The sequence below is a fragment of a genome, unplaced genomic scaffold (assembly GCF_019419815.1).
Source record: "Pyrus x bretschneideri cultivar Hongxiangsu unplaced genomic scaffold, Pyrus_bretschneideri_v1 Contig7, whole genome shotgun sequence".
Taxonomy (NCBI): domain Eukaryota; kingdom Viridiplantae; phylum Streptophyta; class Magnoliopsida; order Rosales; family Rosaceae; genus Pyrus; species Pyrus x bretschneideri.
This window is the reverse complement of record NW_025999809.1, coordinates 7,475,704-7,545,981: the sequence shown is the minus strand read 5'-3', so window position 1 is coordinate 7,545,981 and position 70,278 is coordinate 7,475,704. Positions and strand designations below refer to the sequence as shown.

At 37.1% G+C, this 70,278-nt stretch overlaps 6 protein-coding genes and 1 pseudogene across 8 annotated transcripts; 4 read left to right on the top strand and 3 right to left on the bottom strand.

The window, feature by feature from the left end:
- Nucleotides 1-5,533: 5,533 nt before the first annotated feature.
- LOC103936184 lies at nt 5,534-10,541 on the bottom strand (annotated as a pseudogene).
- Nucleotides 10,542-12,752: 2,211 nt separating this feature from the next.
- On the top strand, nt 12,753-16,399 carry LOC103936186 (cold-responsive protein kinase 1). Of its 2 annotated transcripts, none has more exons than XM_009346028.3 (7): nt 12,753-13,007; nt 13,573-13,715; nt 13,877-13,989; nt 14,119-14,329; nt 14,485-14,722; nt 15,283-15,433; nt 15,802-16,399. In XM_009346028.3, exons 2-7 carry the CDS (start codon nt 13,643-13,645, stop codon nt 16,240-16,242), a joined length of 1,227 nt encoding a protein of 408 aa, XP_009344303.2. In that variant the 5' UTR covers nt 12,753-13,007; nt 13,573-13,642; the 3' UTR covers nt 16,243-16,399. The 2 variants fall into 2 exon arrangements, with proteins under 2 accessions (XP_009344303.2, XP_009344302.2); XM_009346027.3 differs by having other exon boundaries at nt 12,754-13,007; nt 13,874-13,989.
- Nucleotides 16,400-19,097: 2,698 nt separating this feature from the next.
- On the top strand, nt 19,098-26,374 carry LOC103936190. The gene is made up of 9 exons (XM_048573835.1): nt 19,098-20,204; nt 21,511-21,640; nt 23,157-23,644; nt 23,878-23,958; nt 24,085-24,189; nt 24,545-24,658; nt 24,785-24,868; nt 25,287-25,358; nt 25,721-26,374. The coding sequence occupies exons 1-9, from the start codon at nt 19,884-19,886 to the stop codon at nt 25,985-25,987; spliced, it is 1,662 nt and encodes a 553-aa protein (XP_048429792.1). The 5' UTR covers nt 19,098-19,883; the 3' UTR covers nt 25,988-26,374.
- Nucleotides 26,375-26,575: 201 nt separating this feature from the next.
- LOC103936189 (release factor glutamine methyltransferase) lies at nt 26,576-28,328 on the bottom strand. The gene is made up of 3 exons (XM_009346033.3): nt 27,549-28,328; nt 27,119-27,364; nt 26,576-26,837 (listed from the first exon to the last, which is right to left on the bottom strand). Exons 1-3 carry the CDS (start codon nt 28,242-28,244, stop codon nt 26,706-26,708), a joined length of 1,074 nt encoding a protein of 357 aa, XP_009344308.2. The 5' UTR covers nt 28,245-28,328; the 3' UTR covers nt 26,576-26,705.
- A 706-nt stretch (nt 28,329-29,034) lies between these two features.
- LOC103936188 (heat stress transcription factor A-1b) lies at nt 29,035-33,257 on the bottom strand. The gene is made up of 3 exons (XM_009346032.3): nt 32,806-33,257; nt 29,859-31,181; nt 29,035-29,406 (listed from the first exon to the last, which is right to left on the bottom strand). The coding sequence occupies exons 1-2, from the start codon at nt 33,052-33,054 to the stop codon at nt 29,904-29,906; spliced, it is 1,527 nt and encodes a 508-aa protein (XP_009344307.2). The 5' UTR covers nt 33,055-33,257; the 3' UTR covers nt 29,035-29,406; nt 29,859-29,903.
- Nucleotides 33,258-35,014: 1,757 nt separating this feature from the next.
- LOC103936187 (translation initiation factor IF-2, chloroplastic) lies at nt 35,015-41,692 on the top strand. Its single transcript, XM_048574102.1, has 12 exons — nt 35,015-37,180; nt 37,333-37,365; nt 37,589-37,702; nt 37,859-38,008; nt 38,147-38,245; nt 38,335-38,397; nt 38,476-38,631; nt 38,751-38,816; nt 39,651-39,887; nt 40,006-40,281; nt 40,406-40,594; nt 41,191-41,692. The coding sequence occupies exons 1-12, from the start codon at nt 35,627-35,629 to the stop codon at nt 41,356-41,358; spliced, it is 3,105 nt and encodes a 1,034-aa protein (XP_048430059.1). The 5' UTR covers nt 35,015-35,626; the 3' UTR covers nt 41,359-41,692.
- Nucleotides 41,693-42,171: 479 nt separating this feature from the next.
- On the top strand, nt 42,172-47,752 carry LOC103936210 (kinesin-like protein KIN-14Q). Of its 2 annotated transcripts, XM_018644749.2 has the most exons (16): nt 42,172-42,495; nt 42,582-42,662; nt 42,874-42,957; nt 43,066-43,463; nt 43,557-43,767; nt 43,846-43,922; nt 44,002-44,101; nt 44,208-44,306; nt 44,395-44,571; nt 44,670-44,955; nt 45,370-45,531; nt 45,644-45,859; nt 45,950-45,987; nt 46,205-46,368; nt 46,500-46,625; nt 46,706-47,752. In XM_018644749.2, exons 1-16 carry the CDS (start codon nt 42,426-42,428, stop codon nt 47,570-47,572), a joined length of 3,156 nt encoding a protein of 1,051 aa, XP_018500265.2. In that variant the 5' UTR covers nt 42,172-42,425; the 3' UTR covers nt 47,573-47,752. The 2 variants fall into 2 exon arrangements, with proteins under 2 accessions (XP_018500265.2, XP_048430058.1); XM_048574101.1 differs by lacking the exon at nt 42,874-42,957.
- The last annotated feature ends 22,526 nt before the right edge of the window (nt 47,753-70,278 follow it).

The window sequence follows — 70,278 nt, the reverse complement described above, 5'->3', positions numbered from 1 at the left end:
GCCTTCTGATTGAAAAAGGTTTTGTTGCCTTGATTTGCAGCAATTGGGCTTTGCTTTTGCTCCTCATGTTCTTCTCAACTACGGTCCCACAAACATGAACCTAAATCCATGCTTAAACTGACAGGTATCCATAGTCAAACATGCAACTTGCTCACTAAACTGACAGGTATTCAAAACTTAAATCCATACTCAAGAACGGTGCAATTTCATCCTATTATCATCACACATCACTTTTGCAGATACAATCTTCCAAAGACAGAATGTTCTCCAATATTTCTTTCAACATACTCAGATAGATTATGGAACCATTCTATATGCAGAAGCCTATTTTGAGCCACACTACCTCTACGTTGAAACCCTAAATCCCCAAATCTTCTACCTCTCAAACCTTTTCATTTTCTCCACTCAGAAAGCATAGATCTCAATTGAATGTTAGGAACACTGCACATTATCTGCTACTTTCATATTTTCAAGGAAGTTTAACGATGAAGCTTCTTTTAGTCCGAGAAGGCCATTTTCCATTTGGGATCAATTGGGTTGCTTAAAGAGTATTGTCCTTGGTCAAGGAAGAAGAACATACCCTAGTTAAAAGGAAATAGTAGTATGCATAAATTGCCTCTGTTTCTAATTGAATACAGAATCAAAGAATAACCTTTTATAAAGTTGTAACACACCCCAATGTTGGTTATAACAATTTCTTGCGGGACTACCCTTCGTGGGATTTACCATCATCAACTTCATTTAACATCGGCATTGGCCTTTAAAACAGAAAATTAACAACTATAGTGTGGCATCGGCCTTACCTACAGTACCACGGGATCGCCCTTGTGGATTTTACCAAAAAACTACTCCTAACAATGGCATCGGCCTTCACAATTTCAACAACAGAAAATCAACATTTATGTAGGATTACCCTTCGTGGGATTTATCTACTCACATCACGAAATTACCCTTCATGGGATTTACCGTTTACAACTTCTTCAAACTTCTTCGTAGAACAAGACTTACTATAGATTCATGCTAACAATTGAGTTGGTTAGACTCGACATTATAGGCTGAGATAAGGGGAAATTCCTGCACAAACTCCTCAACATAATTGTAGAAAATCAGTGAAGCAGAGAGACAAGAATTGGATAGTGCAAAACTTCATGAGTAATTCAACAATGAACACCCTAAAGATATGAGTAGCAATCAAACCCAAGAATCCATACCCATTTCTCCAAACATATCAATATGCAACTATACTTAAAACGTAACAAATTCGCCAACTTTCTGACTTCGACAACTTCAATGAATACTATATACTCAAACATTCTTGGCATCAGCCTTATCAATTCTGAATTCATAAAACTCAAACTTCAACAATTGACAATTCTCTGAACAAGCAACTTCATAAATTTCTTCAACTACCAACATTTCTTGCAATCAGCCTTAAGCATATACTCAAAACCCCAAAATAGATATAGAATTCGCACCAACACTGTATAAAATTTCATTGACCCAAAAACACAAACACCTTATGTGCAAAATTGAAGAAACAAAGAAATGTAACAACCTGATTCCAACAATGCCACCAAAAAAGATTACAACAAGATCACCAATCCAAGAACAACAACTAGACTCCAAGAACTTCAAGAACCATACCCAAATCCAGTGCAAATTCAGCGAAACATTATGAAAGGAAGAAGTAGAGAACCGTACCAAAATCTGCAAATCTTGATCTTGCCAATGAAAATGGCCATAAGCATGCGATTGCATATGAGATTGGAATCGGTGAAGCCGTCATTTCTCCAAAGTTGAACAGATCGAGAGATTCACCTCTATTCTCAAGTTTCAACTTGAAGATGCAATTGAGAAGGAAGATTTCGAGAAAGCTGCAAAACATGATGCTTCGAGATTGTGTGGATACATAGGAAGTAGACTGGTAGGTTGGTGGGTTAGCTACCCAAAAGATTGGAAGACTAATACGATTAACTCCTTGCGTGGGTAGATTTGTTGGAAGGTGAAGCACCCATTTCTGGAAATATCTCCGATTTTGGTGCTTCAACTGTTTGCGGTGATGGAGATGCGACTCTCTGCATTTGCTCTGCTGCCTTTTTTGCTCTAAAATTTTCTCCAACTTTTGATCTCTCGCTTTCGATCGGGAACGGAGAGACTCATGAATTTGATCAGAAAGAAATCAACCCAGAAACAAATCAACTTAAAAGAACGATCGCAGAAGCACATAGAAACTTATCCTAATATCTAATGAAAATTTGAAAAGAAACTAAGCTAGAAACAAATGAAAAATAATGGGAAGTGGAACCACCAGAATCCATGGCATGAGCCTGGTGGCTCTGATACCATGTTAACTACATTGAAATGTCTAGGAATTGAAGAGCAAATCAAGAAGGAAGATGAAGAATGATGAGCACAGAGATCAGAGAGAGATATTTTAGAGAGAAATATGACTTGTATTGACTGATTGAATGAAGGTTACACACTCACACATTATTTTTATAAAAGAAAGCCTAACTACTCTAACCAAATACTAACAAACTTACTAACTGTATTGCTAACTGTATTTCTAATTGTATTACTGACTTGTATACTTAATAATCGCATCCTCAAACGCCACCTGAGCATAGCCATAAGTAAGAGATAATCGACAACCAAGAGAGAAAAGTCAACTACCAGTATAAAGCTTATGGAAACCCACAAACGACATTGTTGGAAACGGTAAACGAAAAAGTGGTGGTGTTAGAAACATCTGGGTTGGTGTAAACTCTGGAACTCTACACACGAACTCAACATGAAATATGGCTGAAGATTGGAGCAAGGAAGAGCATGGAAGAGGTATACTCGTAGGGATTGAGGAATTGGACAGGGCAGAGTGAAAATTGGGAGAAACATCAATAAAGGCAAGGAGAAAAGAAGGAAAAGCGAGAAAAAAGGACATGGCAACTGACCCCAGTTGTAGCTAGGGCCGATGCCACCGAAGATTCTAAGATTTGAAAGTCTCACACAATCAGTGAGAATGACTTTCAGCTAAGAGAGAAAAAAGCTTTCACTTCGAAGAGAAAAAAAAAATCTAGAGAGTTGTTTTAGCTCTGCGAAAATTCATGATACATTGAGTAATTACATTTATAAAAAAAGTGCAAATGAGTTACTCCTAAATAAAAAATTAAAGGGTTAATCTCAGTTTACTACCCTAAAGTTTCTTGGTTTTCAACATTTAATATATGACTATTACAAATTTTAACATACATGACGCAATTTATGGGTCATGTTAAAAGTTTAATGATGCACAGATTTAGCGTCATCTTTGTGGGTGTCATTAAAGATATTTTTTATGACGTTGAAAAAGTGTCATGTATTACTTCTAAGGACGCCTAATAAGCGTCATTGAATTAAGAACTTGTGTCATCTATAACCATTTAAGACGCAGATTAAGTGTCATATACAGAGAAATGAGCGTCATGGTATACTAAACATGACATATGCACAGTGTCATGTGTAGCTTCTACAGACACTTAACAAGTGTCATTGATTTAAAAAAGTATGTCATCTATTTCAATTTGAGACGCGGATAATGTGTCATAAACAGAGGAATGAGTGTCATGGTCACCTAACAAGTATCATTGATTTTAAAAAATGTCATCTATTTCTATATAGCATCATGTACTATAGCACTGAACCATTTGCAATGTCATTGAATATTAGCAATGACACACAAAGCGTGTCATAAACCGTTCAATACATGTCCTGAAATATGTTTGATGACATATATAATGTATTTTTAATTTGAAAGCACGACGTACATAATTCATCCAGAGAGCAAGACATTGACCTCAAATGAAACAACATTGCTTCATAAATTTGAAATTTATCCACCACCGAAGTATTACAAAAGACAATATAATGTATAGACCTTTCCTACTAATAAAATTGTAAGTTCACTTAATTTAAAATCTGGTTCTTCTCAACATCTGGTTGAGCATAAGATCACCAACAACAAATATCCTCCTCCTTTGACGCAGGAGAGACTCCCACCTTTTCTACACAAAAATTATCAACACTAATTAAAAAAATCAACAAGAATAACAATTCTTACTTTCACATGCTAAAACCAAAAGATAAACTGCAAAGGATTATTTTGATTATCCCTAGAATATTGAAAAATTTGAACTTAAAATCATTATTTCCGTATCCTGCACAGATGAATCAGACAAAAAGATTAACAAAAGTGCAGTGTAGTTTTGAGATCATATGGAAGAAAATAAACAAACACAATAAATTCTCTCTAACCATTCTAGTATAAACTCAAAGGTTGACTTAAAGTAACCATGCAATAAAAATAAAAAAAGGCATCCATTAATATGTGATAATCTAGAAAATAAGACAGATGTACAAACAAGAAACAAAAGCATCCAGTAATTATACTGTTTCATAAAAAAATAGCACAAAAAATTAAAGGCAAGAAGAGAAAGAATCTCACTTGCATAGGATCTGCATGAACGGAGGATTGACTGGTAGCAGGGGCAAAGGCACTTGATTTGGATGAGGCCTCAGACTCTTTATTTGTCTGACTACTTAATGCAGAAATCTCTGGGACTAATGAGCCTTTCTTCACACGTTTTGCACCAGCAGTTGTTGAAACCTACAATTTACATAATTAAACTACCCACCAGTGCTAGCCCCAGTAAATTAACAATTAGAAAAACAAAACCAATATAAGTTCACAGCAAAATAAAATGTGAATCGACATTACTACCGAATTGGCTCCAAATCCATCCAAACATACTCAAACAACAAAATACCCAATTCAAACTAGACAACAGATTGAACATGAAAACCACAAACAGCACCAAAACCAGATAAACTCACACTAAATCATACAAAATCCATATCACATATATCTTAAATCATCAATTAACTTATGTAAATGAAAATAAGGGATTTACCTAAAAATTGACGATGGCCGGTGATGTCTGACGAAAGCATGGAGCCGTGAGGGGCGACGACGCATGGTGTTCAGATGGCTGGATGGCAGTGGCGTGAGAGGGACTTTTGCTGGCTTGCAGCCTTGCTGTTAAATATAGTCCTCTCCAATGGCAGAACAAAGTCCTGATGGGGAACGAAGTCCCACTCTACCGTTTATGTTATATTTTTCTTTACGAGCGTATTAAAGAAAAAGGATGAGACTTAGGTCGAACAGGTTAACTGTTCAAATGTGCAATTGTAGTGGGTGTGAAACTAATCTCTTTTTGATAATTATTGTCTCTTGGTTTTCGTATCTTTTTATTTTAATTTATTTATATTTTTTAAGTTGCGTTATAATTTTATTTTAGTGACGCTTTTAATAAAAGAATGTCATTAAAAAAAATTTCTAAGTGTCATGAAAGCCCTATTTTGTAGTAGTAAAGTTTTTTTTCATCTGAGAATGGTACATAAAATAATAATTTTGGAACACTTTCATACATCTATTAAGTTTACTGTTAAATCAACCATTAATGGATGACGTGGTGCTTACGTGAACAGTAACTAGGTGCCACATGTCATAAGGGCCCACATAAATATTAAAAAATTAAAAAAAAAATATTGTAGCTGTCCGACAAAATTTCGTTGTTCGTCACTTATTTCCTGTCAATGGGAACCGGCGAGTACAGCCTTATGCTCTCGCATAGCGCTGCGTGGGTGTACACCATCTCCTTCACCTCATCGTAACCTCCTCCTACCGCTAACTCAGACGACACCGTGTTTTTGATCTCCTTCAAGATCTCTTGTTCCACACGTGGGTTCTGCGAAAGCAGCCAAAAGAACCAGGTGAGAGCCGCCGCAGTGGTGTCCCGGGCCGTAAGGGTGAAGCTGATGACGATGCCGGTGATGAACTTTTCGTCGGAGTGGCCGGAGCTCAAGAACCGGGATAGCAAATCTACAGATACTAACGCTTTCGCCTCGTTCAAATCCTGCTTCTTTTCTTTGACAATGGTGTTGGCGAACTCGCAGACTTCCGATACGACGGCACGGAGGCGCTTTTCAGACCCGATTCGGAGAGCCCTTTTGAGTTTCCACACTAGGTGCGGCAATTCGAACCTTTTGCTGCTGATTTGCATGGCGTCGTCGAAAACCACTGCGAATTTGGCTTCGAGCAGAGAAGGTAGGAGGTAATCCAGGTCGTACCCAAAAGCAATTTGACAGATGTTATCAAAAGCGAAGCGCTGAAGAATGTCTTGGAAGTGGAGGACTGAATTATTAGTGGCGGAGGCGGAGAGGATCGGAATGAGGCAGTCAGAGAGCTCGGTGTCGACCACTTGTTTGACGAACTTACACAAAGACTTGGTGTTGAATTTGTGGCTGGAGACTTAATGCTGGAACTTCCAGTTATCGCCGTCAATGTTGAAAATGTCGTTGCCGTGGAGGTCGGCAAATATGGTGCAGGAGGCCTCACCTTTTTGGTAGTTGGGGAAGTTGGTCTTGAGGATGTGCTGACCAACGGTGGGATTGGCGGTGACGACCCAGTGGCAGCCGAGAGAGTGGTAGAGGTTGAAGGTGTTTGATGGGGAGGTGCGGAGGAGGTCGGTGAACCACTGGAGTCTGTGGTGGTGGTTTTTGTAGAGAGATGGGTGGGCACAGAGGAGAGAAGGCAAGTAGGGGGAGCGGGGATCAGGTATGAGAAGACGATAGAGGCTGTGCAGAAAAGAGAACGGAGGGAAAGGGTTGGGGGTTGAGGTATGGGACATGCAGAATTTTTTATTTTATTTTAATTTTTTAATATTTATGTGGGCCCCTACTGAGAAGTGGCGCTAGTCACTGTCTACATGAACGTTATGTCACTAGTTAACGGCTGATTTAACAGCAAACTTAACGGATGTATGAAAATGTCCCAAAATTATAACCTTATGAACGACTATGGGATGAAAAAAACTTCATGTATTAAATGTTGAAAACTAAGAAACTTTAGGATACTAAACTGAGATTAACCCAAAATTAAAAGTAGTGCTACATTGAGCTCAGAACAAAGAACTTGAAATGAGAATTGGAATTTCTTCATCTATAGTTGATAACTTCATAATTCATAGATTATTGGACAACACATGTTCTTATACATTTGAGATTAATTTTTTAGTAGAGTCGAACCAAGTTGTTACACACTTGAGCACTAAGTACCAAATGAAAAGAAAGCAAATTACTAATTAAAGTCCTAAGTCATAACACTAATAATTAATTATTATAAGCAGCTGAGGATCTCTGAGTTTTGACGCAGCAGCTATTCTGCTAGCTATAGCACCTTCAACATTAGGACTAACACAGAAATCTCCACGGATAGCAAGCCTCTTGTTCTTATACCAAAGACATTTCTCCTCTCTGGCTACGCTTGCAGCTGGAAAAGGGCCTTCCCTACAAACAAAATCCAACGGTATCATATAGCTTTAAACTTTAAAGCATTGCAGAGTATCAAGCATGAACTTAACTATATATAATTTATCTTAGACTGCGATTTTGAGACACTTTCACATAATAATTCAGATCCATAAACTAAGCATTGTTTTCATCCTTGGCGTGGACTTTAAACTAATATAAGAGAAAAATAAGGGTCTGTTTAGTACTCTACTTGAATCTAACTTTTTCAACTCAAAAACAATTTTCAAGTTTTAGGCCTTAAAACTTGTTTGGTAGGACTATTTTAAAAAACTAAACTTAAGACTAACTAAAAAATATAGTATATTTTCTAAAAACATAAAAAATAAGTTTTTTTAAACTTAAACTCACTCATTTATTTTCTCTCTTCTCCCCACTCACTCCAAATCTATCTCTCTCTTTCATTCTTTCTCACCCCTCTTTTTTTTTTTTTTTTTTTTTACTTTTTTCGACTCTCCTCCAATCCACTCTCTTCAATCTCTCGGTTCTTCCCTCACTCATTTTCCTCTCTATCTCATCCCATCCTTTCTTCTTTTTCTTTCCTTCAATCATCTTTTACTTTCTTTCCTCCTCTCTCCTCTTTCGCCCTCTCCTATGACCCCCTCTTTTTAGATCTATTTGTCTACTTTAAGTCGTAAGATTTAAAAATTTTAAATCGCAAACCAAACAAATTTTTGAGTTCTAAAGAAAATTGTTTTCAATAAATGTTCTTAAGAAATGTTATGAGAAATGATAAAAATTTTCAAATAAGATACCAAACATGCTCTAAGAGATTTATGGAAAAACTGATGCAAAGACTAATTTTAGACTACAGTTCAGAGCGAAACTAAGATTCCATGAATACCTAGAGGTAGAACGGTCATGCTTGCTGCTTTCACAATGAGCCCAGCTTAAAACTTCAGAACTTCTTATTTAGAAACCTTTAAAGGGTATCTGATTCAGAAATTAGGCACCAGGGTCAGCCCAGATCAACATCAAATAGAAGAAAAGAGTACACAAATTAAGAATGTGATACAAATGGTTGCGGAAATACATGGAGCCAAACCCAGCACCCGAGAGAAAGGAAAAGTTGATGAACCATGTAGCATTTTATGAATGCACAGTTTACAGATGACTGTATAACTTTAAGAAGGCATAATAAATATCTTACTGATGACTGAGGCTCTGAAAATGCTGTCATGAGAGCAAAGCATGGACGGACAGGAATATCATTTAAATTAACAGACAACTATGGAACTAAATTTAAGTCTACATGCATCTCAAATGGTTAGATCCACGATGCTTTTACACTATTCTTGAGAAAACAATGCATGTGCCAGACAAGAAAAGTGAGCATGCTTACGGGTGTAAGAACCTAGATTAAGCTGTCAAGTTCCAAGTAAACGGTCAGAAAATAGAAGGCTTTATTCGATGCATTGACACATTGTAGGCATCAAATATCCAATCGATCTGGAGAAGGAAGTGATATCTATAGTAGTAAAATAAGTATTTGCTAGCTGATGCTTAGCATCCATGCAAAAAAAACCCACCAATAGGACAAAGCATGCATAACATAAACACCAACACCGGCAAGCTTACCAAGAACTGCCACTTAATATTGCGAAAATTTTCTAGACATGCTTAGAATAGAAAGACTTGAAGGAGTGTGTTCAATACCAAGAAGTGGTTGTCTTCCTGTAACACTAGTAAACCTGAGCGAAACAAGATTTTTGTCTGTTGCAACCACTCCCTTAAACTGGCCAAGATTTTGCCCATCTGAACCTATCAATGACCACAAATTTTCATCCTCTAGCCACTCCAACCTCCCAACACTCGCTCCAAACTACTTTCCACTTCTAAAGAAATTATAGCGCAATTAAGTTCCAACAGATATTCAACCTTGAATAGAAATCGTGCCAACAGAAAATCAGTAGAATAGTACACACCGGACTCCTGGCGTAATGCTCATGAACCAATATTCTGCATATAGAATTCATGCCCACAAAAATGATGTAAGCATAGGTAGTCATGAGCCAACCTATTTCACAAATGAAATATGTTTCCCTGCATTATAAAACATGTTTGCTGATTACGTAGTACTTGCAAACCTGTTCTGGGTCAACAAATTTGTTGGAAATGTGATCAAAGAAGCCAAATTTCTCTTTCCAGCAAGCAACATGACCCTTTGATTCCCACTCATGAACAAGATCCAAAACCTCAGTGTTGTTGGCATTGAAAAATGGACCACAATGGTCAAACAACAGTTCCTTCCCATCCTCAACAACTTCCCTACAACTAAATTTTCAGTAATCAAAAGGAAAAAGAAACTCATATGTAACAACTCGCACCCAAAATCAATAGCTTCGTCATTTGAATTTCCAAATAATATTGACATCAAAGGGCTTTTTTTTCATGAGGAAATGGTAAATGTACTAAGTAGTCATATCAGTTTATAGTTGTACAACAGCCACAACCCAATCGATATGGCATTTCCAAATAGGCAGTCATATCAGTTTGAAAACAACTTGAATCATCTAGTAAACAGACTCTTTAACTATTTCCCTAATCACATGCATTAAAACCTCAGAATTTGTCTTTTGGATTTCTTCCAATCAACAAAGGGTCAAATAATGAAGGAATTCAAAATGTAATCTTAAACGGAGCATAACAAAGAAAATCCATTTCTGATAACCAATAGCACATTTAATCCCCAAATTATATCAAAACTTCTGATAAGAAAATGAATATTGTAAATTTGTAAAACAAGAGTGAAAAAGGTACCTTCTTTGGGACATGCGGCCGCTGGGGACTCTGGCGGACTTGAACAAAGTTAGAGACACTCCGCTTCTGGCGAGAGTTGATGCACACACTGCTCTTGGAACTGCGATATATAGAGTATATGATTTAGTCATGAGATTAAATAAACAATAATACAAATTAAGGGAATGTGAAGAATGGGTTTTGAATTTCGATGCTTTTACTTCCACTTCCCACTAATCATATCATATGTTGTTTCTTCCGCTCAATCTGCTCTGCTCTTTCCTGACTTCCCACCGTTCGTTCCTTCATTTTCCGCCACAAACTCAAAGGTCGTTGGTAGTTGGTAGCAGGGCCGGTCTGAGAATTTGGGCCTAGGCGACTTTTTGAAATGAGACCCTAATATTCTCTGATTTTAAATTCTTTGTACATTGATATGTATAAACAAAAATTCGCTAAATACATATTCTATTTCCACATCTAATATCATTAAAAATTAATATAAAAAGAACATAAATATACAAACATTACTTAAACATTAAACGGCTTAAGTTTTTAGATTCAAATGTACTAAATGTTTATAGTCAAGAGTCTAAGATTGAGAGTGAAGAACAATAAAACTTGATGATCAAGGGAGTAAAGAACAATAAAACTTGATTGATGAGTATAATAAACTCAACAACACTAATTGTTTCTCTTGTGCTTTTTTCGTAGAATCAACATCACACTAACGAATCAAATACTAAAACAATCCATTGAATAAAAAATTATTGAAAAGAAAAATATAAATTCAAAGTTTTGAATACCTTAAAGTACAATCTTTAAGACCATGTAATAGTTGATTTAAAAATTCGATAGATATGGGGAGATTGGGAAGTTGAAATAAAAAAAAGATTGCACTGGGACTTAAGTTTTATAACTTTATATGCATTTAGACAGATGGATTGGCAATAAATTTGAAAAACAAGAAAACTAATCTCTGTGTTTTGAACTCAACACTCCAAAGAAAAAGAAAGATAAACATTTCCACTACACGAACAAATGAATTATTATATCTCTTACTTTTTTTTTGTATTTATATGTTATTTACAGGATATAAATTTTTTTGGAGAACCTTTCGAAGTGGGGGTTCTAGACGAGCGTTTATTTGGGCTACCCACAGGGCTGGTAGTTGGTAACTCGTAGCTGGATCCCTACTAACTCAGCTTTCTTTGTTACTGTTGGAACATTAACGATTCAAGTTCGATCTTAACGATTCAATTCTCACTTTTTCGACTCACACTCAAAGTTTGTCACCTAACCCTTTGGAGCCTGATTTTCAACTTTGTATGAATTGTGTACATTCCATGAAATTTGCTGACATGGAACTATACATTATACAATGTTTAAAAATAATTTTCTTTTGTTTTTGTTTCAATCTATGTGGCAATATATGATTAGATGTGTGAGTTTTCTTTTTGTGCTACGTTAGTAATAAGTGTGCCTACTTATGCTACATAAGTAAACAAATTTTAATGAATTTAACGAATCCATGAGATGTGAAGCAAAAATCAAGTTTCAAAGTTAAATGGCAAAATTTGAGTTTTAGAAAAAATAAAAATAAAAAATAAAATAAAAATAGAGACTAATAGCGGGTGTTGTGACGGCACAACAAAAAATAAGGCTTTTTACTGCAGTCAAATATCAAACATTATAAAAAAAGAAAGGGAAATTTGCAACACTAACTAGAAAATAAACCAAAAGTTTTGACATTCATCATTCATTTTTCCCCAAGAAATGAGGCACGCCATGGCCCTGTTCATATCATAAATTCAAACTTGAAAGTCGTAATATCAAACTGCGTCGCTGAAATGTGAGCAATAAAGCTTTCAAGAAAATAGAATATAAAATCTTTATCTAAACCCACTAGATATATTTTACAGTTTATATCTGGGATTGGGACGCCTCTCACGTACTTTATATCATCATGCAGACTTTGTAGACAGGAATAGTAGTACGACGAGGATAATAAGATCAAAATTTAATAAGGTCCACTAAAACGTGATTAGTTTGTTGGGTGGATAAGTAGTCCATTTCCATACTCTTTTTCTATTCTTTTATTTGTGTAGTCACAATTAAATTACATTAATATTTTATTTTAATTTTTTTATAAAAATAATAAAACAAAAAATAATAGGAATATAAAATGTTAACGTGGCTTAACGATAACCACATAAACATAATAGCATAAGAAGAGTATGGAAATAGAAGGTTAGACAATCCATCTCTGGCTGATAATCCCTTACCTGACAGTTTAAATATAAACAAACCTATCGCTTTTATCTTAGGTAGCTGGCTGGCCGTGATACGATCTGAACATCGTGTCCTATGCTAGGGTTTCATCGTCTCATTCAGATGATCTTGTTATTATGGTTTAGTTTGCTTGAAAGTATTTTCAAATGATTGTTTTAAGTACTTTAAAGACGAAGAGTTCTAAAATAATAATATCGCGTTTAATAAATACAATTAGAATAAAAACTTGGTAAACACGTGTCAGTAGTGATCAAGTGACGACTGTTTGATGACGCTTGAAGCTTGACTTTCTGACTATTTCCACCCTTCTTCTCCGTCTACTCTTTTTACTAGTAAAACTGGAGCAGTAGTAGCATGCCTTGAAAATTCAAAGGGAAGAGGGGGTGCACGCAAACCAGAATGGACTCTGCGAAGACTTCTTAGTACCTCACACACGCCCTTTCATACTTGTCCACAAAAAAACCCAAATATTTGGCTTCTTCTATTTTCTCTTCTCCAAACCCCACAATTCTCTCTTACCAGCAACAACTAACGAGCAGGCAAGATCCTCTCTTTCCTTCCTTCTCTGAGCTCCTCAGGTGATTTTCTCTTCTGCTTCTTTTCAATCTGCAATTTTTTTTTTCCTAGAAATAATTATTTTGGAAGATGTTGATTTTTCCTTTCCGGGTTCAGTCTGTTTTAACTATTTGAGGTGCTTGTTTTGCTGTTGAAGTTTTGTTAATTCTTGGTTTTGCTTAAGTTGTGACTGAATATCTTTGTCATAGTTTTGATTGTTTCTCAAGAGAAAAAATGATTTCAATGTCGATCCGTTCTTGGTTCTTTTATTATTTGCTTGTTTCATTCCGTTCCTGTCAACTTCGTGGCTTTTCGAAATCGAAACATTTTTATCTTGTTTTTTGCATTTCGTACTGTTATAGTGCTATGTGAAGCCATACTTTTATCTCGTTCGGTCGAGACAAGGACGAATCTTCACGTGTCGTGGGATTTATTAGTTCAATATTTAAAGTTATTGGATTAAGTTGGATTTGGAGCAATAAGAAATGTTCTTGAAAGTTTACATCCAACATTCCTTCTCAAATCCTTTGAGATTGCATTTCGATACAATTGTGCTTCTGGTTAACATGTATCTTACAATGTTGGCAGGTCTTCAAGTGGTTTTGTTTTAGGCATTTGTTCACGGTTGACCTTGTGGTAATTGGTGTTTCTTACAATCATGAGTTGTTTTTCTTTCTTAAGCGGCACAAGGGTGAAAAAATCAAGAAAACCCAGTTCTGATATCGATGAAGGTAAGCTGAAAATCTGATTAAAGCGGAGCTTGATATTTTTACGTCACATTACTCGTACGAGATTATTGTTCATTGACAAGGTCATCAAAATCAAATGTCCCAAAGGACTTTTCTTAGGCCTGCCCTTAAGTTTCTTGAATAATTTTTGTTTGTAACAGAAGTTTCTGGCATTCATGATGTTAAACTATTCACTTACAAAGAGTTGATAATCGCAACTGAAGATTTTAGTCCAGTCAATAAAATCGGGGAAGGTGGTTTTGGTTCTGTCTATAAGGTATACTCAGGTTTTCTGTTTTTAATATAAGTTTTGGATACTGGTATTGCATTTGGTATTTAATTGAATAATTCTCTCTCCTCGACATTGTGAGTGACATCTATTTGAATTGCTATCGTGAATAATCAGGGCCGGCTTAAAGATGGAAAATTTGCTGCTATAAAAGTTCTTTCAGCTGAATCAAGACAAGGGGTGAAGGAATTTTTGACTGAGATTAATGTGATCTCAAAAATCGAGCATGAAAATCTAGTTAAGCTCTATGGCTGTTGTGTTGAAGGAAACCATAGAATTCTGGTCTACAACTACCTAGAGAATAATAGTCTTGCACAAAATCTTATTGGTAACTTACATAGCTCTGTTCTTGCGATCGTGTTTACAATGCAATTTCTGCTGTCTTAGATCCAGTGGTGTTTTTCCATCAGTACTCAATCAGTCCTTTCCCAAGATTAAATTTTTTATTCTTGAAACTTATGTTCTTAAACTGTTTAATTCCAGGTGGAAGTAGCAGTAATCTCCAGTTTAGTTGGCGAACTAGGCGTCAAATATGCATTGGGATTGCATGTGGGCTTGCCTTCCTTCATGAGGAAGTACATCCACATATTATTCATAGAGATATCAAAGCAAGCAACATTCTCCTCGATAAAGACTTAATGCCAAAAATTTCAGATTTTGGTCTTGCAAAACTCATCCCTCCTAACACGACCCATGTTAGCACGCGTGTGGCAGGAACAATGTAAGCTATGATTCCTCGCTTTCCTTTTAGAATTGGGCAACTAAAATTCAAAACTAACTTTTGTTCTAAAAGCGGAACTATGAATTTGTTTCTGGGGAGCCAAGATTCATGTCGGGAACATATAGTTGGAAAATGGAAACATTATCATGATACTGAATTATATACTGTGTCAACAACTGTGAATCACATAAAACACTGGCCAGTTAGGAAATCAATAGACCTTTTGTCCCATACGAATGTGTTAAACAGAATATCATCTTGTTTATTGTAGTTTTTGGATTTTTAACCTTCTGGTATGGTCTTCCTTTTGTTGGTACAAGAAGCAGATGATACCAGAATAAGTAAAAATAGGCTTCAATATATCTATATTTACATGACGTACTGCACTTGAGTAGGTTTAGTCATTCGCTTCAATGTCCCTACAAACTACTCTTACGAATGGATTAGGTGTTTTAAGTTTCTCCATTTAAATCTTCCTTTGGATGTCTGCTTCTCTTTATTGCTCTATTATAATCCAAATATTTTCTACCTTGTAATCACATGTATATTTATGGTTTTAGAGGTTATTTGGCACCTGAGTATGCAATACGAGGGCAATTGACAAGGAGAGCTGATATTTATAGCTTCGGAGTTCTCCTTGTGGAAATAGTCAGTGGCAGAAGTAATACGAATACCCGACTACCTATTGAGGAACAGTATTTGCTTGAAAGGGTATAAATTTCAGATATATTCAGTCTTTACAAGCTTTTTCTTTCAATCTTGTTTAAGTAAAACACATTAATGGAAATTGCACGTGTCATATGTGATTTTGGTGATGTTTCTGGGCAATTTTGTTTGTTTGATAAGGCTTCTGAAGCTTACATTCGTGTTTCCCTTCGAGTTTTTTTGTTGATGGTGTTGCTGAAAGTTTTGCAGGATTGTTGTAGGTTCTGTGTGTCTGTGAGATGCTTGTTCTATCTGTGTCTATGAGTTTCATACAGTCACAGCCACGTTGGCTTTGTAGTACCAAGGGTCATGCAGTGGAGATAACCTATCTATTACCCTACCACTACCAATGACAAGTGCCTTCTTTGTTGCAGACATGGCATCTCTACGAACGGAAGGAGCTTGTTGGACTGGTAGACACATCACTCGACGGTGACTTTGATGCTGAGGAAGCTTGTAGGTTTCTAAAGATCGGCCTCCTCTGCACCCAAGACCTTGCGAAGCGCAGGCCATCCATGTCATCCGTGGTCAAGATGCTAAAAGGCAAGAAGGTTGTCAACGATGATAAGATAACAAAGCCAGGCTTGATAACCGATTTCATGGACCTCAAAGTACGAGAGCCTAGTGATACGAGGCCTAGCGCACAGACTACTACAGCTTCCAACAATGCGTCCTCGGGCTTAGGCTCAGACAACAAGGACAATTCAACATTCTCCTTAGCAACCTCAGCTGCTGCCACTACCACCTTCATTTCGAACGTGTCATCGGAAACCTCAGCCGCTAATACAACGAACTTCAGCTTCCGCACCGTATAACACATCCACGCAAATTTTGATTTCATTTATTTTTGTCCTACGTAGGTTTTTGCGGCCTGCTGTGGTTTCTTCTTTTTCAGCTACACCCTTCTAGCCGGAGGTACTCCTTTGTAAATGTGATCAGGGCTTGGTAATCCAAAGAATTTTTGTAATTTTTTTTTTTTTTTTTTTAATTTTGATCATTTTAGTTTTGCGTGGCGTATCTTGACTCGGTAATAGATTATAGGCAAATAATCTATCTTTGACGAATTGTCTTATCGTTTCATTCATCAAATCACATTCAAATGTGTGCGGTCTTAGTTCGCAGTCTAAAAGTATCACAATAATTCCAGGACTGCATTGGATTTATCTGTTTATGTTGACCAAAAGTAGAATCATTCTGTTTATGTTTTAAACTTTTAAGTATTCGATTAAATTCCCTTCACATCACGTTATTGTAAAGCTGACAATAAAATTAAATGAATAAGCAGTTGGTTGGTGCGACATAATAATTATTGAATGCAGATTGTCAAAGAAACATGAAGTGGTTGCAATAATAAAAAGGAAGAAGACTGAATATTTTGACAAAAATAGAAGGTAGTTATCGAATGAAAGGGATTTTTTTCTCGTAATCCATCAAATCAGAGGATTTGAACTATTGAAGTTTGATCAAACAGGCTAAAGTTATTATAACGTTTAAAGTGGACTTCTGTGTTGTAGCAGTTGTATCAAATTTCAATAGGCCGAATTCTCTGATTTAATGAATTAGGAGAAAGGGATTCGAAAAAGATTCATTCCTGTTATCAAAAGTTAAAAAACTTGTGTATGAACATTCTGACCATCATCTGTAGAATACGAGACTCTCAATGTTATGGTCTTATTTAACCTCATGCTAGTCTTATTATCGAGGCACACCATCTAAGATAATTTTGTCAAAATTACATGTCTAACCTTATCTTTCTTAGTATCAAGTATAAACCCTCTATTGTTAAATAGATTTCAACACGCAAAACCGTGAATCTCCGCTGACGAACAACAACGATGTTGGAGATGGCCACGACTTCAAACATTGGTAGGTAGTGTTAGCTATGAAACTTGGGTTTGGCATAAAGCAAATACAAAGTCCCAGTGATTTTGGTTGTTCTCTGTTGAATACATGCACAATTTTCGCTTGTTAGTCAATTTTTAGTACGAATGATGTTACTAAATGCTCAAACCATCAATATAATCCATCACCTACAACTTGTTAGCCATTGAATGTGGTACAATTTTCGGTTGGTTCCTAACTTCCCACTGAATATAGAGATTACGATGTACAATTATTTAGCCAAAAGCAACTGTATATTTTGATTATTTCAGTTGCCACCAAATTTTAAACTCATGATAAGAAATCAATTGGATAAAACGATAAGAAATCAATTTGATTAATTTTGAAACTGATTAAATAAAAAAAGTAAGAGTAAACCTGATCTAGTCGAATTTTGTGAATGATTTGATCTAGTTCATTTTGTTGGATTAGATCCGTTCACTAATTATCCACATCAGTTTTTTCTTATTATTTTGTTATTAAATTGTTTTAAATATTATCTTTTATTTATAGGTTTGTATAGATTTAAAAATTGTTTATCTTTTTTCTTGTTTCTAATTCCCATCTCAATTTTTCTACCTCTCACAAGTTAAGTGTGTTAACTAATCTATGTTGTAGATATTATATATATCAACACATAACTAGTATGAATTTAAAAATGTATAGAAGATAATTTCTTTGAACTATTTTCATGAATGATAGGTAGATTAATTTTTATTTATTTTCGTGGATAACTTTATCACAGATTAAATGTATTTTATTCACCTATGGTATATGATCACATATGATGACATAAATTTTCTTTTAACTATTTTTCATGAAAGTGGTTAGATTTTCATATTTAAATATTCAAATAAAAAATTTGTGTATAGATGCATATATCAAAAAATTTAATTAAAGTTGAAAATAGAAAAATTGGACTAGATCTAACAAAAGCTCAAATTTTGAGACCTCAATCATAGTACCCCTTAAAAGTAAATATCAATCACATATCCACAAGAAAACAACAAAAAATAACCAAAAAAGAAATTAAATATTAACAATATTCGGAAGGGTAATTAAAGTTGAAAATAGAAAAATTGGACTGGATCTAACAAAAGCTCAAATTTAGACCTCAATCATAGTACCCTTTAAAGTAAATATCGATCACATATCCACAACACAACAATAAAAAATAACCAAAATAAAATTAAATATTAACGATATTATGAAGGGTAATGCTACCCAAGCATATATTTTTGTGCTTTCTACGTACCTTCTTAATTTTGATCCTCAAATTGAATAAATTGAAAAAAAATTAAAAGACAGAAATTAATAAGGAGTACGGCGAAATAAAAATGAGTGTGTGAACCATCCATTTTGAAAAAATTGATCATATAGAAAAAATTTATCTTTCTTTTTATTTTATTTTTAAGTAGTGCTATACTTACCATTTATGTGAACAATCACTTATACTATCTCTCTAATACAGAAAAGGTCCATCAATGTATTTGTGTCTTATTTCTTTAAAAAGATAATATAAATAGATATTAAGAATAATATTTTATTTATTTTCATTAGAGGAATAAAAAACAGTGGCGTCAAGTGGGTTCCATTGGGTCATGGCTATGATAAAAAAGAGGGAGGAGGATCATCTTCTTTCGTGACTCTTGCATTTTCTCTCTTTCGACGTGAATGTTTATAATTAAGTTACGATAATATTTTATATTAATTTTTTATAAAATTAAAAAGACAAAAAAGGTCACAAAGTGTGAGAGAATGAGAAAGGAGGCAAGACATAAGGCCACAAAGTGACAAAGGTGACACAACACAAAGTAACTGGAATCTCTTCTCCTTCTCAAACTCTCTTTTTCACGAGCAATGCCTGCAAAAAGCTAGGGTTTATCTCTCCCTCCTCTCTACCCCTCTCCCTCCGAATCCCCTAAAGCCTACGCCTTTAAGGCTCCAACCCCCTCCTCTCCCCTGTCGGTGGTTAAATCAACCCCCCTCTCTCTCTGTGGGTTTCCGCCATAGCCACAGTTCTGCGTTTCACTTTGTTCCGGAAGCAACTGATGCAGCAGCAGCAAAAGCTTCTATTTTTGGTCTGTGAGCTGGGACTACTTGCTGTTGGTTTTCATAGACACAGATATTCGCGTCTGAAAAGCTAGTGAGACATTATTTCAATAAAGCGGAATATTTGCGAATTTTCAATCCGTGCTTTTTAGCTTTTGAATGCCTGGTTTTTTTTGTTGCTTTTTTTATTGGAAGCTTGCATGTGAAGCAATGCGAGAGCTGACTGACTCACTGAAAGAAGAACGTGATTGAATTTACTTGTTGGTTTTTGTTGGGGTGGTTGGGGATTCTAGATCGCGCTCCAAACCCGTGAATTTCAGCTGGTTTTTCCCCTTTCCAGCTTGATATTTTTGCGGATCAGGATTTGGGTTGCTCTCGGTTCTATGGATTTCATTGATGATTTAGCATCTCGGGGTTTGGGTTCTTACCAATTTCGGCTTCGAATCTATGGTTATAGATAGCAGGGTTTGTATAGGGCGATAATCTGCTTCTCTGCTGAACCCATAAGCTCATATTTGTAGTGATGGAGGATATAGGGTTGTTTAGACAAGCTTGGAAATGGCTGCAGTCACAGAAACATATGTATTCCCGATTTCGAACTGCGATGGGTGGGTGTGGAGATAAAATCGGGATGTTTGTAGAGCGGCATTGGCCGACGGTTTGCAGTGGGTGCGCCTGGACAGGGAGGCTGTTGATCCTGTTGTTGATTTATTGGTGGAACTGCGTTGTAAGAGGCTTTCGATCCTGTATCGGGTTGGGTTCTGCGGCTTTGCTCCTTATAATGTGGAGTTGCTTTCTCAGTCTGACTTCAATTTCTTGCGTGGTTTGTGTACTTCTTAGTATGGTATGTTTCCTTGGTATTTCCTTTTTTACTCCTGAGCATTTAATTGTTGTTTTTTTTCGATGCATTCGTCCTCTATTATAGTCATTTGATTTGACTATTGGATGAGAACGTGAGATGCAACAACATCAGATCCATAAAAGAAATATCTATCCTTTAAGGTTATAACTGGTTATAAAGATCTGAAAGATTCTTATAAGGGTAGCTTACAGTAATGTTTTCAGATGGACAGTTTATGATGTGACATATGCCCCATAGTTGACATCTTAGAAAGCAGTACGTGGTCCGAAATTGGGAGCGCGGTTTATGTGGATCCTTGAAATAGTGTTGGGGTTTTAACAGAAACCCAGTTATTAAAAAGCTGACTAGTTTAATTTCTTTAAAAATTTGAACAGTTTTAAGAAATTCAATTTATAACTTCTAATTGTTCTATGAGTATATGCGTGCGTGCGTGCTGTGTGTGTGTGTGTGTGTGTGTGTGTGTGATAATCTTATGGAAAGTTTGTGTGCAACTTTAGAGCTTAGGTTTTTCTGGAGAAGATTTTAAAAGGATAGGCTGCAATAATGGTGGATGTTTGCTCATGAGGTCAACCAGGACAAGTAAATATCAAGGTTGTTGGGTATGTAGACTTGCAGAAGCTTGGTTTAAGAATTCAGGTTCCAGATCTACTGTGAACTGAATATTTCAAGTTTTAGGTTGTCTCATTGAAGACCTAGTAGAAAATACTTAAGGTTGCCAGAATAGGGTCTTAAATGTAAAAAATACACAAAAGAAAGTATATATCAAAAGTTAACAAATAATCTAGAAAGTTTTCATACCGTAGAGACCAATGCCACACCTTACTTTCGATAACAGCATATATGTTACTTGTTCATAGGATTAGTTTTGTAACTTTGTGGAACCTTCATAGTGTTCTTTTCCTAGAATTACTTGATGCAGGGTGACATAATTTAGAATAATGGATAGCCATGAGATGACAGTAGTGGATTTTTTCGTAACTTTGTGGAACCTTCATAGTGTTCTTTTCCTAGAATTACTTAATGCAGGGTGACATAATTTAGAATAATGGATAGCCATGAGATGACAGTAGTGGATTTTTTCGTAACTTTGTGGAACCTTCATAGTGTTCTTTTCTTAGAATTACTTAATGCATGGTCACATAACTTGGAATAATGGATAGCTATGAGATAACAGTAGTGGATTTTTTGCAGCTCGAACATGCCTAGTGATATATTTACTTTACTCAAATGTTATTATTTACATTGCTACAGAATAAACTGAAACTTACAGTTGGGTCCAATATCTCAGGGAGCTGCTGGTGCTGCTGTCCAGTACTTGGGTTACACTCCAGGACTTTTTATTGTAGGGATCTTCGGTATTCTGATTTTATGGATGTACGCTAACTTTTGGATAACGGGAATCTTATTTATCGTTGGAGGTATGCTAATTTTTTTGTGAAACCTGTATTATAACTTGATGCAGTACATTATTCTTTTGCCTTCTTATGTGGCTATCATTGTTTTCACTCTACCCATGTTGCCGTTATTTATGCTATATGAGATTTGCAAGGGTGCTTATGCACCACTCATTAAATACTGTGCATGAATAGGTACCTAAATGACAAAAAGAACAAAAACAGTTCTGCCATCCATAGTTGACTTTAGCAGCCGTGCTGCAATCTGTTGGAATGATTTACCATTCAATATGATATCTAGGAATAACTCAAGAAATGAGAGGTATTTTAACCTTCTGACTGGATCGACCTAGAAAATTATAATTTATCTTAGAAATCATCATACCAAAACACATTATCATAGAAAAAGTTTTTAACTCTGATTATTTATTTTATTAGAGAAATTGTTGACGAACTGTTCTTAGTTTTTCAAATTGAATAGAGGATATGTGAATTAACTAGAATTTTGACAGTTAACTCTCTTTTAACATAGTGAGAGATTGATAATGCTGATATGATTTGTTCCTTGATGTTCTCACAATGCTTGGTAGGTTAAAAGATTGATAATGCTGATATGACTTGTTCCTTGATGTTCTCACGATGCTTAGTAGGTGGCTAATGATATACATATAGATACCCGTGATTGTCATAGTGGGGAAGGTAATTTAGCAGAGGTGAGGCACAAGGCCTGAAACAAAGAAGACAACCTTAAAACTCTCATATTCTTGTTTAGGACATGTATCTCGTGTTTTGCTATTTCCTCCATTTAATAAGTGTCCTCATATGTGGGCAGTTTTGTCCTAAACAATCTTGGGGAAAAGTTCCAAGACTTAAGAGCCTGTTTGGTACTCTACTTGAATTCAGCTTTTTAAACTCAAAAACAATTTTCAAGTTTTAGACCTTAAAAACTTGTTTGGTAGGACTATTTTCAAAAACTGAACTCAAGACTAACTCAAAAATATAGTCTATGATCTAAAAACACAAAAAATGAGTTTTTAAACTTAAACTCACTCCTTTCTTTTCTCTCCCTCCTCCCTCCTCTCACTCCAAATCTCTCTCTCCCCCTTCTCTCTTTTTTTTTTTTTTTTTTACCTTTTTAGTTTCTCCTCTAATCCGCTCTCTTCATTCTCTCGGTTCTTTCTCTCACTCCTCTTCCTCTCTATCTCCTCCGATCCTCTCACTTCTTTTTCTTTCCTCCAGTCATCTCTTACTTTCTTTCCTCCTCTTTCTCTCTCGACCCCCTCTTTTTGGATCTTTTTGTTCAGTTTAAGTTGTAAAATTTAAAATTTTTAAATTGCATACCAAGTAAGTTTTTGAGTCTTAAAGAAAATTGTTTTGAAGAAAAATTCTTAAGAAATGTTTTGAGAAATTATAAAAAATTTCAAATAGGATACCAAACAAGCCCTAAGCATATAGAGGTCATATAAGTGGATCAGCATTCTGATATACTGTGGCTTTTCTATTGATGTTAAAAATACTAAAAACTGTATTACAAATGCAGGTTATTTGTTCTCCCTAAATCATGCACGGTTGCTGGTCTTGATGGCAACTGTATATGCTATTTATTGTGTCAAAGTTCAAGTTGGATGGCATGGTGTAGTTATCTCAATAAACCTTGCATTCATCTCTAATGATGCATTAAGTTATATGCTCCAATGGTGTGATAAAGTGAGTGAAAGCACACACTTTGAAGAGCAAAAGCAATCAGAAACAGTTATGGAGGATGATTTTTCTGGGGAATGTGAATACTCTATTCCTACTGATCAATCTGAAAAGCTGCACTCATGTAACTCATCTAGCACGCCAAGTACCTCGGCTGTTATAAATGAAAAAGAAGAATCTTTCCCTATTAAGGTGGTCAAAGAAGAAATAAGTTCAGCTGATGAGATGAAAAAGATTTTAGACAGTAATGATCATTATGAAGCACTAGGATTTCCCCGCCACAAAAAAGTTGATGCAGCAATATTGAAAAAAGAATACCGGAAAAAGGTGGATATTACCTTACCTTTCTTCTGTTTCATTAATGGGAATTTTCTCTTTTTCCCTCTCATTCTAAGTACGACTTGTGAAATTATTTATGTGAAGTAGAGGAACTACTTTATTGTGATTTGACTTTTGACAAAAAAGTGGTAGCATTAGTGGCTGAATACAACTTTGAAGAATCTGATGTGCAGTTGAGTTATATTATAGATGACTAAGATGCGTGATTATCTCTTGTACAGGCCATGCTTGTGCATCCTGATAAAAATATGGGAATTGCATTAGCGAGTGAATCGTTTAAGAGACTTCAATGTGCATATGAGGTAATTATAGAGACTTGTTTTTTGAGTTGTATAGTAATCGTTGTATGTCTTAAATGAGAATTATAAGACCTAAATAATGTCTTCATTGTGATTCTGTATGTGCCTCTCACAACGACGCATTTTTAGGTTCTCTCTGATCCCACAAAGAAGAGAGACTATGATGAGCAGTTGCGAAAGGAAGAATCCAAGACTAAGAGTGTGTGCCAGAAGTCCTGTGGCACTTCACATCAGGTGAGCTTGTTCTTTGATTGTAGATTCAGTTGTTTGGTGTCATCCACTTTCCTGAGATTTATCTGATTGTCATTTTGATGGAGGTCATCAATAAATATAGATACGAGATGAGTTATAATTTATATGTTGTCTTAGTAATTGCGAATTCATAATATATTGATTACATTTTCTATGGCTCGCAATTTCCAATTTATATCAACCATTCAATGCAGTAGAAGTTATCTTTTATTTATAGCAGTCTGCTTTGTAATTACGCATCTTCTTTCCCAATGATAAATCGTATTTCCTTCGGTCATTTTTCTGAGTCAATTTACTGATATTTTTATGTAACCCTTATTCAATTGTGTATAAGCAGGATGGTCCAGATTATTACTCTGAAGAGTCGAGACGTATACAGTGCACTAAGTGTGGAAATTCGCATATATGGGTATGCACAAACAGAAGCAAGTCCAAGGCTAGGTGGTGTCAGGTCTGACATTATTCTCTATTAGTTAGTGTTCTTTTTAACTAATTTCAGTGTCAAATATGTTACATTTCTCATTTTTTTGGCTTCATTGGTGTATGTATCTGATTTATTGGATCCGTTTGCAATTAGGATTGCTGTCAATATCACCAAGCAAAGGATGGAGATGGATGGGTTGAGTACAAAGGATCTCTAGTCTTTAATAGGCCGCATAAGGTATTTTACACAGTACTTTTTGTGTTTTTTCACCCTATGCAAATAGTTCTGCTGTCCTCACTTGCATTTATCAATGTTTTAAACAACAAAACAATTTTTCACATAAGTGTAAGTTACATGTCAGAACTGCAGAAATTACTATATAAATAAAGGGAGGTAGGAAATGATTTGAGAGTTAGAAGTTTTGAATCAAATGTTTAAATGGTGCTCTCGTGACTTTCAGGGATGAGAGCCTGCTTCAAGGCCTCTCGTGATTTTCATGTGCTTTTCCTGTTTGTTTCTATAATGCATGTTAATATCTTCATACAATACCGATATGCATGATTTGTCAAGTTGAATCATTTCCCTTATTGCAGGAATGTACATTTAAGCATCCCTAATGATTTTTGTTGGATCTTTGTTTTGTTCTTTCGTTTAGGTGGAAATACCACGGGCCTTTGTCTGTGCTGAGAGCAAAATCTTTGATGTGTCTGAATGGGCTATTTGTCAGGTAATGGTTTTAATCAAAATACAATATGTAAGTTCCGCAAGCTTATCCTTGTTCTACAGTCTCTGCATGTTTAGCACCCTACATGGTGGTGGAACTGTGCAATAAATCAGGCAAATTGCCTCTGAAGTATTTTAAAACTTGATCTGGAAAGTAGTCAAATTTGAGCAAACGGACCCTTTTATCTGGCAGACATCCTGCTGAACCTTTGTAGCACAGAAGACACTATATTGGAAAGACCTAATTGTTTCAGACTTAGTGAACAAGTGCCCTTGATCCATTATTATGTTCTTGGTGTGTGCATCTCTTTGTGCCAGGGGGAAAAATGAGGATAATATCTTATCGCTTCAACTTGTTCCATGCAGGGAATGGCGTGCAGGCCCAACACTCATCGGCCTAGCTTCCACGTTAACATGGTTGGTTTGGAGAAAACTCAAAGATCCAACTCAAGTAGATTCCCGTGGGATTTGGATGCTGAAATGATGGATGAAGATGAAGAAGAATTTGAGGTTTGGCTTCAGCAAGCTCTGGCCTCTGGCCTATTTTGTGAGACCTCTAAACGCCGAAAGACCTGGAGTCCGTTCAAGTTGCCCCAGAGAGTGAAGAGGCAATCGCGAAGAACGTCATGCTGAACAGCTTAAGAGGGCTATGCAGGAAGATCTTCCCATCTCAAGAAAGAGCAAATGATTTGTCAAGATACTGATTGATAGGTTGCTTGTATCACCAAACGAAGGTTGGTGCTCAACAAAGAAGACGGGAATGGTGTGGCGTCTTGAAAATTAAGATCAATGATCGACACGCGTTGTATCACGACTCAAAGGGTAAGGGCCCGATTTCAGGCATCAGAGCTCAGGTTTTTGTTGCTCTTGTTGCACATTTAGTTTAATCCAATACTTTCAATCGCATTTGGCATGTTACTCAATCTCAATGTGTTCTACCTAACGGATGAAAAGCCACCACACACTGTTCCTCTTTTTGTACATATTTATCTTGTCAATAAAATTTCTCGTTTACTTAAAGTGTTACTTTCATGGAATGCGTAATGGAGTTACTCCGATTTTTTACTTCCTGTAACTTCTTCAATTGGCGACTTTCTCCGTTCGAGCAAGTAAACATGACTTTCTCCACCAAGAACATAACAGCCCAAATCAATGTCAAACATATAGGGAGATTGTGTTAGCAATGTAAAGAAACCTGGAACTCACAAAATTAAGGATCTGTTGTACTGGAATACTAGCGCATGGATATCTTACTCATAAACAAATATGATTATTTCTTGTTTACATCTAAATGTAAAAGAACGGGCGACTCGGATTCCAGGTGGGAGTAGGAGATCTTACTTCATATCGCTCACCTTCGGAATCCAGTAACAAATCTATTAATACCAGCAAAATCGGCAACTATGTTCAAATTACAAAAGCTGCCTCCAGCATCGTTTTCCATGTACTCTACGAGATACTTGCACTGCTCCTCGCCGTTTGTCTGCAACATCATAAGATTGAAGGGGAAGAGAGATTAGATCAATTACAAGCTAATCGAAAACAGTAAATGCACAACACGATGTCATTCCCGCGAGGCACCTTGTAGTCGCAATTTGGAAACACCAGTGTTTTGCTTTCACTAAGACCTCATTTTTACTCTCTAAAGTTGTAGCAAAACGAGGAATGGACGGGAACTGAAGCCGAGATTACAAAATTTATGGCATACTTAGTTACTAACCGTCTATGTTGATTTTAACATTTAGCAAGCGCAAAAATAGATACCTCGAAAGCAAAGAATCCACCAGGTTTCAACATAAAAGCAGCCCCTTTGCAAAGATGTAAAAGATCATCCATGCCATTGACACCGCCGTCCAGTGCAACTCTTGGTTCATGTCGTCCAACTTCAGCTTGTAGCCCCGCGATATTGTCACTTGGTATGTAGGGTGGATTACTTACAAAGCCTGAGAGTTTACCTTCCACATCCTTTAACGGTCCAAACCAAGATCCTTGCCTTAGCTCCACTATATCCTGATCGGCACATCAAAATTGGATCTTGAGCACACAAACAAATAGAAAACTTCGAAAAGTAGCATAAAAAAGAGATGAAAGTTCAAATATTTGGAACTTCCAAATTACTTGGCAATCAGGATGAAAGTTCAAATCTTCGCTAGTACATAGATAGAATCTCGCGAGTTATCAGTTAAACACTAACCTGCAAACCATACCTCTGCACATTCAAAGCTGCAACCCCAATTGCCGTGGGACTCAAATCGGTAGCAATGACTCTCCCACCACTCCCCAAAACCCTTGCAATCCCAATCGCAATCGCGCCACTCCCCGTCCCCAAATCAGCCCACAACCCCTCCCTCAACCCCTCATTCCCCAAAACCACACCCCCCACCAAATCAACAATGAGCTCAGTCTCTGGCCTCGGAATCAAAACCCCTTCTTCAACACACAACACCAAGTCCCTCCAATGCTCGCACCCGACAACATACTGAAAAGGCCTCCTCTCCTCAACCCTCTGCTTCCACAACATATAAAGCTCCTCAATTTCGACCCTTAGCCTAACGCTTCCGTCATTGTTATCGACGTTTTTGGTTTCTTCGATTGCGTCCTCCATGAGCCATTTGAGCTCTCTGCGCAAAACGGTCGAGTCCGGACCGTTGTCCAAGTCCACGAACGTTGACCCAACAGAGGAAGCGAGGGTGTTGGCCCAGTCGTGCCATTTTTGGAGGTCGGAGGTGGTGGCAGAGTGGGTGGGCGGTCGCAGAAACAGAGGGGTTTGGGGTTTTGGGGTGGTGGGTGGTGGTGGTATTGAAGAAGCAGAGCAAACGGAGCGGTGGAGGTTTGTGAAAAGTGAGGGTTTAAGAAACGGTGAGAGTCTCGGACTGAAGCTTAGCTTCATCGTTTGTTCATGTCTCTCTCAAATTACCCTCCAAAATGCCTGTTGGGGTTTTATCCCTTTTTTTTTTTTTCGGAAGAAGAAGAAGAAGAAGAAGAAGAAAATAGAGTTTTTATATTTTTGTACAATTTTTTTTTTTTGTCAAATATCTTTTTGTATAATTTTTTTTGTTTTTGAGAAATTAGCTAGAAACATTACAAACCCTGTTTGCCGAAATAGAAATATTGACATGAATTACATAAATAACATAATCTTAAATAACGTATGCTGATTTTTTCAGTATGTCAATAACTTGTAGCTAAAATTTTGTGATAGATGTGCTGGATACAAATTCATTTCTCCATCCCTTACCAGAAATGTATTGTTGCACTAAAAAAATAAAAAAATCTAGAATCAAAAGAATCAAATTGAGGAGTTTGATGATGTAGGTCAAAATTCAGATTTCCATTGAAGTTTTAAGTAGAAATAATATCGGTTTAACATAAGTTAATAATCAAATTTATGCATAATCCAAATGAAAACCAATTTGAATACTAAAATGCGCTTGCGGCTTGAAAAAATTCCAAGGAACCCGAAAAAGTCGAAATTTCACTTTCTTGGATTAAAGTGAAGTAAGAATTTTACAAAATAATGCGAGTGCAAGTAAAATAATGAATTCTCGATAGCAAGCTTCTCCTGAAATCAAAATACCACCTCGCTTTCAAAAGTAAAATTCCTCCAAAATCAAAAGTTAGTTGAAATTCTGAATTTTCAATTTTAATTCCTCTATGATTAGTAACACATGAACAATCCGTAACTGGAATCCAACATTTTATTTTGATTCAACCTGCCGTTAGCATTAAGCTCAATTTCCATATAGTTTTGTGCATGCATTGTAAACCCACCTCAAAAGGGGCACATAACATACAAGCATGCAAATAAACAAGAAGAAAAGCTCCATGCTTAATTAGTAACAACCACACAACCTCTTTGCTTCTGACCCGAAACAGGATTGACCGATAAACTTCACTGCATATGCACAAAAAAGGTCTTGGACAAAAATGCAACACGAAATACCGGTAATCCATAAATAACACGGCGGATAAGAGTTTCTTAAACTTGGATCCTAGGTGATCAGTAGTCTTTGGATACGAGATTTTCCTGCTCATCAGGGCACAACATCAACCTGTGCAAAAATCATAAACATTGCAAAATTGGAAACTCAAGAGTAATATTCCTGCAGCATAATTGAATTGCTAACAGATCTAGTGAAAAACAGTTCTAATGATAACATCAGATGTTCCGTCGAAGCTCAGAAAAATGAAGAATCCTCACTAGACTGGGATTTGAAAATAGTAGCATGCAGAAGCATTGCATGACCATCCTCCCTCATACAAGTTGGAAACCAATACTGCTATTTAAGCTAATTTCTCTGTGTTGAGGAGTAAGTAATACAACTATTATTACATACAGTGATGCATGGGTGTAGACATAAGTTCTAAAATCAAAAGTTATCCATGCAAGACCACATATGTTTTCATCTTTAAGATCAGTCGTAAGTATTTGACTGACTTTAGTTTGGTTGATACTGAGGGGCGGTAACTATTCACAACGGTAAATGGTGGATTGTAAAGTTACCTCTTGATCAGCAAGAAGCATGTATATACAATTGGGAAGATAAGATCAACCAATTCTGCTCCCTGATGCGAGAAGCTGCATTTGTTCAGTGATGTAATTCATATGTTGACTCTTGTCCCATCCATTCTCCTTCCCCAACTGCAAGTCCTGATTCACGGTCACTCCATCATCAGAACTCAAACTAATTTCGTCTGTGTCACCAGGCAGTGGGCTCGCTGTAAGAAATTGTTCCCAGAAGATATCATTAATGCTTGGAAGGCTAGAGACCCCATCTGGCAAGGTTTCTGCATCAGGCTCAGGAGAAAACGGGTCAATATCTGTAGGCAGTCTGCCATCTAAACCTGCTGACATGCCCATGTATCCTGCATTCCCAGTCTCTGAGTTGATGAAGTTTGCATTGGGGATTTCCACATTGCTTTCTGGAACGATACCTTGCATTCGAGTTAGTTCAGGGATAACTGGATCTTGTTGGAAATTAAGCATGTTCTCTTCAAAAACTTGAGTTTCTTTAACAGAGTTGGAAACCGCGAAAGGAGAAGACTGGACCTCAGAAATGCCTGTAGAATGACAACTGACAGGAAATATAGACTCGTCCGGCATATCACACTCTGCAGAAATTGGTGGAACCTCTGAAAGGGTCACCCCTAAAATCCGACTAGAGGTGTTCATACTATCTGTTGCATTGGAAGGAACATTATCAATTAGGAAAGCATCAGGATTGATCATTGATGGTTCCAGCTTAGGAGATGTATTCATCTTCAAGATCTGCCGCAGCATGGCTTTTGCTGCTTCATTCATTGAAGGCTGGTACTTCACCATTTGTCCATCAAGAACTTTGCTGCCAAGGTTCCCAACTAAAATTTCATCTTCTTGCCTTGGGAGTCTCCTTTTCTTATTGCTTCCAGTGATGAGCCTATTATTTTCATTTTGATGCTGTACAAGCTGGGATAAAAATCCGGGATTATGCATAGCCTTTGCAAGGAAAGACATCATTTGCTGCTGCCGTTGCTCCATTCCCTGCATACGTTGCCCAACATTATGCAACTGATTTTCTGTTGCTTGCTGTTGCTGCCTCAGCCTAACAAGTTCCTGCATAAGACTGTTCTTATCTCTTTTAAGACTTTCAACCTCTTCCTCCAGCCCAGGATTTCCCACATCTACACATGCCCCAACCTGAGAGCTCTGCACTTGAGGTGGTTGTTGTTGATGATTCTGTACATGAGCTGGTTTTCGCCTGCTTACGGTCTTCAAAAGGTGTTTTTGGCCTCTTAGAAACCCTTCATTTGCAAATTCCCATCGGTCTGGATCAACCTTTCTAAAACCCTGCAAATTGAATGCAAAAACAAAAATACTAATTCTGTATGATGAAAATAGAGTCAGTTACAAGTTTTACATACAACATAAACTAAAATTTATTTTGGAGCATAAGACAGCCAGATTCTCTCATCTCATGATCTTGTCTTAGGTAACAAGCACCATTCACATACTCGTAGTTATGGTTTCCAACCTCCAACAGCCAAATGCTGCAGAGCAACTCCTTAGCTTTTGCCTCTTTTTCTACTCTTTTACTATCAAGTAGAACTTCTCCCCTTACTAGTAACAAGTGACAATAGGAGAATAACTATACCAAACAGTGCATGATAAGTGATTGCAGAATGTTCAGGGACTTTTGTCTAAAATAGAAAATCAAAGGCAATAAAAAATAAAAAACCGGCACTGAGAATGCATCTCAACTTGTTCAATCTAATTTAACAACTGAGAAACAAGTTTTCAGTTAAGAACGGACACCTGATTAGAGTAATTCTACAAACACACGTGACATATCCACATAAAAAAATACATATATATATACAGATATTATATACATACAATTTTGATGCCATATTCACCAGTAAGCATATTTACATATATTATATACATAAAAACATACATACAAGTTTTCTGTTAAGAACGGACACCTGATTAGAGTAATTCTCAATACATCTCAACTTGTTCAATTTTAAAACCTCTAGAAGTAAGAGAAGAGGAAAGGAACAAACCTCACGTGCACATACCCGTTCATTTGAACTACTACACCCCGCTAGTTTTTATTAACAATGCCAATAAGTATTTACCAAAACTGGATCACTAGTTGATACCTGTCATCTGTAAGAGTTCAGACAACACGTATCATTACATTTTGTATTATGCCATATAACTGTATCGTCCTTGTACAGAGAAACAGTTTCAACAAGTCAGACTATCAAATCAGTAACTAGGTTGACATGTAGAAAGATCAACTACTCGCCTTGAAAAATCACAATGCCTATCACCAGGTTTTTAAGGGACTGCAAGGGCCAAAAACTTTCTTTCGTCAAGATAAGATGGGAATTTTGGGACAGTATCAGGAAATGTCTAAGAAATTTTTTATTCCACTTTATACAAAATGGACTCATTAGAACAAAAAATCTCCACGGTCTTACTTTATACAGAAAATATCTTCATCAACTGTAAATTAATGAGTAATGCAACGCACATAAGTAGTCGGCTTAAATTTTTAATCTCAAAATAGTTCTGACCTCTTAACGTCCTTTTTCCTTCTAGGTTTTCACCTGGTTCAGAACAAAACAAAACAAATTGAAATCTTTTCGACTCGATTACATGACACAGTGATCGCCTTGGACCTAAAGGAACCCAGTGAATGACAAAGAATTCAATTCAACAACAATGGCTTAAATCGTCTGATATAAATCCACACATGCATAACTTATCTTCACAATTTACTTATTTACAGCCTCCAATTCGATAACCCTTTCGCCAAAATAACAACTGCAAAACCTAATAGAGCATTGATCACACGTAACCACTCCAAATTTCACAGTTCCGATCGGAATCACCAAGAAAACAACAATCAAATGCAGGAAAAGCACAGAAGAATGAAAATTCAGGAAAGGGAAGAAATACCCACGTAAGTATTCAACTGCCTGACGAAGCTAGAGAAGTTGTTGTGCTTGAAATACTTGGGCAGGAGGTCCCTGGAGAACTCGGGGACGTTCCAGACGACGAAGCTGTTGTTGCTTTTGCTCCAGGAGACGACGGTGTCGGTGGAGGGGTCATCCACCATGTCGTAGGTTTTGTTCAGAAATGGCGGAGGAGGAGTGTTGGCGGAGTTGAACACCGATGCCACGTCTTCGACTCTCTCCATGGTTGTTTGCATCAGTGTTTGGGAGAATTGTATTTAGAGAGAGAGAGAGAGAGAGAGAGAGTGGGAAGGGAAGCCCTAGATTGCTGGGGATGATGAGCGATAAGGGGATGGTGGGAACTCGCGGCAAGTTTGGGTGACGACAGCGCACGCAAGTCCAATTATGTACATGGAAATCGGGTGGATCTATGCGTTGGCGCCTTGCGGTAATTTTGGGGTCACGGAGGTGAGCGCATTTTGAAATGCATAATGAATTTTAGTTCGGTATTTCATTTGATATGTTTTGAATTTAATTATTACCGTTCATGAATCGTCCAGTAATGATAAGAGAAAGTTAAAATATCTTTGTTAATCTTCGCGATGGAAATAGTAAACTACCATGTAAAACTACTGCTCAATTTTATTTTATTATTTAAAAAAAAAAACACTAATTCCTTATGACATGGGACATTTCAGTAACAATTTATAACAGCCAAATGAATTATACTGTGAACAAGGCCCAATAGTAAATTGGGTGGCCAACAACTTGGTCACGCGGCGGTTATGTGGATCTCGACGCCGTCTCGTAGACGATGTACTTGGCCATGGGGACTGTTGTTGCCGATATTGACGGTGTTATGTGGGCGGCGGAGGCAAATGAAGGGGAAGAGGAAGGCGTTATAAATGGTGGATTATTCAATAGGAACTTTAACGAAAAGCTCTCAGTATTATTTACTTTAACAAAAAATCATATTTTTACTTTAAAAAATCAATTATGATACTATTCACTTACAACACATTTTTGTCATTTTCGTTAAAACTCAAAGTTTTCAAACCATTTTTATTAGTTTTCATTTATTTAATGACATGAAATATTAAAGTAATAAAACGTAGTTCTAACAAAAAAAAATTGGCATTTAAAAAGATGAGTTCCTAACCAACTTATTCTCTCATCTAAATATAATTTTTATTTAAGAAGATAATTAAGAATTTTTAAAATCTAGTTTAATGACATGTCATAACCATACATCACGTGATTTAAAATATGTTTTCTTAGTGTTACTCTTTGCCGTAGCTGTAACTATCTAAAACCTCTCTAGAACTTATTTTATGCTTTTGAAGGTTGAGCTAGGCTACGTATGACTAAACTCAAAATAATTAGCTGTTTAACTCATCAACTAACGCGTGTGGTAATTGACACTTTTGATTTTTATTTGAAAAAAATCAAAAACAGAAAAACAAATAATAATATATTTAAAAAAAATTAAGTTAGTTACAGAAGTGGGTTTTTTTTGTGAATTTTTTATTTTATTTGAAAATTTAATGAGGGAGGGCAATTTTGGGATTATGAATGTTTCACCATTTTTGCTTTCTTCCTTTATATTTATAGCACTTTGTATGTATGAACATATTTTTTTTAGAAAATGAGAAGGAGAGAGGGAGAGAGAGAACATGGGGAGAGTAGGAGGTTTTTGTTTTTGGTTTTATTTTTATTTTTTTATATTGGAATTATTTTAACTCATCTGTAGGTGAGGCTTAATAAAAAACAGTAAAATTTGGACATGTGAAATTATATTATTGCCTATCATTTTTTTTTGTGTGATAGAAGCCTAAGTAATATTTTCATCATCTTTTAATTGACAAAAAAAGTTTCATTAATTAATAGAGATATAGATTACACGAGTTACATTTTTTGTTTATAATGTAACGAAATATCACACGAATTTTCCATTGGATAAACTTCAAAGTTAGGCCTTTTTTTGTTTTTTTTTTTTTTTGGGAATCAAAGTTAGTTCAATAACTAATTCCTGGTCGTACTTTTTGTTTGAAAAATTTTCTAACCATTGAAAATATTTGAGAATTAGAAGAAAAAAAATTAATACAAGAATTGTGAGAAGTAAAAACCAAAAAAGGGAGAAAGTAAAAACCAAAAAAGAGGACAACCGGTGGAAGTCTGGTACTGAAATATCAGCGTCGTGGAGGAAGGTGCCAAAATCCCAGCATACCCAACAGCGTCGTCACTCACACCCTGCCTTCCTTCCTTCCCCTTTGATTTGATATTATTATGCTTTTACCGTCAAAGGCAAAGTTGCGGCAAAACTATAAATATTATGGGCGAGATAGAGAGAGAGATGAAATTAGAAAACGTTGCCTTATCACAAATGTATTGATAGGTAAAGAAGCAGCCACACATAGTTCTTCAATTTCATTCCTTTTTCCACCTTCCCCCAAACTTCACATCCACAACCACTTTCTTTCCCAACTTCCTGTTTACACACACATAACCCCTCTCTCTCTCTCTCTCTCCTCACTTTCTCTCTCAACCCAACAAACCCAAGTGCTGGAATTCCAATCATTGTTCTTGGAGGGAGGTAAAGCTGCTATCTTTCTCTACAAAGTGTTAGATTTTTAATTTGGGGTTCCATTTTTTGTGCTGGGAACTATAGTTTTGTTGTTAGTTGTTGAATTGGAGTATTGGGTATGTTGAATTTTGCTTCAAATTGTAGTGATTGCGGTACCAGTTAAAAATTTTGTGTGGAATTGGAGAGGGTTTTGGTTTTGGATGAGGGTTTAGAATATTTATGCGTGGTTGTGTTCTGGGGTCTCCATGCTAGTTTTAGTAGGAAGCATGCAGGGAACAATGGCTTCTTTGGTTTCCCTTGTTAGTTGGGGAGGTCTTACACTTGCGGGTTCATCCGAAAGGTCCGGCTTGCTTGTTAGGAAAGTTTCTTTGTCTAAGACAAGTTTTAAGGGTAGTAGGAGATGGCATTGTCTAAGGTTATCAGTGTGTAAATATTCGGTCACAACTACTGATTTTGTTGCCGAGCAAGGCAATGAGGTGTCCCTTGATTCTAACAACTATAGAGGAACTAAAGTTGTTTCTGATGCCAATGCTAATTTCGTACTTAAGCCCGGTCCAAAGCCAGTATTGAAGTCCTCAGGGGGGTCCAATACTGAGCCCCTTTTAGGTATTGATGCAGCTGACTGGGACCCCTCAAGAATTAGTGGGAATTTGGATGAAGAAGACGAAGAAGACGAAGAAGAGCGAAATAACGTGATCGAGTCGCTTGGAGAGGTTTTGGAGAAGGCTGAAAAGTTAGAAACTGCAAGAGTGGATGAATTGGGTACTGAGAAAGGTAGTGGCGCTGTAAATAAACCTGCACCATCCAATACAAGTAATAATTTGCGAAATGCTAAAGCAGTGGACTCAGTGGCAACTAGTAAGTCTAAAACTTTGAAGAGTGTGTGGCGTAAAGGAGACACGGTCTCAACTGTGAAAAAGGTTGTAAAGGAATCACCTAAAGTTAATAATACAATTCAGAAAGAGGAAACAAAAACAGGAGGAGGGGTACAGGTAGAGTCTCAACCCCGTGCTCCTTTAAGAACCCCTCAGCCCCCCTTGAGACCTCAACCAACGTTACAAGCAAAGCCTTCTACAGCTCCTCCACCAACAGTGAAGAAACCTGTTATGTTGAAGGATGTGGGGGCCGCTGCAAAATCTTCAGTGATTGATGAAACTGATTTGTCCACAAAAACTAAAGAACGGAAGGCACCAATTTTGATTGACAAATTTGCTTCCAAAAAGGTGGCGGTTGATTCTGTGATTTCTCAAGTAGTTTTAGCTCCTTCAAAACCAGGAAAGGGCCCTTCCCCTGGAAAGTTCAAAGAAGGGTTTCGGAAGAAAGACGCAGCTGGACTACGGAGGCGGAAGGTTGCTGAGGATATTCTGGATGAAGACACGTCGGAACTCAATGTCTCTATTCCTGGAGCAGCAAGGAAAGGGAGGAAGTGGAGTAAAGCAAGCAGGAAGGCAGCGAGACTTCAGGCTGCAAAAGAGGCGGCTCCTGTGAAAGTAGAAATTCTAGAGGTCGGTGAAGCTGGTATGTTGGTAGACGATTTGGCATTCCATTTGGCTACAACTGAATCCGAAATTCTTGGATATCTGTACTCGATGGGAATTAAGCCGGATGGGGTTCAAACCCTGGACAAAGATATGGTAAAGATGATTTGTAAAGAGTACAGCGTGGAAGTTATAGATGTTGATCCTGTGAAGGTGGAGGAAATGGCAAGAAAGAAGGAATTACTTGATGAAGATGACCTAGACAAACTACAAGACAGACCTCCTGTCCTCACTATAATGGGTCATGTGGATCATGGCAAGGTAAATGGCATTCATTTGTTTTTATTTCCTAGTCTATACTTTTTGGCATCCTCTTTTCTTTAGTAGTTCCTGTTGTTGTTTATTTTATTTAATTCTATATTTTGTATTTATACTTCAATCTTTCTAATATTTTTCTGTTGGTCACTTGGCAGACAACCTTATTGGACCATATCCGGAAGAGCAAGGTAAATAGGGCTTGTATGATACTCTAATTTCTCCCTTGACATGCATTTGACTTTTACTGCTTATTTTGCAATGACCTTAGTGGTACATACATGATTTGGGATCTTCGTTATTTTTGGTAAACTTATACACTTGTTTTGGTAGTTTGGTAATAGTATATTGAATGTCCACATAAACTATGGAGCTTTGTGGAATTGGTGCTAATAAACTGGTATGTATTCACAGGTTGCTGCCTCAGAGGCTGGTGGAATTACACAAGGAATTGGGGCATATAAGGTGCTTGTGCCAATTGATGGAAAGTTGCAATCATGTGTTTTCCTTGATACTCCTGGACATGAGGTACATTCAGTTCCTTGTAAACATATGGAAAACTCTCTCTCTCTCTCTCTGCATTTAAGCTCCTTGTTTTATGTTTATTTTTCTGGATACGAGTTCTTTAACTTTCCTGCACTTCTATTTCCTTTAGATGATATCTATTATATCTAATTCCTGTAGGCATTTGGTGCAATGAGAGCTCGTGGAACAAGGGTGACAGACATTGCTATCATTGTAGTGGCAGCTGATGATGGAATCCGCCCTCAAACAAAAGAGGCCATAGCTCATGCTAAAGCTGCAGGAGTGCCAATAGTAATTGCTATAAATAAGGTATATCAAATACAGGGGTAGTTTTATCTTTTAACTTTTTATTTGAATAAAGAAAAGGAAAGAATAGATGTTTTTCTTGCATTGCATGTGGCATCCCAATTTGTTGAATCTCAATTTTATTTATTCTAAACGTATCAGATAGACAAGGATGGAGCCAATCCAGATCGAGTCATGCAAGAGCTTTCTTCTATTGGTCTAATGCCAGAGGACTGGGGTGGTGACGTCCCAATGGTCCAGGTTGGTGTTTCATTCAGTGAAGTTGTGCTTGCATATTTCATTTATGGTTTATACCCCTTCTGAATGCTTTTTTTTGCGTGGGTGAACAGATTAGTGCTCTTAAAGGGAAGAATATAAATGAGCTTTTGGAGACTGTTATGCTAGTTGCAGAGGTAAGTCAGATGTCTATGAACGTTGACGTATTAGCTGTTCTCCTCCTTGTATGCTAACCTTTTGCATGATTGTTCTAGTTGCAAGATTTAAAGGCAAATCCCCATAGAAGTGCAAAAGGCTCAGTCATTGAGGCCGGTCTTCATAAATCTAAAGGACCTGTAGTTACACTTATAGTGCAAAATGGAACCCTCAAACAAGGGGACATAGTAGTTTGTGGAGGAGCGTTCGGAAAGGTTGGTGGATAACAATTTTGAAATCTGAGCTCTTTTTCTTATATCTAGTCCACCTTTATGTGGCTCAAATGGCAACCTTTTGACTAACATGAAGGACTCTTTGTAATGGCCACGGTTAGGTGCGGGCCTTGTTTGATGATGGTGGAAATCGTGTCAATGAAGCTGGACCCTCTATACCTGTTCAGGTTGTTGTTCATATTCTTCTTCTTGTACTTTTTGTTTTAATCTTCTATAATTATTTTTCTGTTCTTTTAAGAGTGGCTTAATTCAAAAGTTTTGGTGGATCAAGTGGATCCAAATATCTAATTTTCATAGGGGAAAACTTGTTAGAAATTCATTGTAGGGGTTCTAATTGGAGAAATAGAAGGTGACATTTGCAAGATACTTAAAGTGATGTAAGTATATAGATAATTAGATATTGAAATTTTGCGAGCTGTTTGCAATTTAAGTGATAAATCAGTCAGCAACGTTTTTGTAAGTACATTGAATTGTCAACTGTAACCTGGGTTCCTTTCTAGTTTCTGTTATAAAGACAACAGATATGGAATTTGGGTTTTCCAGATGCTGTGACAGCTTTTGAGTTATAATTTTGCATAAATCAATTTGGCTCTTGACATGCAATTGTTTGCAGTTGTGCATGTTTATTATTTTGGTTTTCTAGATTCTGTGACTGCTTTTGAGTTATAATCTCGTGTATATCATTGTGGCTCTTGGCTTGCAACTGTTTGTATTGGTACATGTTCATTATTCCTCTGCAAGGTAAACAGCACAGCTGTCTCTAATTGTTAATGTTTGTAACATCACTGTAAACACGTTTGATGTGGTACAGCTTTCTCTGGTCATTAATAGCAGGTCTACATATTATTCATTAAAGCTTATATAAGCAGCAATTTTATCCACTGTCTAGAAGTTGCTTCCACATATAACTGGAAATTTTCAAAAGATATTTTATTATGCCCTCTTTGTGGCATGATACTTGTTTTAGTGCCCTGAATGACAATCTCTGTGTCTACTTGTAGGTTCTTGGATTAAATAATGTTCCTATTGCTGGTGATGAATTTGAAGTTGTCAGCTCCCTTGATATTGCACGTGAAAGGGCAGAGTTGCGTGCTGTGTCATTGCGAAATGAACGTATATCAGCTAAGGCTGGCGATGGCAGGGTTACTCTTTCTTCCTTAGCTTCTGCAGTCTCAGCAGGAAAGCTGTCTGGACTAGACTTGCACCAGCTAAATATTATTCTGAAGGTTGATCTTCAGGTATGCATATTGAATTAATTGTCATCAGTCAATAATTAGTTTGGTAACTGGTTCTTTGGTAATCAGTATTTATTAAACGAGAGTGTTAATTATATCATAATTCATGTGTCATGTTTAGGGATCCATCGAGGCTGTCAGACAAGCCCTGCAGGTGCTTCCACAAGATAATGTCACCTTGAAGTTTCTCTTGGAAACAACAGGGGATGTAAGCACCAGTGATGTTGATCTTGCTGCTGCTAGCAAAGCCATAATTTTTGGATTCAATGTCAAAGTACCAGGATCTGTAAAAAGCTATGGTGATAACAAAGGGGTTGAGATTCGCTTATATAGAGTTATATATGAACTCATTGATGATGTACGAAATGCAATGGAAGGACTTCTAGAGCCTGTTGAGGTATCAATCAACTTAAGCACCAGATCTCTTTGGTTTTATGAAGGCATTGAAATTTAGGGGCTTAAAGTTGTTGGAGATTTCAGACTGAGATTTGCAATTGATATTATCACTTGTGTATCGACAGGAACGAGTAACAATTGGATCAGCAGAAGTCCGCGCCATATTCAGCTCTGGTAGTGGTCGTGTTGCTGGATGCATGATAAATGAGGGAAAAGTTGTTAAAGGCTGTGGCGTTGAGGTCATTCGAAGGGGAAAAGTAGTACATGTTGGCTTTCTTGATTCATTGAAACGGGTCAAGGAAGTTGTGAAAGAGGTATTTTTTATAGTTTACTTTAATTGTATGGGTCTTTTTGTCAAATTATAGAAAATTGCAAAAAGGGGAGCAACTAAGTGCATGGGAACTGTAAAATAGATATACCTTAAAAGTCACAACCTAGCGCATGTTGCATACCTCCGGATCTGCGGTCAGCCTGGATTGCAAAGTATTTGTCTCTTGCACAAATAGCTGAATGATAAAACCTATGGGCTATGGCTTCAGTTGTGTTCATGCTTTGTAGGTGTGTCTGCATTTTCATTGTGGCATAAAAGGTTTAGTTCATGATACTATATATTGTACAAGTTAGTGAATACACGAATTGTGGCATAAAAGGTTTAGTTCATGATACTATATATTGTACAAGTTAGTGAATACACGAAAACTAATAATTAATTTCGATCAAAGTACATACTTGGTGACATCTTCAGCTTTGGCAGAGGATTTTCTAGCTTATTTTTATAATTTTGTTTCTGGCGTTCCCTTAAATTGACTTGAAGTTTTCGTGGTGATCCCGTGTTCAGAATTCTTTTGGCATTGGCATATGCTTTAATGTCTTCTGTTTGCAATAATCTGCAATTTCTCCTCTTGGCTAGGTAAATGCTGGACTAGAGTGTGGAATTGGAGTGGAAGACTACGACGAGTGGGAGGAGGGAGATACTCTTGAGTTCTTCAACACAGTTCAAAAGAAGCGGACACTTGAAGAGGCGTCTGCTTCAATGGCAGCTGCAGTGGAAGGAACAGGAAGAAAGGTGCAAGATTGAAGAATCTGCTTTTGCGCGTGTTTTGACGGAAGCAAAATACGATCACCCTCAATCCGGCATACCACTATGATCAGTGCCTCGACAGGTTTGCGTCGGTCCGTACCCGCATGTGCATTTAATTTGAGTGTGAGTTGCCAAGGATCTACTGCAAAGATGAATGTACCCTTGTCTTGTATGGTATTACACTGTATATAATTCATACAATGTAGATTTGAGCTTGTTTTGTAAAGAGAGGGACATTCATCAAATTCCGTACAGTTCCAATTAGGGGAAGAAGAGCACTTGTAACACACAACGTTAAAGTTTCAATCAAAAGTCACAAAATTCTTTTTGATGCTCTGGCCTTGATGCAGCACATCGCTCTGGCCTTGATGCAGCACATCGCACATTCAGGTCAATGGATGTACTTTGAAAATGTCATCTTGCACCCTTCCGTTCTACAAAATTTCCCTTGTAGTGTATCGTGATTATTTGAAGTGCTAACAACACTGTTTCAAAGGATATGGATGATTATAGTTGAAAAACTGATGTACATTTCTTCCGTCGTGTCAAATTGTATTTGATAATGAACGTGGGTGTTGCAGATGCGTGTTAGATTAGCTAATCAAAATGATCTAATGCATATCTACGATGCCCACGTTATAAAAAGATAAGATTTTAGTGGAGAAATCAAGCCAAAAATACAAAGAATAAAAAACAACTTAGAGAAAAAAACAAAGCGGCTTGAGAAAAGATTAACGTGCCACGTGGCATAATCTACAGTTCCAGAAAAGCGATGATCACCTTTGTCGTTCCCCGGCCAAGAAATTTCAAAATTCGAAAAAAAAGGCAACGGTCATTTGACACCCATTTGCCTCCGAAAAGCGTAACGCAGAGAGATGGAATGCGCCAACGAACGAGAAATTAACGCCTTTCCTTCTCTGTTCGTTCAGATTCAAATTTCCTACTTCATTTACCTTTTTGGGGTTCTCCAATAAAGATTCATCGTCGTCATCATCACAGTCGCTGATTACTTCAATTCTAAACGACAGTGTTTTCAGCAGCAGAAGAACATTCGGCACTTTTCAATGGAGGAGCAGCACCAGTGCGACTCTCCTCTGAACAGCTCCACTTCCGCCGCCAACTCTAACTCCGACTGTAAGTATGCAACTCAACTACCCAGGATTTCAGTTTCATGGGTTCTTCTATAATTACGTGACTGCCCCTCTCTTGTGCTTTGGTAGACACTTCGCTTTGCTCGCAATTGCAGAGCTTGACAATGGTGGATCCGGATTCTTCCTCTTACAATGCTGATTCAAACGAAGGTAATTTCATATAAAAAAACCAACCTTTTAGTTCTTTTTGGTTTCTCAGTATTTGATTTCGGTTTTTTGCTGGACCCCCTTTGTGGGAATTGAATTATGTGTCTGTTTGTGGAGTTGGATATGCTTTTTACTCTGATTCAGTCAAGAACACGAAACCCGATTAGTTCGTAGGATCGTAACAGCTCTAGTGATTTCGGTTTCTTGATTTTAGTTGGTGTAGATTGCTCTCGGGAAAATTATGAAAGCACAGAAGCCATTAGTACACCAAAAATCAGGGACCCAGATGCAAATGATTGTAAATGAAACTAGTCTTTCCTTTTTTCTATCACAAAATTTGGCAAAAAAATCTTGGATTTGACTTCAGAGTTTTATAGAATTTGATTTTTTTTACTTGTATTTTCAGCCCGGTCCATGATGGGGTTTTCGCTTACCTCTCCTGATTTAGTGATCTGTGCCGGGTCACCCGATATACCCCAAACCAGCTATGGAGATTCCCCCGAGTTCTTGGAAAGCAAGTTCCATCAGAAGATGGATTCTTCTATTGAGCTCTCTTTTGAGAATGGAATCGATGAGGCTCATGTTAGAGATATGCATAAAACTCCAACTGTAAAGTTCTCCACGACATTGTGCCAAACTTTTAAGGAAGATTTGTCTCCTGAAGCTTCATTTGAGCTTCTTCCTGCTCCGGCGACTGAGAACAAGTTGAAGGAAGGTTCCCTTCCTGATATGAGCAACAATGCAGGTTGCACTGATGAATTCATAGGCGACGATTCTCAAATGGAAGACTGCGGATCATTAAAAGTAAAGCTTCTTAAACATCCACTCTTCGAATGTAGTTTAGCTGCAAAATAAATTAGGATGTTTAGATACTCTCCGTAAATTATCCCATTGCAGGTGACTGGTGAGACCAACGAAGAAGGAGACTATCATAAGCTGCTAATAAGTTACGAGAAACAGAAAAAAGAATTACAAGAGATGAGGAGTGCAATGGAGGAGTTGAAAAAGCAAAACTATTCCAAGAGTAGAGAATGCCAAGAAGCTTGCAATTCATTGAAGGAACTCCAAAATGAACTCATGCGCAAGTCTATGCATGTTGGATCTTTGGGTATGGTAACAATACCCTGTGCCTCTGAACAGTTTGAACAATCTGAAAACATGGTACATTGATGCTTGTGTGTTGCAGCCTTCGCCATCGAGGGACAAGTGAAAGAGAAGAGCGGATGGTTTTCATCATTGAGAGATTTGACGAGAAAACTTAAGGTACTAAGTTGTAAATAACAAGATGCCTTTTGACTACACTAGATATGATTGCAGTGGTTTGAACTCTTTGATTAAACAGATCATGGAGATGGACCACATCAAGCTATCAGAGGAGGCACGGTCATATAAGAAGTGCCTTGAAGATATGAATGAAATGAGGTTTACCATTCATTCCACTTGTAAGTTAGACATGCTAAACGCTTTCCAGGTGATGACATTTTTGAATTTCAAGATAAGATATTTGCTTTTCTTTATCTGATCCTGGCTGTTTTATTTTTGCAATAGTAAATCAGCAAGTAAATTTGCACAATGATCTGAAGACTAAGTTTATTGAAGGGGCCAGAGAACGGAAAGAGCTCTACAACAAGGTGTTAGAGTTGAAAGGTTAGGAGTTTACTATTTTTGACTTGAAGAGGCCCAAGAGGGTATGAGACAGAAGGGCGTTTCTGACATTAATTTTTCTCGCTTGTAGGAAACATACGGGTCTTTTGCCGGTGCAGGCCTCTAAACACTGATGAAGTTGCAGCAGGAGCTTCAATGGCTATTGATTTTGAATCTGCTAAAGATGGTGAACTCACTGTCAAATCAAATGGGGTCACCAGAAAGACCTTCAAGTTTGATGCTGTATTTGGTCCTCAAGCAGAACAAGGTATGCAGACAATGATAGATGAGCTTTTTGTTTGGTATATCTATTGAAGTACAAAACCTCCTTGTAGTAATATGTTTCCTTCTCTTTGTCCTATTTAGCTGATGTTTTTGAAGACACGGCTCCATTTGCAACATCAGTTTTAGATGGGTACAATGTGTGCATATTCGCATATGGGCAGACCGGAAGTGGAAAGACCTTTACAATGGAAGGGACAGAAGACGCTCGAGGAGTCAATTTTAGGACTCTTCAGGAATTGTTTCGTATAATTGGAGAGCGAGAAAATTTACATCGATATGATGTATCAGTTAGCGTTTTAGAAGTCTACAACGAGCAGATACGAGATTTACTAGTTTCAGGGAATCAGCCAGGAGCAGCTGCCAAAAGGTAAGATCCTTAACCATCGTTCTTTTTCCTTCTTCCAATTTAACCTGGTGAAAGATCCTTATACTGTTGTATATTACTTGATATTTAAATTCCTGTGTAGAAGGAAAGCCATTTTTCATAATAAGACATGCTTTTATTTTTTCATAAAATTCCACCATTTCGCTGGCAGGTAGAATACCATTATGAGCTCTGATTCTCTACATCTTAAAATGGGAAATATTTCTCTTTCCATTTTTTAACATTCATTCTTTCGAGATGTCTTACTTGTTGATACTTTCTCACTCCTGATGATTCACCATTCTGTTGAACTCTCTTGGTGTTCCGTGTCTTTCACGAGTGCGAAGGATGGGAACTTATGGGATCATTTCAAATTTTCAAGATAATAGCATCTCACAGTATTGCATGATTTTGTAGGCTTGAAATAAGACAAGTTGGTGAAGGTATACATCATGTTCCAGGACTGGTTGAGGCACACGTAAACAACATGAACGAAGTCTGGGAAGTTCTGCAAACAGGCAGTAATGCAAGGGCTGTTGGCTCAACCAATGCCAATGAGCATAGTAGTCGGTCGCATTGGTCTGTAATTTGTATATCTTGGTTGCAGTCAAATTATTTCTAATTTATATCCAATAGGCTCTGGTCTAAAGATAGATTGCTAAATGTTTGAGTGGTTTTTCTTTAAATGCAGCATACACTGCGTAATGGTGAAGGGGGAGAATTTGTTGAATGGGGAATGTACAAGAAGTAAGCTCTGGTTGGTGGATCTAGCAGGGAGCGAGCGTGTAGCGAAGACAGAAGTGCAAGGAGAACGACTCAAGGAAACTCAGAACATCAATAGATCTCTGTCTGCCCTTGGTGATGTCGTATCCTCACTTGCAACTAAAAGCTCACACATACCTTTCAGGTTATATAAGTAACAATTAACACTATGTTTGAATACTCTAAATATGAAAACTGGGTCCAGCTATAATACTGAATTATGTCTTATGTGCAGGAACTCTAAGCTTACCCACTTGCTTCAAGACTCTCTAGGTACTTCACTTGGATCACAGAAGAAGTCAAACGAACCTATGAATCAACAGTTCTTATTCTGAGTTATTTAATATTACGTGTTCATTTTCATTTTTCTCCGTTTTCTAGGGATGAAATTGAACTTCTGATATATATCCTTTTGTTTTGGTCTAAGATATATCTTGGTTTAGCATAATGAGAATGAGGTAAAGCTAATGAACATCCTTCGTTGTTTTAGGAGGAGACTCGAAGACACTCATGTTTGTTCAGATAAGTCCTAATGAAAATGACGTGAGTGAGACCCTATGCTCACTGAACTTTGCAAGCAGAGTGAGAGGGATAGAGTTGGGTCCTGCAAAGAGGCAACTGGACACTTCTGAACTTTTGAGATACAAACAGATGGTAATTATTCTGCACTTGATGCTACTGCAGATTCCAGATTTTGTTTAAAACTTTGATCTTTTGGTACCGTTCTTGTGATTGAATAAGTCGTCTATTAAGTTTTTAACAATATCGGATCTTTGGTTTGCTAGTTTGAGAAAACAAAGCTAGAAGTCAAGAGCAAAGATGTACAGATCAGGAAGATGGAGGAAACAGTTCATGGATTAGAACTGAAGGTAAAAGAAAGAGACCTGAAAAATAAAAACCTGCAAGACAAGGTATTTCAAGGAAAAGTCTTTTTTCACTTTATATACATAAATTATAAGAAGTTCAGTTACTAATCTGGTTTATTTTTCAGGTAAAAGAATTGGAAGCACAACTCTTAATCGAGAGAAAGCTGGCACGACAGCACGTTGACACAAAGATAGCTGAGCAACACCAGCAGCAAATGAAACATCAACAGGATGAGCAATCTATTGCACCCACAAGGCCACCATTTACAAACCGACCATTAGCAAGTCACAAGATCCTCAGCGAAATAGGCAGCACATTGGGAAAAGACCAAGTAAACCCCCTGCAACCATTGATGGAGAAGACCAACAACAAGCCCTCAGCGCCCCTTTTTCATGTATCGGATGGTTTTATCAAGCATCTTGATGCCACGGAGAAAGAAAACAACCCCGAAATGGCTGAACACTTTCTTGTTCCAAAGAAAACTGGAAGGGCCTCTACTTGTCCAGCATTTCAGCGGATTCCAGTAAACACAGCTCCAAGGCGCAACTCCCTAATCCCACTTCCAAGTGTACCATTTCGTGTCCAATCCCCACCACCTGCATTACCATTGGCACCTATAGTATGCCATGCTGATAAGAAAGTTGATCCAGATGTGACTGAGACTGACTGCTTGCCGGAACAGATACCTTGTAGTAGTCCTAAAGTCATCAGAAATGGCAGCAAAAAGCTAAACAGCATACTGAGACGAAGCGTCCAAAAGAAAATCCAGATAAAATCCCCAATGCCACCGCACATGAGAAAAGGCGTGAATGTAGGGATGGAGAAGGTTAGAGTCTCTATTGGAAGTCGAGGGAGGATGGGGAACAGGGTGTTACTAGGAAATGCTAGAAGAGCCGGAACTAAAGAAAGCCAGAAGCCTAATAGTCATAGGGAAAAGGAGAGGGGGTGGAATATTATTGGTACAGCAGCGAGAACTGCTACAAAAAGCTGATGACGATGTATGTACTTTATTCAGCCATGGTGCGAGCACAGAGGTTATATTCTTGTAGCCTGCAGGTGTGGAGAGAGAGGGAGAGAACTAATCATTTGTTTATTTACTGATGTACAGAACTTCCGAATATGTTTGAGAATGCCAATATTATGTGCCTTGTGGTGACACCTGATTAAAACTGATAGGTTCTGCTTTTTCCGATACAAGTAAACAAAAACCAAAAAATGTTGTCTCGTCTGAGAATTCTTTGATGTATCAGTACCGAAATCAAACTAGTCGCGACTAGTATTAACGTGACACATAAATCATTGTTAATGACCCATTATTATTTGAAGACTTGGTCGTTCTGTTTTCAATTTTATGTAAGCTGACTGAGTGAAGCTGCAAGGAAATGATGGAAGTGATCACTGCAGTTGGAGTCGTTGAACCCAAAAAAAATTCCGAGTTTGAATTACCCTTCCCCCTTCCCAATCTCACTCGAGACGACTTAGGAGCCTGGTTAAGTATCATTTAAAGATGATAATTCTGTATTGGAAGACTGTTTCTTGAGTGAGATTGAGCAAAGTTTTTATATAGATGTCGGCAACGAGGGACTTTTGTGTTCGCTAGCTTAGAAAGTTCATGGCACATCCCCTATAGTTGACAAAGATAAAATATATCAGGTTAGAATATTTGCCTTCTTGGAAGGCAACTGGCAATGAATTAGCATTTCGGATTTGTTGGTCGCCTCCTGTAAGTGAACCTACATGGTTCACAAATCCTCCATTGCAATTTGCATTGGTGTTTTTATTTCAACTTGGTACTTCATAGGAAATCTGAGAGAGAGATGGAAGGCATGAATCCTTCTCTGTATGAAGCAGCCGCAACTGGTGATGTGCTTCTTGGAAAACATTAGAGACGGTCATCAACAGCTGTTCTCTTTCAGAAAACACCCCTCCGCCAAAATTGCATCAAACTACCTTTCTAAATATTCTAATGGTGGCCAATCATCAAGATAATTAAATAGTTTCAAACACGATGATTAATAATTCAAAATTTGCATGCATAATATCATAAGCAAATTGAAAAGAAACTATATATTCTTGTTAAGGCTCGTGGCCTTGCCCTAGCAAACGAAACTAGTTACTAACAACCATAAAACAAAATATTATTAAAAACATGGATATAAAACACCTAGAAAATAAACTTGAATTGTCAAAAACTCTCCAAGTAGTGCGTGCGTTCTCCCCTCCTTTACCCTAATGGCTAAAAAACCTTATTTACACTACTACCATATAAAATCCTACCTAGAAAAGGTCTTCTAAAAATTAGGAAACATAAAAGAAAAAGATAACTAATAAATAAAAGGTTTCCTATTTAAATTGAAATTCGGACTTCTCAGAAAATCAGACTTTTGACCAACCAAATCAACTCTGATTTTGTCCCAAAAGGTCTTTTTTTAAAGCTTAAGACATATTTAACAAATTCTCAGAAGGAATCTTCCTCAAAATATGTCACCTTGACCTTCAAAATACCCAAAATCCAGAAATGTCAATCTAGGAAAGCTGCATGTTGGGTCTTTATCTTATCGCCACGGTCAAACGGCTTGGTAGAAAAATCTGGAATTTTGATACAATCATCTTGAAAGACTCAAGAACATCCTTCAATTAGAATCACTCCAAAATTCATCCGTTTGATCACTTTTTGCTCAAGTGGAAATCGAATGTCCTACATTGAAAATACATAACAAAGTATCAAAGTTCTACCAAAATAATCAATAAACTATAACTAAGAATATGATAAAATATATGGTGTAATATCAACTCATCAAATACCTCCAAACTTAGCTTTTTGCTTGTCCTCAAGCAAGACAACTAGAAAATTTAAAACTGACAAACTAGAAACTTAAACAAAACTAACTAAGACACAAAAAATTTCACCTTCAAGTCACAATCCATAGAAAACGTTAAAAATCAGAACATCTTTTCAAAAGTTCCAATTAATCCCACCACAAAGTCTTAGCCATTTAGAAGCAATTAGAAAAGAACTCATGAACTTCCCCTGGTGTAAAGTTAAAGAGACGCAATTAAAACCCTTACCACTCGTCTTTTTTATTTAACACTTCACACATAATAATTTGATATATATATATATATATATTTTCTTTTTTTTTTCTTCTTTTAGTAACAGTAGTGGTCGTGCAATGCTAATTCCCTTAAGCTTTCGTTCCAACCCATGTAATGAGCTTTAAGTCAATGACTCTCAAACCACTAGGGCACTAGGTGTAGAACATCCCTAAGGACTTATTAACTCGAGCTAAAATGGCTACAAAAGCAACTAGTCACCCTGCCCCATGCCAAAACTCTATCGTTTGACATGAGAATCACTACTGATCAGGCAGGACTGGCCCGGTTACTAAGCAAAGTCTTAGGTGGAACAATTATTACTTTATTTATAATAACTAACTTTACTTTATTAAGAAAATAAACATTAAAATACACTTAGACTAAAAGTAAGTGTTTCAATCTCACTCCCCACAAACCATGTTGGTGTGGATGTGCAAATTTTCAAAGTATAATTCATGAATTAGTGTCTAAGCAACGATTAATAGAAAAGACTCTACTATGGGATTAATCTTCACCATATCCATTTGTTCTAACGTTTAAATTAAAAGAAAACTAATGAAAAGGGTTTGAAAACTTTGAGTTTTAATGATAAGGACAAAATAAAGGGTAAAGTGAATAATACCAGGATTGACTTTTTAGTGTAAAAATATGGTTTTTCGTTAAAGTGAACAGTACCGTGGGCTTTTCATTAAAACTCCCTTAAATTAATTTATGGATATTAATTAAAAAGAATGAAAATTTTTATTGACACAAAAATTTAAAACCTAAATTTTTTAATTTCCCATCCCTAAACTTAAATCACACATTGTCCCAAGGTGTGGAAAATAAATAGAAACGGAATAACAAAAAGAAGAACTGTAAAAGATAAAACGAAAGCCTACAATAAATAAACTAGAAGAAAGGGGAAAAATAGCAAAGAAACAAAAAAATTAAAATAAACAAATAATAAAACAAAAAGAAAAGAACAAAAAAAGGAAAGGGATCACCTGGATTCGAAATCAGGACCTGGAGCTTGTAATGGACACACCTGGGATGGGATATGACACCATCCGTGGGGGACAAACTTAGGGCCGTGCCAATTGATTAGCCAATTGATGTGCAAGTTCACTTAAGATGAATACCATGTTTTAACAGCATCATAAGGCAATAATAAGTGGGGAATAAGATGTTTGTCAATTATGTGTTTTAGGGGAGTGGTTGAATCCTTCATATTCAGCCGTCTTTGTGAATGAATCTTTGTAATAAAATAGAATCCCCTTCAGCGAAACTTACGTATCCGCCAAACTGACTTCAATCTTGTATTTAATGCCCACAATTTTTGCTTTGGCTAAATTTCGTGATGGAGAATTGGGCAGCCATTAAGCTGCATCTTCTTTCCATTGTAGAATGTAGTCTACTCAATGGACTTGCACTTAATTTCTTCAATTATGATTGGCTTTACTGGTGCACTGTCATGTGATTTTGCAGATCCTAACTCGGTATCAACAACCTTGTCTAACCCATCAGTTTCAACGCAGTCCTGCAGTTTTTGTGGGAAGAGTTCGTGTGGCACATTAACATGGGTAGCACTCGGTTCTGGGAGGATTTCAGGATCAGCATGTGTTGTTAGTTCCTTTGGGTGTGAATAAGTGGCAGATTACTCCTCAATTCCTGCACCAATCTCCTCCTGATCATTAAAGCTCTTTCCACAATTTAATGCTTGAATCAGAAATCCTTGATTGGTTATTTCAATGTACAACTCAGTTTATTCCAACAATTCAGAGAGCTTGTCCTTTACCGAAAGCTCTTGTGACACATTAAACTGCTCAAAATAGTGCTCAAGATGCATTTGCAAACTTAGGGTGTAGAACTCTGAATATGGATTGTTCCAATTTCTTTTTGAGTCATTTCTCATGTTGATATGCTCTTGGACAAACCCTGAAAAATATTTCCTTTCAGGACATTGCAAAATATCATGGGTCTTCAAGCAGTAAAGTGCACAAGTTGTAGGTTTAAATCCATAAAAACCCCATTCTGCAGATTTAACCCATAAAGGCTGTCCTTCGGGTTGTATATTGAATTCAAGAGGAGGTATAAATTCCATTGTTGCACAAATTGTAACCTAAAAAAAAACAAAAAATAAAATCAAGTAAATAAAAGATATATGCAAAAATAATTAACTAAGAGTTGATAGACACAAATTATTTAGAACAATCCTCGACGACGGCGCCAATTTCTTGATAGGGATTTTTACCACCTGCAAAAGTAGGGATAAAAACACTTAAAAATATTTGCAAGAGTATAAGGTTATTGTAGTATAGCAACTCAAGTAAGGTCGTTCTCCACAGGGATTGAATGAATAATTTATGTAAATATCAAATCTTAATTAATTATTTGAAAACAAAGTTTAGAAGAGGTTGATTTTATGACCTAAAATATTAAAAACGAATTTAATTAAAAATAATTAAATAAATTGGCAAAGTAAATAAAACAAAAGAAAATAGGTATGAAAATAAATTTGAGTACTAGGGTTCCGCCATTACCTTAACAATCCTACGTAGTTCTTCCACTTACTTGTAACTTACACATGCATATTTGAAGATTAGGTTTTCCTAAAGTATGCCCTACTTGGAACCTCCAACATAGAATGTATATCTAACATACAACACGTCCATGGCATCTATATCGAATGTGAACATACAAGACTCATTAAGTTTTGTGAAAACATTTATAACCCTTAAGACGTGTCGTCCGTCCTAAGAAGTTACACATATTAACCACAAGAAACCTTAGTCAATTCCAAGGATAGCCTTCCACCAAAATTGCATCAAATTACTTTTCTAAATATCCTAATGGTGGCCAATCATCAAAACAATTAGATAGTTTCAAACACGATGATTAATAATTCAAAACTTGCATGCATAATATCATAAGCAAATTGAAAATAAACTACATATTCTTGCTAAGGCTCGTGGCCTCGCCCTAGCAAACGAAACTAGTTACTAACAACCATAAAACAAAATATTATTAAAAACATGGATAGAAAACACCAATAAGCTTGAATCGTCAAAAGCTTTCTAAGTAGTGTGTGTGTTCTCCCCTCCTTTACCCTAATGGCTAAAAAACCTTATTTATACAACCTAGAAAAGATGTTCTAAAAACTAGGAAACATAAAAAAATAAGATAACTAATAAATAAAATGTTTCCTATTTAAATTAAAATTCGGACTTCTTAGAAAATCAGACTTTTGACCGACCAAATCAACTCCGATTTGGTCCCAAAATTTCTCTTTTTAAAGCTTGAGACATCATTAACAAATCCTCAGAAGGAATATTCCTAAAGATATGCCATCTTGACCTTCAAAATACCCAAAACGTCCAAAAATGTCAATATGGGAAAGCTACACGCTGTGTATTTATTTTATCATCACGATCAAATGGCTTGGTAGAAAAATTTGAAATTTTGATACAATCATCTTGAAAGACTCACGAACATTCTTAAATTAGAATCATTCCAAAATTCATACGTTTGGTCATTTTTTCTCAAGAGGAAATCAAATGTCCTACATTGAAAATACATAACAAAGTATCAATGACACACCTCGACCCGGAATGTCCCCTTGGACTCCAAATCGAGCTATGCTAGCCGACACTTGGAAGGTGACGAAGCCATAAAGTGTAATGTGGTGGAATATATGAATAAATTTAAACCTAAAAGTGCCTAAATACAAGAGTGCGCTGTGAGAGGGAATGAACCCAATTCACACGTGATGATAGAACATAAGTACATTACAGTAAATTAGGGTGATAAATTATACCATCGAAGGTAACTGTCTACCCCAAGATTTGCCAAGAATCCTCATCGATATGAAAGCTTAGCTACTAAAATCTAGAGGGGAGAAAAACAAGGGTTAGTGGGCCCTAAAAATAAAGTTTTAATAAAGACCTTTGAAAATGTTATAACCCCTCGCCGTAAAACATGTATAGTTTCCAAAATGTGCATACTACGTATAGTATGAAAATACTTACCGTAGCCTGCAAAACGTAAATAAGGCATGACATCTCAAAATCCCAAAATCTCAACAATAATATAAGTAAAATCAGGTGCTCAACAACCTATGCTAGCACACTAGTCGGAGTCGCCTAATGCGACCTGTACAACTAAACCTATTCTCATCAATCTATGCTAGCACGCGAGTCGGAGTTGTCAAAAGAAAACTGCATGACAGGACTGGGTGTAATTATAATATACACTCTAGTGCTACGATCACATGAAGACTGGCGATAATCGTGGTCACTTACGAGTCAGAGTCGCCTAATGTGACCTATACGACATGATTGGCACCTACTTGGATCCAAGGTAAGCGTACGGTGCAGAGGTGAACATACACATGAAGGACTGGCCCTGGCCTGAGGGGAGCACTAACATCGGGGTGCAGTAATGATGAGCAGACTACATGAATGTAAGCATGCCATAATGATGCAATAATTCTAATCAACATAATAAACTCACCTGCACATCCCATAGGATTATTTTGGCATTTCAAAATAGTGCAACATTTCTTATAACATTATTTAATCATGGCAAAGATTATAAGCATACCTGTGCATCTCGTAGGATTTATCATAACTTCATAATTTTCCATTATTTCGCTAATTCTTGTATACTTTAGTCTAATCCAGGTGAATGTAAGAAATTTTTTTCCAAATGCATAAATGGAAACTATCAATATATATATATATATATATATATATATATATATACACTATAAAAAGGAAAAGACCCATTCACCTGAAATTCCCGCTATAACTCCCTAGCACGAATATCGAGGCGTCATGAACGATTGGCGCTTAGAATAATTATCAAATCACATCTCAGAATTCTTATCTATAGAACATGTAACTTACATAAAACACATCCCCAAGGACATTCTAAAAATGATTCGAAACCCATTGACCAAAACTCAACCGTCGGTTAAAGGTCGAAGGTAGGGTCCACAACACTACATAATTCAATCCAAAAGATATGCACCTCGAATTTCTGATTCGTAAGTTTTAAGGATACATATTATGCTTCTAAAACATCATACTAAAATTTCATTATGATCCAACGGTTGGATCTCTGCCAATTGCAAATTCAAGTGGTGGTCAACGTTTTATTTTACGAACTTACAAATCTAACTCAGGAAGATCCGTACGTTGGATTCCTGATTCATCAGATCTTATGGTCCTCAAATATTACGTACTATAATGTATTAAGGTTTGGTGACGATCCAACGGTCGGATCATTAATTCATATAATGATCAAGTGGCGGTCCTTATCAAAACTATGTTCAAACGATGAGATTTCATCAATTGGACTTCACCTATGGAATTGGGGGTATCAAAATTAGCCTAGGAAGGTCAGGGGGTGCCTCGGCCCACGCGCTACCGCACACGGCGATCGGTCGCCTCGACTTGCTAGAAAAATCAACTATTTCCAAAAATTACAAAATTTTACAGAAATGAAGATCTCAATGAGTAGAGCAAGTTTTATACCTGTGTCCAAGTCCAATTTGGCCGAAAAAGCTTCAAATCACCACAAACCTGCCCGAACCCTAGAATGGGTGAGCTTCGATTCATCCACCCGGTGTTCTGCCGCCCCCAAACTTGTTTGGACCTTGTTCCCGGGTTCAAGATGAGTTAATTATGGTTGGTGGTTGGTGCTACTGCTTGCAGGATCAGCGGATCGCCATTGAGAAACTCCCGAGTACTCCGGTGCTATGCTTCGTGAAATTAAGGTTAAAACCCTCGGGTTTAGGTGGAGCTGGTAAATGGGGGGTCACTGAGTAGATTACAAGTGGTGAATGGCGGCATTTTCATGGAAAAACCAATGGAAGTCACGTCGAAATAGCTGCTGAAACAAGTTAGGAAGAATCTATTGCGGGTTCTGAAACTGGTCGAATGGTTGGGGTCAGGTTAGCTGCTCTTCCCTTCTCTCCTTTCTCTCCTTTCCTCTTGTTTCTCTTTTCTGATTCATCCCTTCATTTCCTTTCCTCTCTTCTAATTCACCGAGCTCTCTCCCCTCTTCTCATTTTTTTTTCCCGATTGGGCAGCAGGCCCCTTCTTTTCTCCTTTCATTTCCTTCTGATTGGGTAGCCCCCAATCCCTCATCTTTCCTTTCTTCCTCCTCCCATCCGCCTTTCTTACTCTCTGCACTCCTCATCCAACCATCCACGTGGCTCCCTAAAACAAGCCACAAAAATATCTCCCAAATATGAAATTTATCAATTTGTCATCGATATTTGATGTTTCGTAAAATTTTAACCGTAACTCCAATTTCGATTCCTCTTGCGCTTTCGCGTTCATAGTGACGAGCACTACGAGGATTCACTATAAGAATATTTCGTATGTCTCACTCTATGTTGGTCAACGAAAGTCAATACCCTCGCCTCTAGGGCATTTTTGTCAAATCACTCTTTTAAAATTAAAAAAAAACGTAAAAATTAGGGACGGGTTGTCACAATCAATGTTCTACCAAAATAACCAATAAACTATAACTAAGAATAGGGTAAAATATATGGTATAATATCGAATCATCAGAAAGCATTACCTTATGTCTAGTGGACAAAAAGGAATGCTGAAAATAGTTTATTTCCAATGGATAAAAGGGGTGTGAAAGTCAGAGATGCTGAAGATATTTCCAAAGGAAGTCCTCCGGAATCTTCCTCTTATGGTGAAAGCCAAGGCTTTATTTTTTGTTCACTTTTTTGTTAAGCTGAAAAGGTGAAATGGCATGGTACAGGAATAGGTTCACCAGAAGGTTTTTGTACGATAAGCTGTTGTGGAGTTATGTCAACTGACAATGCACAAATAAGTTTGGAATGTATCTCAATTGCTTACTGAGTGTGAGACTACTCCAAGTATGAGCTTGGGTTTTGGTGCTCTCAGCTAGACCAACGTTTCCACTAATGAACAGTTTTCATGGACCTTTTAGACTTCTGTTGTGAAATATCGTTTTCGGATTTCATTAATTATTTACGTATTTTGTATTTACGTGATTTTTATTTTTATTTTCATTTCGTTAATTTTAAAATTTTAATTACATAATTACACGTTACGATTCGAATGATCAAGAAACATTGAAGTATAATGTAAAGAAGAAGATACAAAGTGAAATGTAGCTAGTGTTCCTCATGATATAATTCGTAAATTACGGTTAACTATACCTTTTACAAAAAGAAAAAGGGAACTTTAACGAAAAGTTCACAGTACTGTTCACTTTAACGGAAAAATCATATTTTTACACTAAAAAGTCAATCCTGGTATTATTCACTTTATCCTTTATTTTGTCATTATTGTTAAAACTCAAAGTTTTCAATCTCTTTTCATTAGTTTTTCTATTAAAAAAAAACTATCAAGCGTGTTGTAAACATTCCTAGTTTAAGTATGATTGTGTAAATCCTAGATTAGATTTGATTCTAGTTATCATTTCCTATTGTATCTTATATTCTTTGGGGAAGAACAAACATCTTCTCTTCTTTACTACTATAAATAAAGGCACAATGTAGGAGGAATAACAACACACACATTCCCCTACAATTCTACAAACACATATCTCTCTCTCCCTTCTCCTTGTTGCTGGCCCTCTCTCTCCTTGTCAGATAAAATAAACCACAACACATTATCAGCACGCTCCTACTGCTGCGCTTAGGAATCTGACGTTGAAGAATTTTTCTGCATCAAACCAATTCATCCATATCATCACATAATCAAGTTCTTTCAAAACAACGGTTTTTATCTTGATATTTTTGCAGCCCTGATAACATGACCATTCACTGTGATGCATGACCCAACTTTACGTTTTACGAATTTTAGATTCTACATAAATTGTGTATGCCTCATAATCATAATTGTTGAATTACGTGAATTTGATATTTGCTATAAATTACATCAAATATATTTGTATATGCATCAAATTGAATTCAAATTAACATATTATTGTTTTGCATATGCATATACTTGAATTGAATATGATTTGAATTGAATTAAAAAAAAAAATTTTGCGATTGGGAAACCTAAGGTTTTTCGAACCCATGCACATGTACCATGCAAGGCCGCAAGCCACCAGGCTAGTAGCCTGCGATGGCCAAACCCATTCCCTTGGCAGGCCTGCAACCTGCATCAAGTCCCCAAGCTAGAGCCGTAAGCTTTAGGTTGAAACCTAGCACACCTTAACGCCCACCACAGCATCTCCACCATCGCAGGATGGCCTGCAGCCCATCCTCACACCTCGGGTCACCATGTTTGACTACCTAAAGCTCGTTGCTGACACCAATTGACCGAGATTCAATTGAATCTCATCGGTTTTTTTTTCCCCAAATCTCCATTCATATTTGAGGTCTTTGATGACCCACGGACTCGTCCCAAGCATCATTGTCCCAACGTCGACCGCTAGATGAAACGCCGTCTACCAAACCCGGCATTCTTCCCTGGCAGCGCACACCCATCATGGCTGGGATGTATGACTCGAGCCCTATTGGGCTCCATTTGCTTAGCCCGTATGGGAAAAAAAAAACAAATTTTTTTTTGGGCTCGACTGAAGCGGCCCATATGAAAAGGTTTTTTTTTTTTACAAACCTTTGGGCTTGCTTGTAGTAACCCAACCTTTTGCTTTGCTCTCCCCGTAGGCCTGCAGCCTACACCCGAGACCACTAGCCCAATTTTTGGGCCTAGGTAGCACAGACGAATTTTTTTTAAGCCACCCGTGAGCTTATTTTTTCTTTCAGGCCTGAGTTTTATTTGCCTAATTATTTTAGGCCCAATGAGTTTTATATTTTTTCACCCACACTTTAATTTGGCCCGAAATTCAAAATAATTAAAATTCAATTATAATTGTAAACCAAAATTTTATATTTTTGCATATTCTTGTTGCATGTTTATTTGCATATATACATATATATATTTGTGTTTGCCTGCAGGAATATATGAACATGAAGTTCATAATTATTTTGAAACCTAAAGTTTCTTACAAACATGCCTTGTTTGAAAACCTGAAGTTTTTCATTTAAAAAACATCACCCATGAAAACCCGAAGTTTTTCATGCAAGATTAAACCAAAATATGTCTATTAAAACCTGTATGTTCTACTTCTATATGAATGGATTGATTTTTTCTCCATTTCACTAACCACATCTTGTACATCTATTTTGTGATAGGAACATGTCGAATTTGAACAAACTCGACTTCACCGCTTTAGAGGTCTCTGGAAGGAACTACCTCAAGTGGGTCCAAGATGCGAAACTCCACCTCACTGCAAAGAACTTGCGTCCTGCCATTGAAGAAGCAATGGACGAGCCTATTGGCGAAGCTAAAAAAGTCATTTCTATGATCTTCATCCGAAGACGTATTCATGACGCTTTACAAACTGAATATCTCTTTGAGGAGGATCCACGTGCATTATGGGTCGCTTTGGTTGATCGTTTTAATCACCAAAATGACATATTCTTGCCTGAAGCAAGACACGACTGGCAGCACTTGCACTTCCAAGACTTTAAGTCTATGAATGAATATAATTGTGAAGTTTGTTAAATCCAATCACTTCTCAAGTTTTGCAATGAAACTTTGACTAAAGAGGATCTCTTGGAGAAGACCTATTCAACTTTCTTTGCTTCTAATATTGTCCTGCAGCAACAATATAGAGCTCAGAAGTTCAGTAAGTTCTCAGATTTGATCTCTGTTTTACTTCTCGCTGAAAAGTAGAACCAGTTGTTGATGAAGAATCATCAAGCTCGACCTACTGAGGCGACTGTTATGCCTAAAGCACATTATAGCACCAACCAAAGCCCAAAACGCCAAAAGAGGCATGGTAGGGGTAGCCATAAGCTATCCCACCAAGGTCAACATAGTCAAGGCCCATCCAAGGGAGGAAACAAAGCCCCGAAGCACTCAAACCTCGTTCCTAAGGCTTCAAACTTCAAGAATAAGGGCAAAGCACCTGAAACCATGGATGCGGACATGTGTTATTGCTGTGGTTCAAATGACCATTGGTCCCATATTTGCTGAGCTCCCAAGAAGGTTGTAGATGAATATCATTCTCATCGTAAGAAGTTTGAATCAAACTTCATGCAAGTGGACGAATCAGAGACTACAAAGATGAAGGTTTTTAACTTTCAGGAGGATACTACTCCTATGGAAGATTAGAATCTTAGACGTAGACTTATTTTTAGTTGAAATAAGACAATTGGGGCCTAATTCCACCTAGTGGGCGAACCCCTCCTTGTTTTTTGGTTGATTTTTGAACAATTTTCCTTTATGTTTAGATTATTTGTTGGTGATTTGTTTTTGGATATTAAGTTTTAGGGTAAAGTACAAAAAACTACCTCAACTATTGGGGTCACGACAATTTCATACCTCATCTTTTAAAATTGACAATGTCGTACCGCATCTTACAAATTTGTGACAATGTCATACCACCATCAATTTTTCTGTTAGTTTTTCTGTTAAGTGCTAGCGTGGCAAGAGATTGGGACCACTTTCTATTAAAAAATTAATAAAATATTATTAAAAACTAAAAAGAAAAAAATTAAAATAATAAAAAAAAGTGAAATTAAAAAAAAAAAAAATTTAAATCCCAACCCCACCCACCCCCCAGGAGAAGGAGGAAGAACCGAAAAAGAAGAAGAAGAAGGAAGAAGAGGAGGAGGAAAAAAAAATTTGAAAACCCAACCCCACCCGCCCCCTAGGAGAAAAAGGAAGAACCGAAGAAGAAGAAGAAGAAGAAGAAGAAGGAAGAAGAGGAGGAGGAAATTTTTTTTTTTTGAAACACCCCCCCCCCCAGGAGAAGGAGGAAGAAGAGGAGGAGGAAAAAAAAATGGAAACTGCAACCTAGAAAAAAAAAAACCCAAAAGAAGGAAGAAGAAGGAGAAGAAGAATGAGAGGCCCGTATAGTGTTGTCCAATGGTACAATCTTGACCATTTCTGAGGCACTCTATTCTCCATGTTCCGGAAGAACGTTGTTGAGTTTCAAGGACATTAGAGATAATAATTACCACGCTGAAAACCACGTAGAAAATGATGTTGAATTTCTGTGCATAACTTCATACGAATATGGCCAGAAGCGTATTCTAGAGAAGATGAAGCGTACCCTAAGTGGTCTGTATACCACGACCATACGCCCCATAGAATGCCACTATGTGGCTGGCCCTACTATTGGGACCGCGCACGAAATTACACTTTGGCATGATTGTTTGGGACATCCTGTACGAATAGCGACGCACCGTATCCTCAAACCTTCAGACGGGCATCCATTAACCCAAAGTTTAGGTTCGATCTAAGGAATCGTATGTCAAACATGTTCGATGGGAAAGCTTATTACTAAGCCTTCTTTTGACAAGATTCGTTCGAATCCTCCCATTTTTCTACAACGAATTCAGAGGGACATTTGTGGACCAATTCACCCTCCATGCGGACCATTTAGATATTTTATGGTTTTGGTTCACGCTTCCACACGTTGGTCACACGTGTGCTTGTTGTCCATAAGGAACGTTGCATTCTCCAAACTATTGGCTCAGGTTATTAAGTTCAGGGCTCACCACCCTGATTATCCGATCAAATCTATTCGATTGGATAATGCTGGAGAATTCACATCTAAAACTTTTGATGACTATTGCATGTCGGTTAGGGTTGAAGTTGAACATCCTGTACCCCATGTTCATACCCAGAACAGCCTGGCAGAAGCCTTCATTAAGCGCTTACAAATGCTTGCTCGATCGTTGGTCATATGTATCGAGCTCCCGATCGCAGCTTAAAGCCATGCAATATTGCACGCAGCAAAGTTGGTTCGCCTGAGGCCTGTTGCGACACAACCATTTAGTACTTTTCAGTTGATTACCGGATACAAACCTGATATATTGCATCTGCACGTATTTGGTTATGCGGTATATATGCCAATCTCGCCGACCTTACGTACAAAAATGGGGCCTCAACGAAGGATGGGAATCTATGTCGGATATGATTCTCCTTCGATTATTCGTTACTTAGAACCTTTGACAGGCGATCTATTTACCGTTCATTTGGCGGATTGTCACTTCTATAAGACAGTCTTCCCGTTGTTAGGGGGAGATAAAAACGTCACTGTTCCTAAAGAATGACGTGAATTATCATGAACGATTCCTACTTTGTCTCATTTAGATCCCCACATCGCTGTACTGTTGAAACTGAAGTGCAACGCATATTAGATCTCCAGAGCATAGTTTAGAGCATGCCAGATGCTTTCACCGATCTAGCGCACGTGACAAGATCACATATTCCAGCAGCGAACATGCCTGCAAAGATGGATATACCAAATATACGACGAACTGCCCTCATGGAAGCCGAGGATGCCAATCTTAGTGATCCACATACATTAACGGCTAGCTAATCATCTGCCCCTACACAAAAGCATGGCAGACCTCTTGGTTCAAAGGATTCACACCTCTGGAAGAGGAAAACTATGGCACAAGGTACTGAATAACCTATCGTGAATCCGACTATCGCTTACTCATTCTACCCAACTCATGAGGAAATTCTAGATTATGGAAACGTCCTTGAAGAGACGAATCTTCTTCCCAAGAATCATGAGATTTCGGTCTATCATGCTAGCTTAGATGATGTGTGGCGTAGAAATGAGATGATTGTCGACGATGCATTAGCATTTGCAATAGCTACTAAGATTTTGTTAAGTGATGATATTGAACCGCGTTCCATTGATGAATGTCGACGTTGAACTGATTGGTCAAATTAGAAACAAGCAATCCAAGTCAAACTTGATTCACTTGCGAAATGTAAGGTGTTTGGACTGTAGCTCCTACTCTTCCACATGTGAAGCCCGTTGGCTACATGTGGGTTTTCGTTTCTGAAGCGTAATGAGAAGAATGAAATTGTGCGTTACAAAGCTTGTCTTGTTGCACAAGGCTTTTCATAACGCCCCGGGATTGACTATGACGAAACTTATTCACCCGTTATGGATGTGATTACTTTTCGCTATCTTATCAGTTTGGTAGTTTCTGAAAAACTGGATATGCAGCTGATGGACGTTGTAACCGCGTATCTTTATGGGGATCTTGATATGGAAATTTACATGAAAGTTCCCAAAGGACTTACATTGACTAGTTCAAATATTTCCAAACCCCGGAACACGCTCTCAATTCGGCTGAGGCGTTCACTTTACGGTTTGAAACAATCCGGAAGAATACGGTATATCCGTCTGAGTGAGTATTTGATTAGTCAGGGATATGTGAACAACGAACTATGCCTTTGTGTGTTCATTAAGAAGTTACATTCCGGATTTGCGATTGTTGCAGTATATGTTGATGACATGAATCTTATCGAAACTCCTGAAGAGCTCACGAGAACTACCATGCACCTGAAGTCAGAATTTGAGATGAAAGATCTAGGTAAGACTCGATATTGTCTCGATCTCTAGATAGAGCATTGTTTGGATGGAATCCTAGTACATCAATCAAACTACATCCAGAAGGTGTTGCGCCGCTTTAATGAAAATAAAGCGAAGCCTTCGAATACTCCTATGGTCGTTAGTTGGCTAGATGCAAAACGAGATCCCTTCCGTCCGAAGGAGGATGATGAAGAGATTTTGGAACCTGAAGTTCCTTATCGAAGTGCAATAGGTGCTTTATTATACTTAGCTCAGTGCATTAGACTCGACATCTCCTTCATTGTTAATCTTTTGGCAAGATACAGTAATGCACCAACACGTAGACACTGGACTGGCGTGAAAGATATCTTTCGTTACCTTAAGGGTACTATGGATTTGGGCTTGTTCTATCCTTACGAATCCTTGAACGGTGCCGTACCCTATGCTTTTCGAGTCGATTCTCGCCTTGTTGGTTATGCCAACGTAGGATACTTATCTGATCCACACAAGGCGGGCTCTCAAACGGATTATGTCTTTATCGTTGGAAGCACCGCAATCTCTTGGAGGTCAACTAAACAGACCTTAGTTGCCACTTCGTCTAACCATGCTAAAATTCTCGCCTTACATGAAGCAACTCATGAATGCTTTTGGTTGAGAGCAGTAATGGGCCATATTCAAAGCTTCTGCGATCTTTATCTTGCTGTTGATGTCCCGACGACGATATTTGAATACAACGCAGCATGCATCGAACAGCTCAAAAAGGGTTACATCAAAGAAGACAACACCAAACACATTGCGCCGAAGTTTTTCTTTTCACTTCAACAACAAGAGCATCAGAAGATTGAAGTCACACAAATCCGTTCACAAGACAATCTGGTCGACCTCTTCACCAAATCATTGCCGAAGGCGACGTTTGAGAAGTTTGTTCATGGAATTGGTATGCGTAAACTTTCTGAGTTGTAACTTTGCTATTTCTCTTTGGAATTATATCAAACTCAGGAGAAGTATCCTGTAGATACTTGCTTGATCTTAATGTACTCTTTTTCCCTACGATTGGGAGCATTTTTCCCACTGGGTTTTTGCTACCTAACTAGGTTTTAACGAGGCACCCACCTTGGGCTGGTCATATCCCTAATGATGTCCCATAAACGTTTCTTTTGACTGTGCATTTCTCATGCATTTTTCCTTAGACTATGGATTTTGTCCCTACTTGGGTTTTTGCCATAGCCTTAGGGTTTTTAGTGAGACTTACTACTTATGCAAGTTCCTACCTTATTGAGAATAAGCATTGTTCCTTAGAATCAGTGCCGATGAGACGACTTCCTCAACTTCTGCATGATACTAAATCTACCTTGAGTATTTACACACTCAAGGGGGAGTGTTGTAAACATTCATAGTTTAAGTATGATTGTGTAAATCATAGATTAGATTTGATTCTAGTTATCATTTCCTATTGTATCTTGTATTCCTTGGGGAAGAAGGAATATCTTCTCTCCTTTACTACTATAAATAAAGGCAAAATGTAGGAGGAATAACAACACACACATTTCCCTATAATTCTACAAATACATCTCTCTCTCTTTCTTCTCCTTGCTGTCGGCCCTCTCTCTCCTTGTCAAATAAAATAGACCACAATAAAGCGTAATTTATTTTTCATTTTTTATTTTTTTAATAACACGTAATATTTGGGGGTCGGTATTTGGGGTTAGGGATGAGAACTTTTTGGGGATGGCTATATCTAGGGTTGTAGAATGTTTTTAAAATGTTTGAGGTAAAGTGTTTAATTATAAAAGGTTGAAGGATGAGGAGTACTTTAGTTCTTAAGCACCTACTCCTTTTCAATTTGAGATGTAAAATGTAGATTTTGATCTGCTATTCTAAAATCAGCGGGATCAAGTCTTCCACCATAATCACATGATATAAGTGGACATGTTTATACGTGGTCATGAGAAGTGATTCAACTACTTCCAAAAACATTACCTATTGAGTAAATTGTAGTAATGGTCTCTCAACTTTAATCAAATTGGAGTAATGGTCCCTCAACTAAAAATTCATTACCATTGGTCTCTCAACTTATCAAAACATGTAGCTATAATACTTTTTGTTAACTCCATTAGAATTTTGTTCAAATGAGTTATGTTGGAAGGACCATTGCTACAATTGGGTTTAATTTGAGGGACCATTGCTCCAATTAGATTAAAGTTGAGGGACCATTTCTCTAGTTGAATTAAAGTTGAGGCATCATGGATACAGTTTTTCTTATTTTATTTTCCATATTTTCCCCTTGATTTAGCCTCACGTGCATGACACGTGATTCATTTTGATAGAAGTTCTATCAGAGTTAACGAAAAGGGCCATAGTTGTACGTTTTGATGAGTTGAGAGACGAATGGTAATTGATTTTTAGTTGAAGGACCATTACTCTAATTGGGTTAAAGTTAAGGAATTATTGCTATTATTTACTCTTACATATTTGTACGATGATGTTAGATTAATATGATGATGTACACAATTCAAATGATCTTTAATGGATAATAAAATTAGTCGCGTTCAATTTCGTAGACTTTCTCAATTTGATTTTTTCGTACACACATGTAACGACACAAGCCCGGCCGGTGAAGAACCTAGGAGCTGGGAGCATTGGTAAGAAGACTTGGGGTGAAGCACTAGTCACCATCTCCATAGATCCTAGGACTCGACCATAGAACTAGTGAGAATAAGGTAGACCATCGACGGAAAGGATATGCACAGGGAGTAGATAGGGGTCTAGGAACCCAGAAAACCAGATTCATCCCTCTACAACTTTGCGAGGCAACCCAGTCGGCTGCCGAGTTCACTTGGCGAGGAATCCAACACCACTTAAAAAACAAAAAGCGGTGGCAGAGATTCCAGATTTGGTGCAGGAGGGGGAAAATAGACCACCTTAATGGACTTTTTCCACGATTAATGCTCTGAACTAGGACTTCACAATCCGATTCAAAAAATCACCTTTGAAATGTTGTTTTGGAGGGCAGTTTTGATGATTAAAAGTACTTGGTTACACTCGGACGCCTAAAGGACAATCAAAATAAAGAAAGAACGAACCCAAGAACCTGAATTGAATTTTTCTTTACTAAGTCATCTGATGACATAGAATTGGATAGATATGGTGAAGTTGGATACCTAGTGTTTCAATCATTGTTTTAAAAAATTAATTACACAAACTCTCTTTTTAATTTACTGCACTTTAGATAACTTGATCTTAAATCAACTTCTCTTTGGTTAATTATTTGAATTTTGTAGTATAGATATTTTCGTTATTTTTATTCTTGTGGGTATTGCATAATTGGACTTAATTAGGTAACTTTACAAATTCCTGTAGGTACACCACTCGTATTTGCTTGCTATACTATCATATTGATTCTTAAGCTTGCAAGAAATAAAATTTGTTTATCAGAAAGGTTTCTGTGGCATACTTAAAACTTCAGGTTCCAGTATAGTATGAAGGTAGGTCACGGGAGTGCTCTTGCTCAGGCACATGCCAACTATTACAAGATGTGTTATGTTGGTCATCTCCAGGATAGGTTGTCGGATTATGAGTTTACTGAGAAAGACTTCGGGACTTAATCCATCTCTCCTAAGAACCTGCTTAAGTTCTCATTTGAGACTGCTGATGATAAAACAGTTGAGGATCAGGTTGCCATGGCTAGAGCAGCTAAAGATGAAGTGATCGAATGTTGTGCTGCTGGAAGTGAGGAGGCTGCAGTAAGCGAAGTGGCAGTTGGAGAGTCGGGAGTTGTCCAACCTGTTGATGAGTAGCTTTCTTGTTTGACTTAGAAACTTTTCTTTTTAGTCAAGATTTTTCTCCTTTTGTTTAGCTTTACTTCACCTTTGTAACTTCGCTTTTTTGAAGCGTCTTGCAAAACTTTTAGCCATATGATCGTCGGCTGGGCACGCTGCTTCGAAAGAGGCAGACAATCACACGAAGTCGCTACATGCATGAGCTTTGGTTGAATGTTCTGGGAACTTTGCTTGCTTGAAGTGATTTGTAAAACTTTGAACCATAGGACTGACAGCAGGGCATGCTGCTTTAAGAAAAAGCAGATTATCCCACGTAGCCACTAGAGGGGGCGTTGAGGGGGAGCGAAAGGTGCAATCACACAGAGCTCCAAATTTGAAGGGGCCTCCAAAATTTTTGCCATCTAATGTTATGTAATAGTATTATATATTTAGAAAATTGCTTTTGTTAGTATTTTAAAATCTCATTGTGCATTCCTTATAAGAGTAAATTTTTTTCCTTTCTAAATATAAAAGGGTAATGTTAGAGAGAGTAAATTTGTGAACTAAATGATGAGTCACCAATAGGAAATGATCACTTTTATCAATGCTTAAGTAATAATCCAATCATTAACTTACCTGTAATTTAATTTACAAAAATTTGTCTACAAATTTAGTATCCTTAGCATCACTCAATATAAAATTTTTTAGTACAATGAGATATTCTGATTGTCCATAATAACACCCTAAAAACGATAGTTTTCCAATTTTATTATATAATAAGGTTATATATTCAAGTGAACTTTAAAGTTAGAGTTTTGAAGCTTTTTTATTTTTTATTTTTTTATCATTTTTGGTTGTTTAAGATTGAATTGCTTTTGATTATCTAGTGAATGTTATGTTTGTAGTTTTTTTACTCATAATTAATGACATTAGTAAACTTGCAATCAGTGAGTGCTAAAGTTTATTTTGATTTAAGTGATTGTTTTATAACATCAATACATTATTTTTCTTTTTTTAATACTATATGAAGGAGGGGCTCTTTTATAAATTTTGCACATAACCCCTGAAATCTCAGAGACAGTCCTGGTACTGGTAGCCACTATGGCCATGAGTTTTGGTCTAATATTCTAGGGACTTCACTTGCTTGAAGCAATCTGAAAAACTTTCAGCCATAGGTCGATGGTTGGGCATTATGCTTTTAAAAAAGCAGACGATCCCAGTCACTTTAGGTGTGAGTTTTGGCTTAGGAAAGTTCGCAAAATGAATGCGGGAGCCTTTTTCGAGATATTAAATTGGGCTCTCAATGAAAGTACCAATTTGTAGTAGTAAACTTTCACCATCTTCAGTCTTGACGAAAGTGTAGCTAAAAAACAAATAAACACCTTTGATCAAAACCAAAGCCACATAAGTACGGATGTCGGTACATAAGTTGATATGGAAGTGTCGATACATACGGACAGAAGTATCAATACATAAGTATCAGTACAGAAGTGTAGGTACATATGTAGATATAGGCATGAGAGTATTGATATATTAGCATCAATATGAAAACTAAGTTGTCCCTCCAACCGAGCTTTACGATGAGTAGAAGCGGACCCAAGATTAAAAGTTCTCTTACTAAAATTAATAACCTAGTCAGAAGCACGACCATACTTATCTAAGAAATCCCTAACAGAGTGAACACTTCCACAGCAGAAAATAAAAATATCATGTGCATACAACACATGAGTGGGAGGACAACAACCTCTAGGGGACGAATTAGAAGTTATTCGTCAAGTAGATTAAAAGTAAAATTAGGCCTCTGCTAAGAGCTTTTTTTCAAGACAAAATAAAAGCGGAGAAAGAAGATATGCCTAACGCACACCCTGCGAAAAAGTGAAAAAAACCATATGGCATGCCATTGACTAATATAGAGAGATGAACTGATTGTAATAATATGCACCCGGTCCACAAAAGTACTAGAGAACTCAAAACTGAAGAGCACCTAAAGAAGGAAATTCTAATTTAAAGCATCAAAAGTTTTAGCAGTATCAACTTTTATGCCCGAGTTACTGCCCAAAGCTTTTTGTCCATCATCTTAAACCCTTTTGGAACTAGCCCAATACAATTAGAGATGTCTTCCTTTCAAAAAAGCCGCTTGTTAAGTATAAATATTACGAGTAGCAATAGGACCGAGCCGATCACAAGGATCTATAATTAACGATCTCATAATGTTGAACAAAAATTTAGCAAGTGCAACGGGTCAAAACTAGGTGATATTGGCAACCCCTTCCACATTAGAAATAAAACCCACAAAATAGCAATTAGCATTCGGATATTTAAAAAATCTTGCACAAAAATAATAATATCCCAACAGATGGAACCAGAGAAGTTATTCGGAGCTCGAGCACTTGACGGAGTTGATGGGTCCATAGCTGCAGTAAAGGTAGAATTTTCCAACAATGAATCATAGGTGAAATAATCCAATTTTTAATATCCAATTAAATAGTATTATTGGGTATAAAGAATATTTGTTCAATTTTCTCTCTCTCCTCATTCTCTCCTCATTCTATCCTTTTTTATTTTATTTTATTTATTTATTTATTAATTCCCTTTCATCGTTATATAGGTGTGAAACTATAATCAACAAGTGCTGCTGTCACCGATAGCTAATGTCAACAATAGTTGCTACCTGTCAGCATAGTTAGTTACTACTCATAGTAAGTGTTGTCAAATGAGATGGGACCATAAATTTTAGAGAGTTTTAACGAAATACTTTTAGTATTGTTTACTTTAATTAAAAATTATATTTTTATTCTAAAAAATCAGTCATGGTGATATTCACTTGCAACAAATTTTTGTCATTTTGATTAAAGCTCAAAATTTTTAAACATTTTTTTTTTAGTTTTCCCTAAATTTTATACTAGCTGCAGTAATTAAATGGTCCTTACTATAGTGGTAGACATTGTACTACAAAGAGCTCCGTATGGAGACAATGAAATATACAGAAAATTCACCCATTGTTTTTGAAAAATAATATTTTTATTGTCTCTGCAAGCTTTGCATTACAATCCATGCCACTAATATCTACTAATGCAGCTAGTATTAAATTTTAGGAAAACTAATGAAAATAGTTTGAAAACTTTGAGTTTTAACGATAATGAAAAAATAAAGGGTAAAGTGAATAGTACAATGATTGAATTTTTAGTGTAAAAATGTGGTTTTTCGTTAAAGTGAACAGCACCGTTAGCTTTTCGTTAAAGTTCCCATAAATTTTACGTTACATTGATACACGGAGAAAGAGCAAAACCAGAGATAGCTAGCATTTTTTAGGAAACTACTTTTCCCTTGACCATTTCGACTTCTTCGCCTTCTACCTTTTTCTGCGTGTAGTATAACAAGTGTAGGAGCCTCTAGAGTATTTTTAATGAGGGGCTCTATATGAAGTTAGAAAAGTGGTGGATATAAACCAATTTAGAGCTTCGAATAATCT

Excerpts from the sequence above, each read along its gene's own strand:
- LOC103936190 (XM_048573835.1), top strand. The coding sequence starts at position 19,884 with ATGGAGGATATAGGGTTGTTTAGACAAGCTTGGAAATGGCTGCAGTCA. Across the intron at positions 23,959-24,084 it reads GACTTCAATGTGCATATGAG|GTTCTCTCTGATCCCACAAA; the intron begins GTAATTATAGAG and ends ACGCATTTTTAG. Across the intron at positions 24,869-25,286 it reads TCTTTAATAGGCCGCATAAG|GTGGAAATACCACGGGCCTT; the intron begins GTATTTTACACA and ends TCTTTCGTTTAG.
- LOC103936188 (XM_009346032.3), bottom strand. The coding sequence starts at position 33,054 with ATGCAAACAACCATGGAGAGAGTCGAAGACGTGGCATCGGTGTTCAAC. Across the intron at positions 31,182-32,805 it reads TCAGGCAGTTGAATACTTAC|GGTTTTAGAAAGGTTGATCC; the intron begins GTGGGTATTTCT and ends TTCAATTTGCAG.
- LOC103936186 (XM_009346027.3), top strand. The coding sequence starts at position 13,643 with ATGAGTTGTTTTTCTTTCTTAAGCGGCACAAGGGTGAAAAAATCAAGA. Across the intron at positions 13,990-14,118 it reads GTTTTGGTTCTGTCTATAAG|GGCCGGCTTAAAGATGGAAA; the intron begins GTATACTCAGGT and ends GTGAATAATCAG. Across the intron at positions 15,434-15,801 it reads AACAGTATTTGCTTGAAAGG|ACATGGCATCTCTACGAACG; the intron begins GTATAAATTTCA and ends TCTTTGTTGCAG.
- LOC103936210 (XM_018644749.2), top strand. The coding sequence starts at position 42,426 with ATGGAGGAGCAGCACCAGTGCGACTCTCCTCTGAACAGCTCCACTTCC. Across the intron at positions 42,663-42,873 it reads CAATGCTGATTCAAACGAAG|TTGGTGTAGATTGCTCTCGG; the intron begins GTAATTTCATAT and ends TCTTGATTTTAG. Across the intron at positions 43,768-43,845 it reads TATGCATGTTGGATCTTTGG|CCTTCGCCATCGAGGGACAA; the intron begins GTATGGTAACAA and ends TGTGTGTTGCAG.
- LOC103936189 (XM_009346033.3), bottom strand. The coding sequence starts at position 28,244 with ATGAAGCTAAGCTTCAGTCCGAGACTCTCACCGTTTCTTAAACCCTCA. Across the intron at positions 27,365-27,548 it reads TGCAGAGGTATGGTTTGCAG|GATATAGTGGAGCTAAGGCA; the intron begins GTTAGTGTTTAA and ends TGTGCCGATCAG. Across the intron at positions 26,838-27,118 it reads GTGGATTCTTTGCTTTCGAG|ACAAACGGCGAGGAGCAGTG; the intron begins GTATCTATTTTT and ends ATGATGTTGCAG.
- LOC103936187 (XM_048574102.1), top strand. The coding sequence starts at position 35,627 with ATGCTAGTTTTAGTAGGAAGCATGCAGGGAACAATGGCTTCTTTGGTT. Across the intron at positions 38,246-38,334 it reads GTGACGTCCCAATGGTCCAG|ATTAGTGCTCTTAAAGGGAA; the intron begins GTTGGTGTTTCA and ends GTGGGTGAACAG. Across the intron at positions 38,817-39,650 it reads GACCCTCTATACCTGTTCAG|GTTCTTGGATTAAATAATGT; the intron begins GTTGTTGTTCAT and ends GTCTACTTGTAG.